Here is a 65393-nt window from a genome sequence, read left to right on the forward strand (position 1 = left end):
GAGAGGAACTGGTGATCCACGAAAGCACCATCTGATCTTGCTGAATACAGGGTTCAAAAAGGGGATTGATGGCATCAGTAAGTTGCCCATCATCATCAATCAAAAATGCAGGGGGATATTTTGACGTGCCGTCGACAAAGGGCATGAGACTTCGACTTCGAAGTAAAGGGACAAACTGGGCGCGCCACAAAAGATAATTGTGACGATCAAGTTTCAAGGGTAGGAAGGCAGAAACATTAGTGAGAGGAGTGGCAACGGAAGAGGCCATGAGGATTGAGAAGGAAAAAAAAATGTCGTGAGACAGTGGAAAGGATGATACCATATAAGTAAATGTGCTCAATGATCTGAGCATATTCCATTTGATGTTTTTATAGAGACTACAAGAAGTATTTGGATGAAGAACAAACTCTTCAAGCCAAGGATAATTCACAGATAGTACAAAAGATAAATAACCTAATTAAATTCAAAACACTTGCAACAGATAAGGTTTATCTCAGCCTTCCTTTTGACTGATTTGGTTGCGATCTTCAGTGAATGTTGTGGCAGGAACCCTTGAATTTGAACTTGGTTTATCATCACAAACCCAAATCTAAATTTCACAAACCCTAAATTAATTCCAAAATTTACCTGATTTGGGGGAGAATCGGTGCATAATGCACTGGAATCTGGATGAAGAAGTCGAGAAAGATCAGAGAGATGAGCGGTGTCGGTGGCCATGGCTTTGCCTCTATGTCGTGAATGAAGGTTCCTCCACAATGAGGGTCTGAGGGATGAGAAGTCGAGAGAGAGAGGAGGGTGGTCGAGTTGAGGAGGGTGGTGAGGTTGTTTGAGGAGAGGTCGAGTCGAGAAAGGTGGTAAGGTTGTCTGAGGTGAGGTCGAGGAGGGTGGTGAGTGAGGTTGTCTGAAAGGAGCTCGAGTCGAGAGACGGAGAGAGAGTGATTGAGTTCACTTTTACGAGGGTTTGAACTTTGATTTGTATTCAACGGTTGATTAAATCTCAACCAAATCCGACAGCTGTTACAATTCCAAATATATATTTAAAATTAATTAAAGGAGTAATTAGGTTTTCATCCTTATTTTTACTACTCTATTGATTAAAACCTTATTACTTTTCAATTTTTGATCAAGGTCCTTTGTATTAATAATATCATTAATTATTTCAATAATAAAATATTTTTTATTTCTAAATATATTTATTTAATATTAAAAATGTTACAATTAGTATATTTATATTTATGGCTAAATTTTTTATCATATATTTTTATTTTTAGTTTGTACCTATTTTTAATTTGCAACCCTTTTTTAATTTGTACCAATTTTCCTTTCAGTTTTAATTTGTACCCATATATTAATTTCTTTTTGTGCCCATATTTTTTAAAGTTTTATTTGTATTGTACCCATATTTTTTTATTTATTTGTACCCATTTTTATTTTTGCTAAATGTACCCATTTTGAAGAATGTACCCATGTTTTGATACAATAATTTTTTTGTTATTTTTTATGAATGTACCCATGTTTACACACACACACACACACACAATAGTATATTTATATTTTAATATTTTTAATCCCACAAATTATGGTTTTTTTTTTAAATCTCATTACTATAAACAACTATAAATTTTAATTTTTAATTTAAAAAATATAGTAACTTACATAGAAATAAATTATCAACTAATTTCAGGGACTTGGATCAAAAATTGAAAACCAACAAGGTTTCAGTCAAAGACTGTTTATAACTAGGGACCGCATCCAAAGTCTCCCAAAATTAAATAATATAATATTTTTTATTTCGGTTTGGGATTACCAAACAAACGAAAATGTGAGATCGATTCCCGTACAGAAAGTTCGGTATTGGGTACCAAAATTTTTGGGATTTTCGGTTTGGAATATTCAGTATTTTTTTTCCACCCCTAGTTGAAAGGTTAGTGGAATAAGAGACCTACCATTAAATTAATAAAAAATTGATGTTGTTGTCAAATTTGACTCCTTAAGAGCATCTCCAAATGAGATGTCAAAATTCTAGGTGGCATGCCACTGTGCATATTTGACATCAAAATTCTATCCAACTGAAGTGCTATTTGCTAACTAGATTTGAAGGCTTTGTGTTTTGGAGTCAAATTTGACATCAATATCAAATTTATTTTTAATTCATTTTAATGGTAGATCCCTTATTTCATTAACATTTTAACCAATAAAAAATTTATTGTAACATTTTTTAATAATTACAATCATTGAAATCTCTATTTAAAAAATAAAATAACATTTGACAATTCGGTTAGAGAAGTACAAAATATTACATAAGACTTCAGATTATCCACATCAGCCATCAATTGTAATTTGACTCTCATAATTTGACATTTTCTTTGGAGATGGTTTAACACAAAAGTTTCAAATCTAGTTAGCAAATAACACATCGATTAGAAGAATTTTTTATGTCAAATATGCTTTAACAAGGAAAAGGATCCGGCAATCGTGTCTGTTCATTGTATATCGTGCGGTCAGTTTCATTAAGTACTATTTATATTTGAATTTTAAAATTTAAAATTTAAAATGATTTCTAACTGCACGATGTACAATGAATGGACACGATTGCAGAATCCCTATAAAAAAGATCCAACGAGGATCCTTTTCCCTCTAACAATTCTATTTCTCTCTCTAATATTAAAATTAATTGTTTATTTAAAACAAAAAAAAAAAATCTCATTCAAACTTCCTTATCATATTTGGCCCTTCCAAGTTTCCAACAGATCATCATATTTCAACTTTTTCATTCCCATGACTCTTGTTTCTTTTGGTCTCTCTTTCACCATTTCACGGCACAATTCAGGATAACAGTCAAGTCAAGCATGAACTCTTGTTGAGTATCCCACACCAGCCAGAGGAAAGAAGAAAGAAGAGTTTAAATGTAATTGCTCCACTCCAACTAATATCGAGGCATTTTGTGATAAAACTCTACACCTGATAGGGGTTTGTAATTATGAATTTTTATTTATTTGCATTCTCCTTAAAAACACTGTTTACGAGGGTTTGTAGGGTTTTAGAAACTCAAATGACGATGTACTCATCGTCAAACTGTAGATGATGCAATCACGAGCGTTTGCATATTTTTTTTTAGAAAACTTCATTTTAATCCTTAAAAAAGATGAGTTTTAGATTATAACCATAAGTAAGATTAAAATCCAATTTTAGTCCCTAGCACATTTAATCATATCATTTATTAGTTGTATTTTGATGTTTTATTTTATCCTTTTATTTTTATTTTTATGTATTAATTACATTTAAATTTAATTTTTATTTCATTCATCATAATATATTTTAATGTCTACATTTAGGCAACTAATTTTTTTATAATATATATTCCGATAACAAATTTGTATGTTCTTTATTTAGGTACATTAATACATTTGAATATTTTGGTATATCCATCGGTACAAACATGTAGTTACATTGATTCAATATAATGCATTTCGGTCAATATAATGTATTTCGTTACGTACACTTTGGTACACACATTTGAGTATCGACTTTTAGGTACATTAATTCAATTATTATATTTCGGTAAATACATTTAGGTACATACATTTTGGTATTGATATTTAGGTACATACATTTTCGGTATTGACATTTAGGTACATACATTTCGGTATTGACATTTAGGCACATACATTTAGGTTCATTATAATATATTTCGGTACAATCATGTAGGTACAAATATTTCGGTACAAAAAAGTCAATTTTATATATTTTGGCACAATCATTTCTGAACACTTATGTATTTATATATTTTTGTATCACAATTTTTTTTTAATATTTTCTCATTTACATTCATTTCTAATTAAAAAAAAAAACTAAATATGTGCATATTAATAAAATAAAATTTTAATATGGAGAGATTAAATAAAAATACACATTAAATAACAAAAATTGAATGTAAATTTTGATAAAAGTACACTCAAGGGATTAAATTGAATATTTAATCTAACACCAGGTTTTTTTTAAATTTTAATCTTTTGCAAGGATTAATGTTCAAAAACCCCTTTTTTCACATATTACATTTGTAAATTAATTATTATGATTTTTTTTAATGTGATTTGGAATTTTTATGGGAGATTATATACTACTATGGCAATTGTAGTAACTAGTAATGTTTTTCTTTAGTAGTTTAAAATTATCAAATTAATTTTTTTCTTAACAGGTGACAAGATAACGATCATGTTAGTTAACGTGTTGACTCAAAACTCATTATTTTAGTGCCATTTCGGGTCCAATCATAGAGTCATGCAAAAAATTGCAAGGTATACCATAAGCCGCGTGCTACTCATATTTAAGGTCCTCTCCAACCCAAGAGTCCAGAGGGCCGAAAATAGCTCTAAAACCGTCTCCAACCGAGGGCTATGCTAGAGGGCTCGGGAATCTGGGAGGCCCCACGTAATTTCAAAGGGCCAAAGGGCTGGTTATTTTTTTTTTATAGTTTTCCTATTGTTGTCGGTTATAACCGACAGCATTAAAGAATGATTTTTTAATACTATCGGTTATAACCGACAGTAATAGGTATTCATAGGCAAATTTTTTATTTATTTACTATTAGTGTCGGTCATAACCGACACTAATAGTTTGAATTTTTTTTTAATATAACGGCTAGCTAAGTCAGCTAGCCATTGGATTTTTTTTTAATTTAAACATTTCTTTTCTTCTATAAATATGGTGAAGTTCTTTCAATTCTTCACTTCATTTGCAATATTTCCTTCTTCAATATTTTTCAATATTTCCTTCAATATATCTTCCAATATTTCCTTCATCTATAATATTTGTTTCAATTTTTCAATAATTTCCTTCAATATTTTTTCAATAATTTCCTTCAATATTTCCTTCATTTTTTTCAAAAAAAATAGCCTCATCTGCAATGAAAGATAGGGCTTGGACCCGAAAAGAAGATGAAGCTCTTTGCAAGGTTTATAGATGGGTCTCAAAAGATAGTGTGAGGGGGATTTCTCAAACAAGTGAAGGTGTTTGGACTCGTGTGTCCAAAAAATACTTAGAGTTCTACGAAGGCACCATTCCACCGAATACCCGAAACCACGAAAGTTGTTCTTCAAGATGGAAGAAACATCTTCATCCAAGTTTGAATAAATGGCATCAAGCACTATTAGCAGCCGCAAGTAGACATGAAAGCGGCGCTAATTACTATGACGAAGTTAGTGTTTTAATAGTTTATTTTAAATGTTTAATTATATTACATTTAATTTTTGTAATTATATGTCATTATATTACATTTAATTTCATGAATTAATTTCCTAAAATTTTTGTAATTATATTTTCTAGGTACGCCAAGTGGAGGAATTGTATATGGAAGGCAGCTCAAAACCATTTCAGTTTCATGGTTGTTGGGAAATTTGTAAATGGTGGGTTTTATTTAAAGATCCACCTCAACATAGAGTGGATCCTTTGGGAGCTGCATCCCCATTTGTCGATATGAATGAAGATGGATCTCCTACCATTCAACAAACAAGGGTAGAAAATCCGACTCCGTCCGAAAGTTCTTTACCTAGGGCTATGGGACGAAACAAGGCCCGAAGGTTGAGGAAAAAGGGCAAGACAAATGTTGATTACGCCGCTCAACATGAAGTGGCGGCCTCATTGCGATTATTGGCTAAGCAAAATGCTCTTGAGGCGGAAGAAAGGAAGTGTAGGCATGAAGAACGGGCCAAGCAAATACAAGAAGAGATGGATGATAAGAATATAGAAAGGAACACTTCGAATTACACTCCAATGAGTAAGGCCTATTTTGATAGGAAAAAAAAAGAAATTATGAGCCGACGGCGGTTGTTTGTGACAGACTATACTCCTACGATGGCGGATAATGAAGATAATAATGATTATGGATATTAAATTTAAGTTGTTGTAGTTTTCAAATTTAATTTGTCATTTTTAAATTTTAGTTGGAGTTTTTAAATATAAGTTGTAGTTTTTAAATTTAAGTTATTGTTGTTTTTAAATTTAAGTTGTGGTTTTTAAATTTAAATAATAAAATATGTTTAGCCATTTGGCCCTCGATTGGAGACGGTTTTTTGTGACAGGGCTAAAACGAGTCATCTAGCCCTCGGTTGGAGACGGAGACAAATATGGCCCTGTACTATTCATTAAAATATTAATACATTGGAGAATCTTGGAGGGCCAGAGGGCTAAAACGAGCCCTCTGGTCAGCCCTCGGTTGGAGATGGCCTAACCATTAAACTTGGTCTAACAATTTTCAAACTCTCTACAATCAATGGATTGCCTTGTTTGTTAGGTATTACTCTTTAACTCACTGTGTCCTGAGCTTAAACTCTCCCGGATGAGGATCCTCTTTATGGGGATCCTAGGGTTCCTCACATCCTAAAAGTTCAGTACATTGTGCGGTCAGTTTTTGTTAGGTACTATTTGTGTTTAATTTTAATTATAAAATTTCAAAATGATTTTTGACCGTATGATGTAAGATGAGCAGTTAGGATATGAGGATCCCTACAATTTGGATGAGGATGGAATCCAAATCCAACTCTCCCTACCTCCTTTGAGTACCTTTTAGTGTAGATTAGTGTAGCATGTATAGGTTTATAATCATTTTTCTTTTGTGCAAAATATCTCCAAATAAAAAATGTCATAGAAAAATGTATACCTATGAAATACCTTTTATATTTATTTATTTTTTTGAACAAACAATATTATTTATATTAAGAGGGAGGAGATAGGCTTAGCCTCATAATATGCTAGTAATAATATGATTTAAACTCATATTGGTAATAATCGAATATAAGATCTTTCATTTACAAGTGAAAAAAATACCACTAAACCACAATTGTATCTTTTATATCTATTTATTCTTGATAATCAAATATTTCTCGCTTCCATATTAAAAAAAAAAACACACACACACATGAATCTCTTAATTTGATTACAAATATCGACGGTATGTACTAGCGACGTGTGGGCATTTCTGCTGAGTTTTTTTTTTTTTTTTTTTTTTTTTTTTTTTTTGTTGTCGAAGCATTTCTGCTGAGTTGACAAAAAAGAAAAGAAAAAGAAAATACAAACGTTTGAGCTGACGGTCAAAGTGACGGAGGATTTACATTTGCAGCTATTTATTTCCCCACTTGGGAATAAATTAAGCCACAGTTAACGGTCACGGACACTTTGTTAGTTAATGATACTTCTGTTTGGTGTAGGTAGACATAGATCCTCTGGAAAGCTCCAATATCGGGGGTTGGCTCTGCTTCCTGCTTCCGCCTTCAACATTTAACAGTCCAAAATCTCTGAATCAGAATTTGTGATTCGGCCACAGATGGATGAAAACGAGGACCTGTTTTCGTCCCCGAGCTTCTCCGGTAACCCACCACCAAGTGACCTCCGCAAATTCAGCCTCCTCGACCAGACTCGCGCTGACACACTTACTCCTTCCGCTTCAAAGCTATTCCCGGACTCTTCCTCTTCCTCATCGGAAGATGAGGACAACGTCGTCTCCCTCCACTCCACCTCCAAACGCCTCGACTACATGCTCCAATTCCTTGACCGCAAGCTCTCCGTCATCAACGACGACGACTACAACAAGAACAACAACAGCAGCAGTAATTATAACAATAATAATAATAAGAACAACGCCTCCGAGGGGAACTGCTCGTCTTCGCTTCCGGAGTTCTTGGCCAGTGGGGGAGGGACTGGGATCTTCAAAGTCCCGATTCGGGCGGCTGTCCATCCGAACCGGCCGCCGAGGCTGGAAGTGAGGCCCCACCCGCTGAGGGAGACTCAGATAGGGTGCTTCTTGCGGACAATGGTGAGCACCGCGTCCCAATTGTGGGTTGGGACGGAGTGCGCCGTTAGGGTTTGGAACTTGAGCGATCTGTACTCGGCGGCAGGACAAGGCGAATCAGGGGATGAGGAGGCGGTGCCGTATAGGGAGTCGGTATGCACATCGGCTGTGATATGCTTGGTTGGGGATGAGGGGAATAAGATGGTGTGGAGCGGGCATAGGGATGGAAGGATCAGGTGTTGGAAGATGGATTCGGCTCCTACTCCGACGAATCCGTTTAAGGAGGGCTTATCTTGGCAGGCTCACAGAGGCCCCGTTCTTTCAATTGTCATCTCCTGCTATGGTAAATTTATTTGTTTGTTTATTTATTCTACTAGTGCTGCTGCTAATGCTGCTACTACTACTACTTTGATCCATCTAGGGGATCTATGGTCAGGCTCAGAGGGTGGTTCCATCAAGATATGGCCACGGGAAGCTCTTGAAAAAGCTCTCTCCCTAACAGCCGAAGAAAGGCACATGTCTTCTTTGTTGGTCGAGAGATCTTACATTGAACCTTGGACCCAAGTTGCCGTCAATGGTTTCACTAACATATTAACTTCAGATGTTCGCTACTTATTATCTGATCGTTCTGGAGCCAAGCTCTGGACTGCTGGTTATCTCTCATTCGCATTGTGGTATGTCACCACCCTCAATATTCTAATTTTTTTTAGAATAATGCCTACCATTCCTGATAAAAGTAATAAATTTGAATTGAACCATTCTTATTTTGGTTTTTCTGGTGCGAACTCATCATTTTTGTGTGTGTAAAATGTTAGGGAGTATTGTTTTGGCATATGGGTTTAAAGTTTTTTTCAGTGCCCCTTTGAATTATCTTTGCAGTATGAGATGTTTTAGAGTTATTAGTGAATGAGAACTGCAGAAACTACTAGCCTTTTGTGACTTCAGACCTCTCTATAGCAATACTCTATTGGAACAACCTTTATCTAGTCATGAAAAGTTTCAGTTCCAACTTGGGCCAGTTATAATAGGAATAAACTCCACAATTTAATTAGTTATAATTTTTCTAGGCTCTGCCTTAAGAAACTTGCTTCCACATGGTAATAATTGTCAGTAAGTCCAAAAATATGCAATTCACAAATAAAAATTTAAGATGAAATGAAATATTTTCTCTAAAGTTGTTTGAGATAATGAGTTATTCTTTAGAATTGTTGCTACGTCTTTGAGCTTCCGTGTATGCACTAACTCGTCAACATGGACATCTTGTTCTTGAAGCCAAAATGTTTCTAGCTTCTCAAGCATGTTTACAGCTTCTTGGCATGAAACTTTAGGCATTAAAGATATCACTACATACATAAATGCATTAGTTATTTTAGAGACTAGGTTTCTCTTTTTTTCCTACATCTTGGGAATTGACATGTTTCTATATCTATACAGCTTTCATTAGATAACTAAGTGAAAGAATAAGTTTTGTAAAGGCAACTCTATTAAGTAATAACCTCCCTGTAGTAATAAATTGGTTTGGTCCCAGCATTATGACTATATAGAGGTTTTACAATATGAATGATTACGTGTGTAGAGGACTTTCTTCCTCTCTTTGTTTTTTCAAATTGGCAAACGTTTCTACTGGAGAATGTTGAATTTTTTTGTTGTTGAATATTTTGCTCAAAGTTTGAAGTTTGACCCCCACCCGCCCGCCTTCCCACTTCACATTTTTATAGAGTAAGCTGTAGACACCTACAGTTGTAAGGGCAGGCAAAATAAAGTCATGTATTTAAGTTATGCTAGTAGTTTTCATATACAGGGATGCTCGTACAAGGGAGTTATTGAAGCTTTTCAGTACAGATGGTCAGATTGAGAATCGAGTGGACATTTCATCAGCACAGGACTTCTCAGCTGAACCTATTGCTGGATCAAAGAAAGACAAAATACAAAGTTCTTTTGGTTTCTTTCAGCGGTCACGTAATGCCATAATGGGAGCAGCAGATGCTGTTCGTCGAGTTGCAGTGAAGGGTGCCTTTGGAGATGATAATCGAAGAACTGAAGCACTGGTGATAGCAATGGATGGAATGATTTGGACTGGGTGTACAAATGGCCTACTTGTACAATGGGATAGAAATGGCAATCGTATACAAGAATACCACTATCATTCTTCTGCTGTCCAATGCTTTTGTACATTTGGGCTACGTATATGGGTTGGTTATGCAAGTGGTACTGTCCATGTATTGGACCTTGAGGGTAATCTGCTTGGAGGATGGGTGGCTCACAGCAGTCCTGTCATAAAAATGGCTGCAGGAGCGGGTTTTATATTTACCTTGGCTAATCAAGGTGGTATATGTGGATGGAATATCACGTCCCCTGGACCTCTTGACAATATATTGTGCTCAGAATTAGCCGGCAAAGAATTTACATATACAAGGATAGAAAATTTGAAAATATTGACCGGTACATGGAATGTTGGACAGGGAAGAGCATCTCAGGACTCACTTATATCCTGGCTGGGCTCTGTTGCTGCTACTGTTGGAATTGTTGTTGTTGGGTTGCAAGAAGTTGAAATGGGCGCTGGTTTTCTTGCCATGTCTGCAGCCAAAGAAACTGTAAGTTTTTATTTTATTTTTTATTAATGAATTTTCTTGCCTAGAGAGTTGATAAATGGCTGCTTGGTTCCTGAGGAAAAAGGTTCGATGCAAGAAATTTTGAGCCACATAGAATGCCTTAAGGTCAATCTTATCCAAAAGTATCTTTGAATGCTCATCAAAATGTTTTCCATCGAGGACAATGCTTATGCGTTCTTTTGCATATGAGCAAGTTTCAATTGATACAACCAGCCTAGACGAAGATTATTGTTATTATAATAATGATGGCGATATGCATGTGTTGAGTTTATCTTTGAAATGCTTGTCAAACTGCCTTCGATGAAGAACAATACTGATGTATGTTATTGTGTGTGATCATCAGTCATTTAGTTCGGAAGCCTAGGTCTACAATTAAGACGATGAGGATGTTAAGGTTATAGCCATTTATTAAAAATCATTTTAAATTATTAATATTGGGCTGAAACTCTAAGAATCTATTTCCATCACCCAAATGCCATGCATTGTTGAGAGCACACATACCCCTGGTGAAGTGGACCTCTGGGGCAGCATTCTGTATCTTCTATGATGCAACCAAACACAAATAGTAAATTTTTATTTTTAATAAGGCGATGCTTGAGTATATCTTTACTTAACCTGTTAATCACAAGTCTCTTTCCAATGAAAGCAATGGAATGGTGTAACTTGATATTTTCTCACATGTTAGTATTGTCACTTGTATGGTTGACTAAATCACCTCTCGTCATGACTCTCCTTCATCTGTAGGTAGGGCTTGAGGGCAGCTCTGTTGGGCAGTGGTGGCTGGATATGATCGGAAAAACATTGGATGAAGGTTTGACATTTGAGCGCGTTGGCTCCAGGCAATTGGCAGGATTGCTCATTGCTGTGTGGTGAGTATCTTTTGACGGGAAGCTCCCTAATTCGTTGATTGATTATTTCTTTATCATTAATGGTCTGTTTGGATTTAAAATTTGGATTTGAATTTGGTTTTCAAATCCTTTTATTTGAAATTTGTTTTGTTTAAATAAAAATTCTTGGCTCCGAGATTTCATCTCAAGGTGTAGAAAAATATAAAAAAATATAATCAGTTAATTAAAATGTTAAATATATAGACTGAAATTTAGTAAAAGAACAGTGATTCACAGTCTCACCAATTCAGAATTTTCCTTCATTTTCCCTCAATTTCTCAACAACCAAACACTGAAGATGGAGATTTGTGGGATTTGATTGTTGATTTCCCACAAATCAACCTACATCCCTCATATGTCTCTCCCTCTTCTTGAGGTCACTTTGTACAGAGAGATGGAGATTTGATCCATGATTCTGCATCGATTGCAAATAAAAACTGAAATCTGATCCGCAAGTGGAGAAAGGAAAGAAAGGGAGAAATACTGAGAGATGACAGAGAAGGATGAGAGAGACGGCAGCAGAGGGGAGAGAGAGATCGTGAGGAACATACCTCTAATCGAGGGTGGTGAAGGTTTAGATGGGGGCATGAGTTCTGAGACGGTTGGATTGCGATTTTGTCATCGAGGACGTTGAAGAGGTTGAGGAATTTGTCAAATGACTAGTTCTCATTAATGCAGCCCAAATGACTAGATTTGGATTTAGAGACCCAAATTCAAATCCAAGTCCAAATTCACCCTTAAATCCAAACGGGCCCTAGAATTGATTTTCTTACCATTTTATATAGATTTTACCCTTGCAAGTCTGTCATCATAACTTTTCAGTTTTTTTGTCTTTGAGGGTGAGAAACAATCTTAGGACTCATGTTGGGGATGTTGATGCTGCAGCAGTTCCATGTGGTTTTGGGCGTGCCATTGGTAACAAGGTAGGGCTACCTCTGTTATGCTGATTTGTACTGTGAAAAAAATTGTGTTTGTGTTGCGATAATTAACAAAATGATTGCCAAAGATATAAAGGGAAAACGGAAAAGGAAAGATGAAATATATTGAAGTAAGGATCAACTTTAGTGCTTTGCATGTGAGTGAATTTTAATAGCTCTGTGCTTGTCCCAGTATCTGTTTTGAGGTCAAAGTTCACAATTCCACACGCTAATAATCTTGCGGAAAAATTAGTGTTAATACTGGTTGTACATCACAAATGAGATTTGATAGTTTTCCTGCTTATCCTATGAGTTCTCCCCTGTACTAGTGATATTATTCAATTTGGTGAACTTTATTTATTAATCTACTCATAGAGGGTAGAAACATCAGTATTCTGGTTCTAATCTAAGTTTCTGCTCATAACTTGATGAATATAGATCAGGAGGTGGTCAATTAATTTCATATATTTTTTAGCAGTCATTTAGATGGTCCCAATTTCTGGATGGAGATGAAAAGAAATTTTTTTTAAGAACAAATGTGAGGAGGTGAATTTTTAGTAGGATAAATATTGTTTTGGGCATCTGTGGGATCAGGTTTTGAGTTTTTTAGAAAACCTATCTTCTTGGATTGGAAGGCTGTGGTTACTTACGAGATTGCTTTATTTTTGCCCCATATTGTGCATGTTGATTTATCTTGACTTGACCTGGACTGCTTGTTCACCTTCATTCTGCTGTATTACATTTTTACTAATACGTGTACTCTGTTTTCTATAAAAAGAATTTTTTTGGGGGGTTTCTGTCTCCCATTGTGTTTTCATAAGCATGCATATTGCATACACACTGGTACACCTGTGCTTTTGTTCATTGTACTGTTGTGTTGTCATTTTCATTTGGTTATGACCAATATTAATCGGCTAAAGGTCGTTCAAACAGGGAGCTGTTGGTTTGAGGATTAGAATATATGGCCGGGTAATGTGCTTTGTTAATTGTCACTTTGCTGCACACTTAGAAGCCGTTAATCGCCGCAATGGAGACTTTGATCATGTATATCGAACAATGACCTTCTGCCGACCTAACTTTCTCAATTGTGCAGCTGGTACAACACTTAACTTTTCTTCTATTGTTCCCTTGCCTTCTCAATATATTTATTTTGGTTTGTTTATAGATCTGGCTTGCCATTGATCCATTCTATTGCAGCTAGTGCTTCATCTGCAGTTCAAATGCTTCGTGGCACACATGTATGTGTAAAATTGGTAGAAGCACCTTCTTGGTTTTTAAGTTACTTGTTACAGGATCAATTTTCTTCCAGCCATCTTATAAACCATTGCTGGTGCCTTTTCAGGCTATTGGTAACAATTCTGCAGAAGGGATGCCTGAGTTATCTGAGGCAGACATGATCATATTTCTTGGCGATTTTAACTATCGACTTGATGGTATATCTTACGATGAAGCTAGAGATTTTGTTTCTCAAAGATGTTTTGATTGGCTTAGAGAAAGGGATCAGCTCCGAGTGGAAATGGAAGCTGGAAATGTCTTCCAAGGAATGCGTGAGGCAGATATTAAGTTTCCTCCCACGTATAAGTTTGAAAGGCATCAAGCTGGTTTAGCAGGTACAGTTTACTGTTGCACATATGATTCCTAAATTCATAGCTTTAGATGGGCACTAAAAAGCGAAAGAAAAAAAGGGATTGGTTGAAGATTCTTTACTGAGTGCTGAGTAATCTATTTAGGTCATTTAGCAGTATTTAGTTATAACTTGTGTGTTAGGTGGTCTGTCAAGACTCGGTGACAATGTTTCTGTTTTTTGAATTACTAGATCATTTCACTTTTATGTTGTATTGTGCTGTTTGGACATTTATGCTTCTGCAAGAAAAAGATAAGACATTTTCCAATGTAAGGCATTTGCCTTGCTTTTCTCCTGAACTCTAAACTCGTATTAATTGCATTCCTATAGGATATGATTCTGGTGAGAAGAAGCGTACTCCAGCTTGGTGCGATAGAATCTTGTACCGTGACAGCCGCTCAGCGTCAGTATCAGAGTGCAGCTTAGAATGCCCTGTAGTGTCTTCAATCTCACAGTAAGTTTTCCTACCATGAAGTATTTGGCCATTTCAAATTTCAAAGGAATAGGGTTAAGTAATTCCTACAGGCCTATTGTTATATGTTGTGCCTTGTGTAACTTATGGATTGGAAAGGAAAAAAAAGTTATTGAGGCCAGAGGATCTCATCTCCTATGCATTTCATGCTCACCACTTGATTTTTAGTTGTTAGAGGCAAACTTTATTGGAAATAAATTTGTTTTATGAAATATGCAAAGTTCATGAGATTGTGTGGCAGTGAAATCTTTGATGGAATAATGAACGCACGAGTAAAATGTGTTTCAAGTCTGACATCTTCTTTTATAGGTACGAGGCCTGCATGGATGTGACAGACAGTGATCACAAGCCTGTCCGTTGCATTTTTACTGTTGATATTGCTCGAGTTGATGAGTCTCTAAGGAGACAAGAGTTTGGAGAAATCCTTAAATCAAATGAGAAAATCAAATGTATTATCGAAGAACAATGCAAGATTCCAGAAACTATTGTCAGTACAAACAACATAATCCTTCAAAACCAGGACACCTCCATTTTGCGTATTACAAATAAATGTGGCGATAAAGATGCTTTTTTTGATATTATTTGCGAAGGACAGTCAATCATTAAGGAGGATGGACCCACATCAGACTATTGTTCCTTTGGCTTTCCACGATGGCTTGAGGTAACTTCCCAAGCTTTGGAACAGTACATGTGCTTTTCATTCCAATTATTGTTTTTGGCCCAATTTTCATTACAATAATTGAGTGTTTTGGTTGTGGAGGGTGTTAGTCAACTCGGTAATTTTGCAGTGAAAAGTTGTTTGTACGCATTTTTTAGCTACAATAACCCATTAGGACAAGGAATGCGTGTAGGCATTGGAGTTTCAACGATTGGAGCTGTTAGAAATGAGTTGGAAGATACTATGCAGTTTCTATCCTTGCAATATCTATATGTCAAAGTGATCTGCCGCACATTTTTGGGTTTTTTTTTTAGCCCGGGGGGGAGGAAGAAAAGAAAGTGATTTTCTACCATTAGAAAGGTGAATTAGACCACAGAAAGTGCTTATGAATTTGCCATTTTCCTTTTTCTGTAAGGAAAGTTAGGATTGTTCTATATTGAGAATTTAAGACTAAGATATGGATGTTAAAATCAGAGTTGCACCAATGTTGGAAACTTGTGCGTTGTATAGATACAGTCTAATGAGTTCCTTCTGGGCATAACCATGTTTCATTGTTATCCGCAAGTTAGGAACAAATTTTACCAAAGTTATTGTTGTTAATAAGGAAATTCTTCCGTTTTTTTTAATTTGTACACCAGACTGAACGTTCGGGATAACATGCTAATGTTGTAGCAGTAGAAGTCGTGTTATTATTGATCATTGGATTAGTCTGTTGCATAATTAAATTGTTTCCATTTGGATCAGGATGGAACGTGGTACCTTGGTCAAACCTTGTTCTCTCCAACATTTAGTTGAAAATAATTTGTTGTAATTTTTAATTTTTGGCCAAAGATAATTAGTCTTGATTCTGAACCAGGTTACTCCTTCAGCTGGCATTATCAGACCAGATCATATAGCTGAGGTGACAGTTCATCACGAGGAGCACCAAACCCTAGAAGAGTTTCTTGATGGTGTTCCACAAAATTGGTGGTGTGAAGACACCAGAGACAAGGAAGTCATATTGGTGGTTAAGGTGCGTGGCAGTTACACTACTGACACAAGACATCACCGTGTCTGTGTGCGCCAATGCTGTTCAGCCAAGACAAACCAAAATGAACCCACTGGTGACAGCACCAGACAAGCACAAGGGACGGTTCTTCGCCGGTCTGATTTTCAACACCTGAGCAGTTCCTATGATGTGGTTGATCATCTCTGGAGTTCGCGTAGTCCTTAAAGCAGCACACTAAAACTGGCTCCTTGATGGGCAGAACGAGTTTTTTTTTAATTTTTTTTATTAACCAATTCTTCAAGGATTTTGTTGTAAATAACCGAGAAACATTGTTGAATTTCTAAGGTTTTACAAAATTTGATTTGTGTCCATGGAGTTGTGTTTCAGTTCAAGCAACGAGAGTCATTGTTTTCCTGTTTAGGCCTATTGTCGGTCCAACTGATAATATATGGAATTCATTTCAATTCCGAAGTGTACAGGTATAGTGAATTCAAAGGCGTGATATAGGAGGGTCCGAATTTTCCTTTGATCCCTTTTTTAGGATGTTAATAATTGCATGCTGCTGTTGGTTGCTGTTAAATTCGTACCGTGGAAATTGCACTCACCGGCCAATCGTTGTACTTATATTGGAAAGTGATTTTCACCTCTCATTATTCCTGAGAAATGAACAGGGGTTTGTAACAAAGAGAAAAGTGGTGTATGAGATCATTTCCCATGTATATTTGATGCCTTGGCGGCCTCGACAACATGGATTCCTCGTTTTCTTTCTCAAATGGTGGATTTTAGGTTGTGCAGATGATCTCTCTTTCTATGGCATTATTGTTGGGTAGTGTTATTTACATATATTTTTACGTCTCACACGTTCTTGTTAATTTTTGTCTATTTATATTTTTCAATTCATCCGATCCAATAACTGAAAAATAAGGGAGCCGGTTTGGTCTTACCGTCTTAGGTAGGCAGGATGTGTAGATAGAAACAACGGCCCGTGCAAAAGGTATTAGACTATTAGGTGGACGGTGGTGGTAGGTAAGTGGTAACGAACACGGTGATTGGAATAATTGGTACGGGCGGACCCAGTCCCAGAGGCAGGCGAGTAGTTACTCAGAGTCCCTAATCACTCCCTCCCTCGTCACGAAAGTCAGTCAGTCAGTCACATTGTTTTGATAGGGAAGAAGCGTTGAAACCAGAGGCAGGCTGTGAGTGTCTAGTGTTATTAAACTGAATGGCTGAAAAAGTACAAGTAGTAGAGAACAAGCAAGTGATCTTCAAGGGGTTCGTTGAGGGAACTCCAAAGGAGACGGACTTGCAAGTGTTGGTCGGCGCCACGACTGAGCTCAAGCCTCCTAAAGGCTCCGGAGCTTTTCTGGTCAAGAATCTCTACCTCTCTTGCGACCCTTACATGAGAGGCCGTATGCGCGATTTTGGTGATTCCTATATTCCTCCATTCGTTCCTGGCCAGGTACCTACCTTACCTACCTAACAATTGTCATTTCATTTCACTCATTTTTTCAATCATTCTTAATTTGTGTTTTTCTTCCTTCCTCTTACACAAACACATAAATGAATTAGCCAATCGAAGGATTTGGTGTGTCCAAAGTTGTGGGTTCTGATAATCCGACTTTCAAGCCTGGCGACTTCATCTCTGGGTTCACTAGATGGGAAGAATACAGTTTGATTTCTAGAACTGAGCAGTTGAGAAAAGTTACGCCAGACGGCGACATCCCTCTATCATTCCATGTGGGTCTTCTTGGTAATGTCATTCTTCTATCTCATCCTTCGATTCATATGCCTACACTTGATCTCATCTTTCGATTCATATGGGTCTTCTTGGTAATGTCATTCTTCTATCTCATTTTTCGATTCATATGCCTACACTTGTTTGTAAATCAGCATATATGTATATCTCCGCTGGAGAAGAATAATATCATCAGAATATTAAACACTTGTAAATCATCTGAATATTGATCTAGAAACTGTTAGAGTGAATATTGACCTAGAAACTGTTGGATTTTTGGATCGTCGGGCCCGTCCCACTCTAACGACACCGATACTGTCCCCAACTTTACCACTTGCCCAATCCGTGTCCCCAACTTTACCACTTGCCCAATCCGTCAGTGTGTGAGTAGGGTAATACTATTTAAACCCCTTGGTTTCTTTTCACCCTACTGATGTGGGACTTCAACAGAAACACCATTGACGATATTGTTTAGATAACTTATAAACGTAAAGTGCTTCTTTATCTCTAAAGTGTCATTGTAAATAGTTGAAGACCTTAGTTATGGTTATGAACTTATGAAGATTGGATTGCGCATGTACTTGTCCGGTCAATCACTGATTATGTAATGCTGACTGACTAAGCAAGAGAATTTTTTTTTTAAAGTACGAACCATTCATTTTTTTTTTATTACTCTGCACTAGATAATCAAGCATTAGCATCTAACTAATGATAGTTTCTTGAAGGACTCTGAGTCATTTGATCACTTCTAACAACCAGCCGCAATTTCAGCATTCTAGTCATTCTCAGAGTCCCGCTTGTTTTCCTGGAGATTTAAGACGCTTCCATTTTTCTATTCAATGTATGCTTTAGCTTAGAGTGTTGTATAACTGTGTCCAATTGTTCCTTTCCCCCTTAGACAGGAATGAGGGAGGATGCGAGGGACTCAAATCAACCCTGCTTCTAGACTAGTGTATTACACTATTACTGTTTTTGTTACAACAACAACAACAACAAAGCCTTTTCCCACTAAGTGGGGTCGGCTATATGAATCCTAGAACGCCATTGCGCTCGGTTTTGTGTCATGTCCTCCGTTAGATCCAAGTACTCTAAGTCTTTTCTTAGAGTCTCTTCCAAAGTTGTCCTAGGTCTTCCTCTACCCCTTCGGCCCTGAACCTTTGTCCCGTAGTCACATCTTCGAACCGGAGCGTCAGTCGGCCTTCTTTGCACATGTTCAAAATCACCGGAGCCGATTTTCTCTCATATTTCCTACAATTTCGGCTACTCCTACTTTACCTCGGATATCCTCATTCCCAATCTTATCCTTTCTCGTGTGCCCACACATCCCACGAAGCATCCTCATCTCCGCTACACCCATTTTGTGTACGTGTTGATGCTTCACCACCCAACATTCTGTGCCATACAACATCGCTAGCCTTATTGCCGTCCTATAAAATTTTCCCTTGAGCTTCAGTGGCCTACGACGGTCACACAACACGCCGGATGCACTCTTTCCATCCAGCTCGTATTCTATGGTTGAGATCTCCATCTAATTCTCCGTTCTCTTGCAAGATAGATCCTAGGTAGCGAAAACGATCGCTTTTTGTGATCTTCGCTAGATTGCTCCGGTCATTAGTGTGGATAAGTATATAAATGGATAGAGATAGGAAAGCAAACACAAGATGTACGTGGTTCACCCAGATTGGCTACGTCCACGGAATAGAAGAGTTCTCATTAATTGTGAAGGGTTTACACAAGTACATAGGTTCAAGCTCTCATTTAGTGAGTACAAGTGAATGATTTAGTACAAATGACATTAGGAAATATTGTGGGAGAATGATCTCGTAATCACGAAACTTCTAAGTATCGGAGTGTGGTGTCGTCTTGACTTGCCTTATCTGTCTCATAGGTAGATGTGGCATCTTCTCTGGAAGTACTCTTCCTCCATCCAGGGGTGGTATCTTTAACTGGTGGAGATGCACAAGGTAATGTATCAATTTCACTTGAAGCTTACTTGTAGTTTCAGGCTTGGTCAAGCGCGATACAAACCATGTAGTAGGAGTCCCCCAAGTCGCCGAGCTAGGGGGTCTGCTGAAAGAGGTGACAGACAAGGTAAGCAATCAGAGCTCCGACTGATTGTTCACCTTCTCCCCATCTTGCAGCAGCATGAAGGATAAAGAGAAGAAAAATGAGAAGAGATGATATGAGATACTTTTGCTTTTGAAGAAGTAACTTTCCACAGGCTTATTCTTGAACTGAGCTGGAGGGTTTTCTGGTTTCCTCCAGAGTATAAGGCCGACTGAAGAATTTGAGGGTCAAAACAAGTCCATCAAATCTAGAGTACGTTCCACCCTGCTGATATGGGATACTTTTGCTTTTGACAGAGTAATGAATGTATCGGCACGTGTGCTGTTACGCTTGTCTCCACATGCTTCCTTGTATCCTTCGCACTTGCCCTATCTGTTCCTCAAGCAGATGCGGAATCTTCCCTGGAAACATAAGATGTTGAAGATGAGTACTCGAGAGCAATGCCAGGTAAGTAATCAGGTAAGGGGTTCCAGGCAGTCAGTTCCTGGCTGGAAGCTTGATTCCAAGTGCTGACTGATTGCTCTCTTTCTCCTTGTCTTGCAGGTAAAAACAAGGCCAAAAGAAAAGACAGGGAAAAAGCATGATATGGGATACTCTTGCTTTTAACCCTGATGATATGAGATATTCTTGCTCTAGTATAGCTTGTTTGCAGAGGTATTATCGGGGGGAAAGAAAGCTGAATATTTCGAAAGGCTTCGTTGGGAGTGCCCTCTCAGATATGATGAAGGGTTGAGCATTTTTGCAGGTCTGCCTGTCCGTTGGGGATGGAGGTCGACATATATAGGAGTCTCCCTAAGAACAAGTAGTAATGCTATTCCTTTACCCTGCTTGGTCATAGCACGGTAGTGGGAGCTGCCTGTTTCACATGTTTTAACTCTGTCAGAGCACTTTGAAAAAGTGGTCTGTGGTATCTGGCTCTCGAGATTCGGAGAACGATGCCTCTTCGATTTTTGAGAAAGCAATCATGATGGGGGTATGACTCTCGAGATTCGGAGAGCAGTGTCTCTTCGATTTTTGAGGAAGTAATCATGTTGGGAGTCTGGCTCTCGAGATTCGGAGGACGGTGCCTCTTCGATTTTGGAGCAAGCAATCTTGTTGGGAGTGTTGTCTCGAATGTGAGTAAAGGTTGGGCATGTTTGCTAGTCTACCTTGCCACGAAGCACAAAGGTTGACACACAGGGACTTTCCAATTATCCAGCAATGGTACTGTTCCTTTACCCTCTCTTCGATTTTGAGAAAGTAGTCATGTTGGGAGTCTGGCTCTCGAGATTCGGAGGACGGTGCCTCTTCGATTTTGGAGCAAGCAATCTTATTGGGAGTGTTTTCTCGAATGTGAGTAAAGGTTGGGCATGTTTGCTAGTCTACCTTGCCACGAAGCACAGAGGTTGACACACAGGGACTTTCCAATTATCCATCAGTGGTACTGTTCCTTTACAGTTGTGGGTAATAATATGGTAGCTAGACCTTCAAAATTTATGTGTCTAAACTTTTGTTAGTGCTGTTTCTTTGCTATTCTTTTACCTTTCTTGGTCAGAGCGATGTAGTGGGAGCTGCAAGCTTCACGTGCTCAACTTTGGCAGAGAACTTTGGCAAAGTTATTTGTGGTACCCATGAGCTATTGTTGCGTGTGGGAAGTGGGTGATTGAACAGTAAGATTCATGTGCTTTCTACTTCACCAGAAGTCTTCGACAGAATGCCCATAATTTCTGCAAAGCTGAGTGTGCGTGTGACAGGTGCTGACAAGGCTAGAAAAGTAGGTGCCTCTTCGATTTCTGAGATCGGCCCTCGTGGTCTCTGAGCAGCCCAGCTTTTGAGAAAGCGAGCGCCTCTTCGATTGATTCGGAGAACGAGGCCTCATCGATTTTTGAGAAAGCAATCATGCTGGGGGTCTGGCTCTCGAGATTCGGGGAGCAGTGTCTCTTCGATTTTTGAGAAAGTAATCATGTTGGGAGTCTGGCTCTCGAGATTCGGAAGGCGGTGCCTCTTCGATTTTGGAGCAAGCAATCTTGTTGGGAGTGTTTTCTCGAATGTGAGTAAAGGTTGGGCATGTTTGCTAGTCTACCTTGCCACGAAGCACAGAGGTTGACACACAGGGACTTTCCAATTATCCAGCAATGGTACTGTTCCTTTACCCTCTCTTCGATTTTTAAGAAAGTAGTCATGTTGGGAGTCTGGCTCTCGAGATTCGGAGGACGGTGCCTCTTCGATTTTGGAGCAAGCAATCTTATTGGGAGTGTTTTCTCGAATGTGAGTAAAGGTTGGGCATGTTTGCTAGTCTACCTTGCCACGAAGCACAGAGGTTGACACACAGGGACTTTCCAATTATCCAGCAGTGGTACTGTTCCTTTACCCTTGTGGGTAATAATATGGTAGCTAGACCGTCAAAATTTATGGGTCTAAACTTTGTTAGTGCTGTTTCTTTGCTATTCTTTTACCCTTCTTGGTCAGAGCGATGTAGTGGGAGCTGCAAGCTTCACGTGCTCAACTTTGGCAGAGAACTTTGGCAAAGTTATTTGTGGTACCCATGAGCTATTGTTGCGTATGGGAAGTGGGTGATTGAACAGTAAGATTCATGTGTTTTCTACTTCCCCAGAAGTCTTTGACAGAATGCCCATAATTTCCGCAAAACTGAGTGTGCGTGTGACAGGTGCTGACAAGGCTGGAAAAGGCTGGAAAAGTAGGTGCCTCTTCGATTTCTAAGATCGGCCCTCGTGGTCTCTGGGGAGCCCAGCTTTTGAGAAAGCGAGCGCCTCTTCGATTTTTGAGATCGGCCTTCGTGGTATTTGAGCAGCCCAACTTTTGAGAAAGCAAACGCCTCTTCGATTTCTGAGATCAACCCTCGTGATCTCTAAGCAGCCCAGCTTTTGAGAAAGCAAACGCCTCTTCGATTTCTGAGCAGGCGCCTCTTCGATTTCTGAAGCTTCGTCGAGTGCAGATTTTTATAGGGGCTGGCATTAAGTTCCAAAGCACACTTGAATCTCCACCAGTAGAAGCTTCATTCTTGCACTTCTAAGATCTTGATTTGTCCGACCTCTTCTCTCTTCAACACCTTTGAAAATGTCTGGCCCCTCCGACCGTCGTTTTGACTTGAACCTTGTTGAAGAGGCAGCCCCGCCTTCTCCAGACAACATATGGCGCCCATCCTTCGTCTCCCCTACTGGTCCTCTTACCGTTGGGGATTCCGTGATGAAGAATGATATGACCGCTGCGGTGGTGGCCAGGAACCTTCTCACTCCCAAAGATAACAGACTACTTTCCAAACGGTCTGATGAGTTAGCTGTTAAGGATTCGCTGGCTCTCAGTGTTCAGTGTGCAGGTTCTGTGTCTAATATGGCCCAACGCCTATTTGCTCGAACCCGCCAAGTTGAATCATTGGCGGCTGAAGTGATGAGTCTCAAACAGGAGATTAGAGGGCTCAAGCATGAGAATAAACAGTTGCACCGGCTCGCACATGACTATGCTACAAACATGAAGAGGAAGCTTGACCAGATGAAGGAAACTGATGGTCAGGTTTTACTTGATCATCAGAGATTTGTGGGTTTGTTCCAAAGGCATTTATTGCCTTCGTCTTCTGGGGCTGTACCGCGTAATGAAGCTCCAAATGATCAACCTCTGATGCCTCCTCCTTCTAGGGTTCTGTCCAGTACTGAGGCTCCAAATGATCCCCCTCCGGTGCCTTCTCTTTCTAGGGCTCTACCGACTGCTGAGACTTCTCCTAAGCAACCTTTGTGAAGGCTCCCTCTTGTGTGCTTATTTTGACTCATGTATATGTACATATTTGTAGCTTATCGGGGATATCAATAAATAAGCTTTCCTTCATTTCAACGTATTGTGTTAAATACACCAAAGCCTTCTTCGCTAAGTTCTTTGAATTTTCTTTTGTTAAAGCTTGTATGTTGAAGCTTTCTGAGTGGAGCATGTAGGTTGGGGTAGTGTTCCCTTAATTTCCCGAGTGAGGAAAACTTCTCGGTTGGAGACTTGGAAAATCCAAGTCACTGAGTGGGATCGGCTATATGAATCTTAGAACGCCATTGTGCTCGATCCTGTGTCATGTCCTTCGTTAGATCCAAGTACTCTAAGTCTTTTCTTAGAGTCTCTTCCAAAGTTTTCCTAGGTCTTCCTCTACCCCTTCGGCCCTGAACCTCTGTCCCATAGTCGCATCTTCTAATCGGAACGTCAGTAGGCCTTCTTTGCACATGTCCAAACCACCGTAACCGATTTTCTCTCATCTTTCCTTCAATTTCGGCTACTCCTACTTTACCCCGGATATCCTCATTCCTAATCTTATCCTTTCTCGTGTGCCCACACATCCAACGAAGCATCCTCATCTCCGCTACACCCATTTTGTGTACGTGTTGATGTTTCACCGCCCAACATTCTGTGCCATACAGCATCGCCGGCCTTATTGCCGTCCTATAAAATTTTCCCTTGAGCTTCAGTGGCATACGGCGGTCACACAACACGCCGGATGCACTCTTCCACTTCATCCATCCAGCTTGTATTCTATGGTTGAGATCTCCATCTAATTCTCCGTTCTTTTGCAAGATAGATCCTAGGTAACGAAAACGGTCGCTCTTTGGTATTTCTTGATCTCCGATCCTCACCCCTAACTCGTTTTGGCCTCCATTTGCACTGAACTTGCACTCCATATATTCTGTCTTTGATCGGCTTAGGCGAAGACCTTTAGATTCCAACACTTCTCTCCAAAGGTTAAGCTTTGCATTTACCCCTTCCTGAGTTTCATCTATCAACACTATATCGTCTGCGAAAAGCATACACCAAGGAATATCATCTTGAATATGTCGTGTTAACTCATCCATTACCAACGCAAAAAGGTAAGGACTTAAGGATGAGCCTTGATGTAATCCTACAGTTATGGGAAAGCTTTCGGTTTGTCCTTCATGAGTTCTTACGGCAGTCTTTGCTCCTTCATACATATCCTTTATAGCTTGGATATATGCTACTCGTACTCCTTTCTTCTCTAAAATCCTCCAAAGAATGTCTCTTGGGACCCTATCATACGCTTTTTCCAAATCTATAAAGACCATGTGTAAATCCTTTTTCCCATCTCTATATCTTTCCATCAATCTTCGTAAGAGATAGATTGCCTCCATGGTTGAGCGCCCTGGCATGAACCCGAATTGGTTGTCCGAAACCCGTGTCTCTTGCCTCAATCTATGCTCAATGACTCTCTCCCAGAGCTTCATTGTATGACTCATTAGCTTAATACCCCTATAGTTCATGCAATTTTGTACGTCGCCCTTATTCTTGTAGATAGGCACCAAAGTGCTCATTCGCCACTCATTTGGCATCTTCTTCGTTTTCAAAATCCTATTGAAAAGGTCAGTGAGCCATGTTATACCTGTCTCTCCCAAAAGTTTCCACACTTCGATTGGTATATCGTCTGGGCCTATTGCTTTTTTATGCTTCATCTTCTTCAAAGCTACAACCACTTCTTCCTTCCGGATTCGACGATAAAAAGAGTAGTTTCTACACTCTTCTGAGTTACTCAACTCCCCTAAAGAAGCACTCACTTCATGTCCTTCATTGAAAAGATTATGAAAATAACCTCTCCATCTGTCTTTAACCGCGTTCTCTGTAGCAAGAACCTTTCCATCCTCATCCTTGATGCACCTCACTTGGTTTAGGTCCCTTGTCTTCTTTTCCCTTGCTCTAGATAGTTTATAGATATCCAACTCTCCTTCTTTGGTATCTAGTCGTTTATACATATCGTCGTAAGCCGCTAACTTAGCTTCTCTGACAGCTTTCTTCGCCTCTTGCTTCGCTTTTCTATACCTTTCACCATTTTCATCAGTCCTCTCCTTGTATAAGGCTTTACAACATTCCTTCTTAGCCTTCACCTTTGTTTGTACCTCCTCATTCCACCACCAAGATTCCTTTTGGTGTGGGGCAAAGCCCTTGGACTCTCCTAATACCTCTTTTGCTACTTTTCGGATACAACTAGCCATGGAATCCCACATTTGGCTAGCTTCCCCCTCTCTATCCCACACACATTGGGTGATTACCTTCTCTTTGAAAATGGCTTGTTTTTCTTCTTTTAGATTCCACCATCTAGTCCTTGGGCACTTCCAAGTCTTGTTCTTTTGTCTTACTCTTTTGATATGTACATCCATCACCAACAAGCGATGTTGATTAGCCACGCTCTCTCCTGGTATAACTTTGCAATCCTTACAAGTTATACGATCCCCTTTCCTCATTAGAAGAAAATCTATTTGTGTTTTTGACGACCCACTCTTGTAGGTGATCACATGTTCTTCTCTCTTCTTAAAGAAGGTGTTGGCTAAGAAGAGATCATATGCCATTGCAAAATCCAAGATAGCTTCCCCATCCTCGTTTCTCTCCCCAAAACCATGGCCACCATGAAAACCTCCATAGTTGCCTGTCTCCCTGCCCACGTGTCCATTTAAATCTCCTCCTATAAATAACTTCTCCGTCTGGGCAATTCCTTGCACCAAGTCTCCAAGATCTTCCCAAAATTTCTCCTTCGAACTCGTATCCAACCCTACTTGAGGTGCGTACGCACTAATCACATTGATAAGTTCTTGTCCTATTACAATCTTGATTGCCATGATTCTATCTCCTACCCTTTTGACATCTACAACATCTTGTACCAAGGTCTTGTCCACGATGATGCCAACACCGTTTCTCGTTCTATTTGTGCCCGAATACCAAAGTTTAAACCCTGAGTTTTCTAGATCCTTTGCCTTACTACCAACCCACTTAGTTTCTTGTAGGCACATAATATTTATCCTTCTCCTCACCATAACTTCCACTACTTCCATAGATTTTCCCGTTAAGGTTCCTATATTCCACGTTCCTAAACGCATTTTGCTCTCTTGAACTCTACCCTTCTGTCCTAGCTTCTTCACCCTCCCCCGTCTAATAGGATCTATTACTGTTTTTGTTAGATTAAAAAAAAATTAGTTTAAATAAAATTCTTTTGTTTAGCTCTTAAATCAGTAACCAAACAAGAATTTCTTGTTACAGGTATGCCAGGTTTTACTGCATATGCAGGATTCTACGAGGTCTGCTCCCCTAAGAAGGGGGAATGTGTTTTAGTTTCTGCTGCTTCCGGAGCTGTTGGTCAGCTTGTTGGCCAACTTGCTAAATTGCATGGCTGTTATGTTGTTGGAAGTTGTGGCTCAAGCCAAAAAGTAAGGTCTCATTTGTGTTTCTCTGTTATTTATGCTGATAGTTTGAGATAATATATTTGAATCATATTTCATAAAATAGCGCTGACAAGAAATAGAGCTTAATTGGGACATGTTATTTGCTAGGTTGATCTTCTGAGGAATAAGCTTGGGTTTGATGAAGCTTTTAACTACAAAGAAGAGGCAGACCTGGATGCAGCTTTGAAAAGGTTAGTGATTGATTTATGTTGTATTGAGAGTATAACCCATGTTGAGAATGTAAAACCTTCCGATACAATGATACAATGATACAAGGTTTTGAGTTGGATGCTTTACTTTTAACTTGGCATAAAATAGGCAATCCACGTATGTGCCCTCGATATCACTGATCCACATTTTTGTTCAAGCCTTAGTTGCACTTGAGCTAGGGTGAGGGGGCGTGTTATGTTGAAGATGTTTACACTCGTGAACATGACGATATTTGAGACTTTAAGCCTTGCATAACGATATTTGAGACTTTGGGCCATTGTCAAATGAAGATGTTTACACTCAGTATGTTATGTTGTTACAGGTACTTTCCACAAGGCATTGACATTTACTTTGATAATGTGGGAGGGGACATGCTTGATGCAGCACTTGTGAACATGAGAATTCACGGTCGGATTGCTGTTTGTGGAATGGTGTCTGAGAAAAACCTCTCTGATCCCCGAGGGATCCGCAATGTATTCAATCTGATATCAAAGCGTATCAGGATGCAGGGATTCCTGCAAAGTGATTACATACACTTGTACCCACGCTTCTTGGAACATGTCATTAGTTACTACAAGCAAGGGAAGATTATTTACATTGAAGACATGAATGAAGGCTTGGAAAGTGCTCCATCTGCTTTTGTAGGCTTATTTGCGGGAACAAATGTTGGTAAGCAAGTTATTCGTGTAGCCCACGAATGAATGATTCGCCTCTCTCTCTGCTGCTTGCACTGTTATAAGAGAGAGAGATGGCCAAGTTGAGGCAATTTACTTACAGCCTTGAATAATTGGATAGTTATAACTAATTTGAGTTTCTGAGTATGGTTTGTAAATTTTGTGAAGTCACCTTGCTCATGCATGGCAAATTGAACTTTATGTATGACAAACTGCGGAGTTTTAATCTAATGTCCTCCTTGATTTTCGATGTGATGTAACCATAAATTGTGCTTTCACTATAACGATTTTTAAGTTGCACATTGTGGGAGAATAGAGTCCTACATGCCATATGGAGCATATGACAAAAAATAGTACAATTTATATAGGAGATATTCTGCCCTATTATCACTAAGCTATTTTGTGATAAGACTCAGGACTTAATAATATGTGGTTAAGTTGGGGGCAATATCGATAATACTGGTGGTGGACCTGTAGAGGCTTGAAAAGTTTATCATGATATCATAGCGTGTTATTATTTCGACATGTCTTGGGCTTGATTAATTGAGCAGTCTGCACTCGAATTTGCTTTCTAGACAGAATGGGCCCAAGTTATGGGCTCGAATATCCTACTGAATGACTGCACATTTGCAAAGATTGGCGTTGGCTCCAAAGAGTTGATACTAACTGATTTGACCAATTCCCGATGTAGGAATTGATTTTCCTTGTGACTCTATGTGGGTTCACTCGTGAGGAGACATGTTGGAGAATAGAGTCTCGCATTAGGCATATGACAAAGTACCACACAATTTATAAAGAGGATTTCCACCCCTAAGATCACCTAGCATTTTTGTAATAAAATTCAACATCTAATAATAGGCGATTTTTTTTTATTTTTTAAAAACATCAACTGTACGAGGAAATTTTATTGATATGAAATAAGAAATTATATCTAGTCTAGAGGAATATAAACCTTACCCCTCAAAAATTAAGAACACAAATTACAATAAAAAAGGGAGTGACATAAAACCTGACCCCTTATAAATAATAAAATACAAAAGAAGAGAGGAAACATAAGGCTAAACCCCTTAAAACTAAACCTAGAAGGTTATAACCTGCAAAACAAAGAGCCAAACTGATTGGGAAATTAAAACACACATAAAAAAGGGGAGACAAATATGTAGGCAGGAATGTAATGGAATTTTAATAAAATGTGAGGGAGATATTGAGTGAGAGAAGGTTCCAAGCGAAGCAGAGGGCTTCATCAGCAACCCCACTATGAGTATATCCCTGGACCTCTGCGTGTGCTCGTTCTGTATTATTTGCTTGAATTTGTGTTGAATTTGACTGCCATGAATATGACTCGATGTGAACGAATGAATGCTGCTGAATGCATGATTCAGTCGAATGCGAGCTTACATGATATTTAGGGGCGAAGTGCTTCCCAATGCAATCTACAAAAATCACACAATAAAAATTTAATTAGAATAAAATCCAACATAAAATACTGATTAACTAAAAATTGTTGTTTTTGTGTTTTTCAATTTTCTGATTTGTTTGTAATTGAAATAAAAGCAAGAAAATAAAATAAACGAAAATAAGAAGAAAAAAGTTAGAAAAATTGGGTTGCCTCCCAATTAGCGATTTAGTTAATGTCTATAGCTAGATAGATTCGAATGAGGTTTGTGATCACGTCACTTGTTCTCTTGGAGTCAACCACTCATTGATAGCATCATACGACAACAGTAGGTACATAATGAGTTGATGTTTTTCAGTGGTTGAATCCTTCATAATTGCCCTTCTATGTAAATGAATCTTTGTGATCAAATAGGGTCCCCTCCATCGATACTTGTGTTTCCCTTGAACTGACTTCAATCTTGTATTTAATACCCATAATTTCTATATAGGCCAAATGTCTTGACAAAGAATTGAGTAGCCATTAAGCTTTTTCTTCTTCCCGTTGTAGAATGTAGCCTGCTCGATGGACTTGCACTTAATTTCTGCAATTATGAATGGCTTTGTTGGTGCACTGTCATGTGATTTAGCAGATTCTAACTTGGTGTGAACAACCCCTTGCAACACGTCTGTTATGATGAATTACGGCAGCTTGGTTGGTTTCTTTGTAGCTTCTTGATTCGGCATTTGTGCCATATGGACTTGAGTTAAAGCAGGTTCTGGAGAAATTTCAAGATCATCAAGGGTTGTTTCCTCCCTTGGGCGTGAATAAATGGCAAATTGCTCCTCAATTTTTGCACTAATATCCTCTCAATCATCAAAGCTTTTCCCACAATTTAATACTTGAATCTGAAATACACGATTGATTATTTCTATGTACAACTCAGTTGATTCCAACAATTCAGAGAGTTTGTCCTCTACCAAAAGCTCTTGTGGCACATTAGACTGCTCAAGATGCTTTTGCAAACTTGGGGGGTAGAACTCTGAATATGGATTGTTCCAATTTCTTTTTGAGTCGTTTCTCACATTGATATGCTCTTGGACAAACTGTGGAAAATATTCCATTTTGGACACTACAAAATATCATGGGTCTTCAAATAGCAAAGTGCACAAATTATGGGTTTAAATCCATAAAACCCCCATTTTACATATTTGACCCATAAAGACGGTCCTTCTAATTGTATATTGAATCCAGGAAGAGGAACAAATTCCATCATTGCACAAATTATAACTTAAAAAATAAAAATAAATAAAAAAAGTTATGTGCAAAAATAATTTACTAAGAAAATGATAAACGCAAATTATTTAAAACAATTCCCGGCAACGACGCCAATTTATTGATAGGATTTTTACCACCTACAAAAGTAGGGATAAAAACACTTAAATACTTGCAAGAGTACAAAGTAATTGTAGTATAGTCGGCTCTTGCAAGATCGTTCTCCACAAGGATTGAATGAATAATTTATGTTAACCATATCTTAATTAATTATTTGAAAACAAAGTTTGAAAAATGGTGATTTTATGACCTAAAACATTAAAAACGAATTTAATTAAAACAGTTAAATAAATTGGGAAAGTAAAGAAAACAAAAGAAAATAGTTTTGAAAATATATTTAAGCACTAGGGTTCCGCCGTCACCCTAACAATTCTACGTAGTTCTTCCAATTACTTATAACTTACACATGCATATTTGAAGGTTAGGTTTTCCTAAAGTATATCCTACTTGGAACTTCCAACATAGAACGTATATCTAACATGCAACATGTCCATGGTGTCTAGATCAAATGTGAAGATGCAGGACTCATTAAGTTATGTGAAAACATTTTGAAAGACCATATAACACTTATGACGTGTCGTCCATTCTAAGAAGTTACACATATTAACCACAAGAAGCTTTAGTAAATTCCAAGGACAACCCTTTGCGAAAATTGCATCAAATAGCTTTTCTAAATATCCTAATGGTGGCCAATCAGTTTCAAACACGGTGATTAATAATTCAAAACCTGCATGCATAATATCATAAGCAAATTGAAAAGAAACTAAATATTCTTGTTAAGGCTCATGGCCTAACCCTAACAAAAGAAAATTAGTTACGAACAATCATAAAACAAAATATTATTGAAAATAGAAAAATGATAGAAAACATCTTGAAAGAAAAACACAAATTGTCAAAACCTAGCACAATATTGATGCGTTCTTCCCCCTCTCCTCTAACCCTAATGGCTAAAAAGCCTTATTTATACTACTACAAAATAAAACCCTACCTAGAAAGGGTCTTACAATAAAACAAGGAAACATAATAAAATAATAAAACAACAAATAAAAGGTTTCTACTTTGCACTGAAATTCAGATTTATCAGAAAATTAGACTTTTGACCAACCAAATCAACTTCGATTTGGTCCCAAAATATCTCTTTTAAAAGCTTAAGTAGTTCCCAACAAATCCTCAGAATGAATCTTCCTCAAAATATGCCATTTTGACCTCCAAAATACCTAAAACGTCCAAAAACGTCAATCTGGGAAAGTTGCGCGCTGGGTCTTTATTTCATTGCCGCAGTCAAACGACTTAGTAGAAAAATTTGAAACTTTGGTACAATCATCTTGAAAGATTCACGGACATCCTCCAATTGGAATCAGTCCAAAATTCATCTGTATGATAACTTTTTGATCAATAGGATGTCAAATATCCTGTATTGAAAATATAATTCAAAGTATAAAAATTCTCACAAAATAACCAATAAATTAATACTAAGATTAGGGTAAAATATATAATATATTATCAACTCATCTTGAGCTCAGATCTCTGAGCTAGGATTTCAAAGAGATAAGTCCAAAGAGAGGTGAGAAGAGTAAGATGGATTTTGGGTTGACCTCACATCTCTGATTTTGAATACAAGGATGTTGAGAGAGGTGAGAAGAGTGAGGTCGAGGGGGTTTAGATTAGATCTATGAGTTATGTGTGTTATTCTTCCATAACCAAACACAATAATTTGTTCCATCCTTAAAGATAGAACGTTTATACCATATTTTATGTTTTGGCTGGTAAATTCCATTTTTTTTTTTGGGCAACTGAAGCTTCGGCAGACATAGTAAGGTAGGATGTTTAGTTCCAAGTTCCTTCACCAATGATTTATGGAATAAATGGGTTGTTGGTAAGATGAATTAATAATTAGAAGTTAAATTAGGGTTTGTGTTCCATGTTGGGGCTTATGGGTTGTGCAATAATTTTTAAGTTTTGACGTGCTTCAAAACGGGTTGGAAAAATTTCTGGTTCAAGTGTCTAATTGCAGAAATTTGTGAAAATTTTCCCGTAATGTGCATGTTGTGTGCATATGGTGTTCATGGCTACATCTTAATATGAGAAGTGAGAATGTTCATTAGTTATGATGCACGTATGTCGTGCCTTGAAATTTAGCGAGTATAACCACAACGTAGCTGGCCTCGGCAAAAAACAAAATTAAGAAAAATCTTAAAGGACGTTAAGGGTCATACGTGTCCATGAAATAACGATAACGAGTATCATGTTTTCCACGTGCACGGTTAAGCGGTGGTTGATATACGTAACAAGGCTTTTCAAACTGCCACTTTGACCTTATATACGTAACAATTATGTTTTTGTATCTACTATACCAGTAGGTTGAGTTTCTTATTAATGCAAAAAGAAGCTCGTTGCTCGATTTCCAATTTTGTGCATATCATGTGCATGTGGTGTGCATATAGTGTATATGGTGGTGAAGCCATATGTGATGACATCATTTTTTTTTTATTTCGAAGAGAGACCTATGAGCTATGGGTTTTTAGGTTGGCTCAGATCTGTGAGTATATCATGTGCATGTCCTATGCATGTCGTGTGCATGTCACTGTAAAGAGTGGATTTTTAATGCGATGTCCAGAATCTAGGTTCAGGTCTGTTGATGCACAAAATCAGCGAAGACTTTGGTACAACAGAAAGTGTCAGGTTTTGTGACCTTCGCTTGGTTGCTTCGGTCACTAGTGAGGATAAGTACGTAAATGAATAGAGACAGAGAAGCAAACACAGGATGTACGTGGTTCACCCAGATTGGCTACGTCCACGGAGTAGAGGAGTTCTTATTAGTAGTGAAGGGCTTACACAAGTACAAAGGATCAAGCTCTCAATTTAGTGAGTTCTTGTGAATGATTTAACACAAAATGGCATTAGGCAATATTGTGGGGGAATGACCCCTATTTATAGAAAAACTTGTAGCTTTGTCACATTGACATGTGTCATGTTGTGATTGGTTCTTGATGTCGACACGTGCTGCGCTCTGATTGGCTTCTAATCTTGACACGTGTCGAGTAGTGATTGGCCTCCTGGTCGGAGGGGAACTCTTCTGGGTCCTTGACAGTATAGCGTTGGCCGATGCTCGGTAGTTTCGGGATTGGTCAAGTATGGTACAAACAGTGCTCCCCTAAGTTCCCGAGTGAGGGAAACTCCTCGGTTGGGGACTTGCAAGATCCAATCCCTTGAGTAATCACGAAACTTCTAAGTACCGAAGTGTGGTCTGATCTTCATCTGCCCTTCTCTGGAAGTACCTTTCCTCCATCCGGGAATGGTGTACTTAGCTGATGTTGACGCACAAGGTAATGTATCAATTTCACTTGAAGCTTAGTTGTAGTTTCGGGCTTAGTCAAGTGTGATACAAACCCTATAGTAGGAGTCCCCCAAGTCGCCGAGCTAGGAGATCTGCCGAAAGAGGTGACAGACAAGGTAAGCAGTCAAACTTCCAAGTAAGCAACCCAGGATCAGAGGTTTGACTTCGACTTCCGGTTGATTGTTCTCCTTCTCCTTGTCTCATTCAACTGCCAGGATAAGGAGAAGCAAATGGATAAGAGATGATATGAGATACTTTTGCTTTTGAAGAAGTAACTTTCCACAGGCTTATTCTTGAACTGTGTTGGAGGGGTTTCTGGTGCCCTTCAGAGTATAAGGCCGACTCAAAAATTTGAGGGTCAAAACAAGTCCATCAAATCTAGAGTACGTTCGACCTTGATGATATGGGATACTTTTGCTGTTGACGGAATAATGAATGTGGTATGGAAAGGTGTCGTGCTGTAGTGATCTGTTTCAGCTCACCGTTGAACCTTCTGCTTCAATCTTTTGCATGGCAGAAGTGGTGTGCAACCTTTGCATTTAAATGGTCCTTCAGAACATTCCTTCATAGTGACTCATCCACGCTTGGCAGCTTCAGTGTAAAGAGCCAATATCTGATCAACTGTCATGAGGTATTTGCTGGTGGAATTCGTGACCTTGACAGCAGTTGAGGATGAGTACTCGAGAGCAATGCTAAGTAAGCAACCAGGCAAAGGCTCCAGGCAGTCAGTTCCAAATTGGAGGTTTGATTTCAGGTTCCGACTGACTGCTCTCTTTCTCCTTGTCCTGCAGGTGTGGACAAGGACAAAGACAAAGACAGGGAGAAAGCATGATATGGGATACTCTTGCTTTCGACCCTGATGATATGAGATACTCTTGTTCTTGGTGTGGCTTATTTGCTGAGGTATTATCGGGGGGAAATAAAGCTGAGTATTTCGAGAGATTATGTTGAGGGTGCCTTTTCGAATGCGAGAAAGGGTTGAGCATTTTTGCAGGTTTGCCTGTCCGTTGAGGAGGGAGGTCAATGTATATAGGGATTTCCCAATAACAAGTAGTAATGCTATTCCTTTACCCTTCTTGGTCACAGCAATGTAGTGGGAGCTGCCAGCTTCACGTGTTTTAATTTTGTCAGAGCACTTTGAAAAAGTGGTATGTGGTATCTGGAAAGCTGATATTACGTGTGGAGATTACAGACAAGCTTTATCTAAGGAAATCTGGCTCTCGAAGTTTTGAGAGTTGTGCCTCTTCGGTTTTCGAACAAGCAATCCCGTCGAAGATCTGACTCTCGAGATTCGGAAAGCGGTGCTACTCCGGTTTTTGAGAAAGTAATTATGTTGGGAGTCTTTTCTCGAATGTGAATAAAGGTTGGTCGTTCTTGCCAACCTGTCTTGCCACAAAACACGGAGGTCGACACACATAGGGACTTTCCAGTTGTCAAGCAGTGGTGCTGTTCCTTTACCCTTATGGGTAATAGTAGGGTAGCTGGCACTTCGAAATTCTCGTGCCTAAACTTTGTCAGAGATCTTTGACAAAGTTATATGTGGTACCCGAGGAGTTGATGGTGCATATGGAGAGCGGTGATTGATCAGTAAGATTCACGTGCTTTCTACTTCACCAGAAATCTTCGACAGATTGCCCGTAATTTCCGCAAAGCTGATTGTGCATGTGACAGGTGCTGACGAGGCTGCAAAAGCAGGTGCTTCTTCGATTTCTGAGATCGGCCCTCGTGGTCTCTGAGCAGCCCAGCTTTTGAGAAAGCATTCGCCTCTTCGATTTCTGAGATCGGCCCTCGTGGTCTCTGAGCAGCCCAGCTTTTGAGAAAGCAAACGCCTCTTCGATTTCTGAAGCTCCGTCGAGTGCAGATTTTTATAGAGGCTGGCATTAAGTTCCACAGCACACTTGAATCTCTACCAGTAGAAGCTCATTTCTTGCACTTCTAAGATCTTGATTTGTCTGACCTCTTCCTTCTTCAACACATTTGAAAATGTCTGGACCCTCCGACCGTCGTTTTGACTTGAACCTTGGAGAAGAGACAGCCACGCCTTCTCCAGACAACATATGGCGCCCATCCTTCATATCCCCTACTGGTCCTCTTACCGTTGGGGATTCTGTGATGAAGAATGATATGACCGCTGCAGTGGTGGCCAGGAACCTTCTCACTCCCAAAGATAACAGACTACTTTCCAAACGGTCTGATGAGTTGGCTGTTAAGGACTCTCTGGCTCTTAGTGTTCAGTGTGCAGGTTCTGTGTCTAATATGGCCCAACGCCTATTTGCTAGAACCCGCCAAGTTGAATCATTGGCTGCTGAAGTGATGAGTCTCAAACAGGAGATTAGAGGGCTCAAGCATGAGAATAAGCAGTTGCACCGGCTCGCCCATGACTATGCTACAAACATGAAGAGGAAGCTTGACCAGATGAAGGAATCTGATGGTAAGGTTTTACTTGATCATCAGCGGTTTGTGGGTTTGTTCCAAAGGCATTTATTGCCTTCGTCCTCTGGGGCTGTACCTGGTAATGAAGCTTCAAATGATGAACCTCCAATGCCTCCTCCTTCTGGGGTTTTGTCAAGTACTGAGGCTCCGGATAACCACCCTCCGGTGCTTTCTCTTTCTGGGGCTCTACCGACTGCTGAGACTTCCCCTAAGCAACCTTTGTGAAGGCTCCCTTTTGTTTGTTTATTTTGACTCATGTATATGTACATATTTGTGGCTTATCGAAAATATTAATAAATAAGCTTTGCTTCATTTCAACATATTGTGTTAAATACACCAAAGCCTTCTTCATAAAGTTCTTTGAATTTTTGCTTTTGTTGAAACCTGTATTGTTGAAGCTTTGTGAGTGAAGCATGTAGTTTGAGGTAGTGTTCCCTTAATTTCCCGAGTGAGGAAAACTTCTCGGTTGGAGACTTGAAAAATCCAAGTCACTGAGTAGTCACGAACTTTTGAGTACCAAGGCGTAGTAGCATATGGTGGGAGTCCCCCAAGTCTCTAGTCGAGGGAGTTGACGAATGAGGTGTCTTGCTAATAGTCCATGTCGTAAGTACCAAAACTTCATTCTTTTGTTTTCTAAGTGGTAGCCCCGGACTTTTTCTTCATAGATTTTGTTGATGAAGGTTGCTAGGCCCGAATAAGTGGAATTGCAGAAGGTGTAACCGTTGGTGCATTAACATCATAATGGAAGCATCACAATGATGGAAGCATCACAATGATGAAAGCATCATAATGATGAAAACACCATAATGATGAAACATCATAATGATGTTTCTTTGGTGGAATTGTTTTTCATTTCCCCTAACAACCGGAATTGTTTTTCAACATAACACCATCATCTGTAGGTCGAATCACAAAGTTGTCTTCATGAAAGTTGTTCGTTAATTCCTTAACTACAACATATCCAAATTGGAGAGCCATCGGAGCAGTACAACTCCAGAAATCCAGGTATGATGAGTGACTGGTTATTATTTGTCTGTCAACCCGTCAGATTTGTTGTGAGCTTCGAAACTCCATTTTCTCTTGTTCAGATCGGTATGCTTTCTTCATTGAAGTTGTTCCTCATCGACTCTTTCATAACATATCAAAAATTCAGGATGAACTAACGGTTAAATATTTCCAGATCTTCGAAACATCACAACAGCTTCGAAATCTGCAAGAAGCCGACTATCATGTTTGGAGCTTCAACACTTTAATTTCCGTCGCTCAAACAGAAATGGTTCCTTCTTGAAAGTTGTTCATATGCTCAAGAACTATAGGGTGTCCAAAATTCAGCTCCATTGGAGAAGAGCAGAGGTTGCAGAAATTTGATAGATGAAAGGAGGCGGAAGAGGGAGAGAGAGAAAAAGTCTCTTGGGTTGGATTTCTATTTTGGAGCAGATTCCAATTTTTGTAGCACCTTCATTATTGATGAATTGCTTGTACTTTTGTCCATTATGAAATTTGGGACTTTGGCTTGTTGTTGGATCTATTATAATATGTTTGGGAACATATATAAGTGAATAAATAAGAAGGAAAATTTTGGGCCCTTGTGGGTGTAAAACAAAAAATGTTTATGTTTACCCAAGTGTTTTTGTACAAGTTCAAGGGCATCTTGGGTTTTGTGAACAAAATTTGTTTATTTGGAGCAAGGTTTTGTGTTGAAGCTTTGGTGTTGAAGCTTTGTGGGTGAAGCTTTGGAGGTGAAGCTTTTCGGGTGAAGCTTGTTGGGTGAAGCTTTTTAGGTGAAGCTTTGTGGGTGAAGCTTTTTAGGTGAAGCTTTTCGGGTGAAGCTTTTTGGGTGAAGCTTTTTAGGTGAAGCTTTTCGGGTGAAGCTGTGGAGGTGAAGCTTTTCGGGTGAAGCTTGTTGGGTGAAGCTTTTTAGGTGAAGCTTTGTGGGTGAAGCTTTTTAGGTGAAGCTTTTCGGGTGAAGCTTTTTGGGTGAAGCTTTTTAGGTGAAGCTTTTCGGGTGAAACTGTTTGGGTGAAGCTTTTTTAGGTGAAGCTTTGATGGTGAAGCTTTTTGGGTGAAGCTTTTTAGGTGAAGCTTTTTGGGTGAAGCTTTTTAGGTGAAGCTTTGATGGTGAAGCTTTTTGGGTGAAGCTTTTTAGGTGAAGCTTTGTGGGTGAAGCTTTGGAGGTGAAGCTTTTCGGGTGAAGCTTTTTGGATGAAGTTGTTTTTTTTTTTTTTTTTTTTTTTTTTTGGCGCTTGACACGGTCTTCATTTGCTTGTTTTGTAGTGACTCTTTATTGAATTCATTGCCAAATGGCCTTCATTACATAGGATGCCGAACGGCTATAGCTCAACACTTGTACATCGTGAGTCTATTTGTAGTAGTACTTCAAGTGATCAGCGTTCCATGGATGGCCAAGGGTTTTGCCATCGGAGCTTCTAAGTGTGTAAGAGCCAGGGCGACTGATGCCAATGACTTCATACGGTCCATCCCAGTTTGGACTAAGTGTGCCTTCACTCGGGACTCTGTCGCAGAGTAATCTTTTCTTTAAGACCCAGTCTCCTATTTTGAAAGAACGAAGCTTGACCCTAGAGTCATAATAGTTGGAGATGCGCTGCTTGTAGGCGACATTCCTCAAGTGAGCTTGGTTTCTGTGTTCCTCGACTAAATCCAAGTTGAGGGTGAGTTGTTTGTCATTTTCACTTTGAATGTAGTTCTGGACTCGGAATGTTGCTTGCTCGAGCTCAACAGGGACAACCGCCTCTGTGCCAAAGGCAAGTGAGAATGGAGTTTCTCCTGTTGAAGTCCGATATGAAGTGCGATATGACCAAAGAACTTGGGGTACAAATTCTGGCCAACAGCCTTTAGCTTTGTCCAAGCTGGTTTTCAAAGTGCGCTTGATTATTTTGTTGATGGCCTCAACTTGTCCATTAGACTGGGGATGAGCTGGAGAGGCAAAGCATAAGTTGATGTTGAACTTAGAGCAGAACAACCTGAACTTCTTGTTGTCAAACTGTCGCCCATTGTCAGTGACTATCGCATTGGGAATGCCGAATCTACAAAGGATGTTCTTCCACACGAAGTCTTCTATCTTTGCCTCAGTAATGGTTGCCAAGGGTTCTACTTCGGCCCACTTTGTGAAGTAGTCCACTGCAACGACTGCGTAACAGACTTTGCCCTTCCCTGCCGGCATTGGGCCGATCAAATCAAGTCCCCACTGGGCGAAGGGCCAAGGGCTGATCATAGGAGTAAGAGGCTCTGGAGGGGAATGAGGAATAGTTGCATATCGTTGACATTTGTCACATGAGCGGGATACTTTGATGGCATCCTGGTGGAGTGTTGGCCAGTAATATCCTTGGCGAAAAGTCTTGTGTGCTAGGGACCGAGATCCAGCATGATCTCCACAGACTCCCTCATGTATTTCCCGAAGGACGATTTCCGCCTCGGCAGGCGTAAGACACCTTAAGTATGGCAGGCTAAAACCTCGCTTATAGAGTTGATCATTGATGATCAGGTAGCGGGTAGACTTGTATCGAATTTGCTTAGCCTGGACTTTATCATTTGGGAGGGTGCCATGAGCAAGGAAATTATAGATCGGGGTGATCCAACTATCCCCCTGTTGTAAGTTGCATACTTCTGCGGCCATGGTGCTTGGTGTTGCCAACAGTTCGACATGAATTTTTCTTCCAATCTTGTCTTCCACAGCTGAGGCGAGGCGAGCCAGGGCGTCTGCATGACTGTTTGCCGCTCGAGGAACTTGGGTGATCTGGTAGTGGAAGTGCTTGAGCAAAAGTTGTGTTTGCGCAAGATATGCTGCCATGGAGCTGTCCTTAGCATCAAAGTTGTTGGTAACCTGGTTGACCACTAATTGGGAGTCACTGAAAATATCAATTTGTTTAACCCCGAGGTGTTTGGCCAAACGTAATCCTGCTAGAAGGGCTTCATACTCGGCCTCATTGTTTGATGCCTTGAATTTGAAACGAAGAGCATACTCCATTGCTACTTTGTCGGGCGTAGTCAAGACTAGTCCCGCTCCACAGCCCTGTTGGTTGGATGAGCCATCAACATACAGACTCCATGCTGGGGTTGTTGGTTCTATCTTCTGAGCTTCCGGGGGTAATGAAGCCACTGCTTCAGGTGTAGAAGCAATGTCAACCGGATATGTGAAGTCGGCAATGAAGTCTGCCACTGCTTGGCCCTTCTCAGCTGGCTTTGGTTGGTAGGAGATGTCAAACTCACCCAACGCTATTGCCCATTTGATCATTCGCCCTGAAGTGTCAGGACTTTGGAGTATCTGTCGAAGAGGATAATTGGTAAGCACGATGATGGAGTGCGCTTGGAAGTAAGGGCGGAGTTTTCGAGCAGACATGACCAATGCCAGAGCCAATTTCTCAATGTTAGAGTACCGTGTCTCCGCATCTTGTAAGGCTTTGCTAGCGTAGTAGACAGGTCGCTCAATATTCCCATCCTTTCGAATGAGAACGGAACTTACGGCTGAAGCTGATACCGATAGGTAGATAATGAGAATGTCTCCTACCTCGGGCTTGGAGAGTAGAGGGGCTTTACTCATGTACTCCTTGAGGTTTTTGAATGCCTCGGCACATTCATCAGTCCATGTAATGTACTTCCTACTTCCCTTAAGTGCTTTAAAAAAGGGAGCACATTTGTCTGTGGCCTTAGAAATGAACCTGGTTAAGGCTGCCACCTTGCCAGTAAGGCTCTGGATGTCCTTTGAAGTTACCGGTTCCTTCATGTCGAGGATTGCTTTGATCTTCTCGGGATTAGCTTCAATGCCTCGTTGGCTAATCATGAAACCTAAGAATTTGCCAGAGCCTACGCCGAAGGCACATTTGTTGGGGTTTAACCTCATTCGATACCTCTTCAAAATAGTGAAAGTTTCATATAGGTTGGTGATGTGTTGGTCAGCATGTTTGCTCTTGACTAACATATCATCAACGTAAACTTCCATGCTCTTCCCAATCTGCTCGGCGAACATTGAGTTGACTAGTCTCTGATAAGTCGCTCCTGCATTCTTTAGGCCGAAAGGCATGACTTTGTAGCAGTATAGTCCTCTGTCGGTAGTGAAGGCTGTGTGTTCTTGATCCGAAGGGTTCATGAGGATTTGGTTGTATCCTGAGTAAGCATCCATGAAGCTCAGGAGTTCACATCCGGCCGTAGAGTCTATAAGTCTGTCAATAAGAGGAAGAGGGAAGCTATCTTTCGGACACCCTTTGTTTAGGTCGGTGTAGTCAACACACATTCTCCACAAGACCTTTTGAAGCAAAGGACTTTCTTTGGTCGGATTTTTCTTAACAAGGACCACATTTGCTACCCATGTCGGGTAATTGACTTCGCGGACAAAGCCTATGCCTTTGAGTTTTTCAACTTCTGCTTTCATTGCCTCGTATCGTTCAGCGTCATAAGATCTTCGCTTCTGTCTCACCGGCTTGATCTTGGGGTCAATACTCAAACGATGACAGATGACATCGGGAGAGATGCCTGGCATGTCCTCGTATGACCAGGCGAAGACTTCAGTGTTCTCTTTCAAAAAAGATATCAATGCTAACCGAAGGGGTGGTGACAATGTGGTGCCAATCTTCACCATGCGATCTGGATAATCTCTTGAGATAGGTACCTTCTCCAACTCTTCAGCAGGTTGGGCTTGCTGGGTGAAAGAGTCATCTCGAGGATCATCGGGTTGATTGTTGCTATCAGGAATATCCAAGTTCGCTTCATCTAAGCTGGTCTTTGTGACTTGGTCATGTACAGACAGGGTTTCCTTGGGTCCGGGCAAGTGTTGTTGCTTAACTGAAGTGTTGTAACATGATCGTGCACTAAGCTGATCTCCTCTGATGTAGCCGTTGCCATGGGGGGTTGGAAATTTCATCAACAGCATATGCGTGGATACCATAGCCTTGAGATCATTGATGCCTGTGCGCCCAAAGATGACATTGTATGCCGTTGGGCAGTCAACCACTAGGAAGTTAGTGGTAATGGTAGCCGTGTAAGGGCCTGTACCAATAGTAAAGGGTAAATGTATGCTCCCTAAGGGTTGCACGATATCACCGGAGAAGCTTATCAGAGGAGAAATCGAGCGATCGAGCAAGTGTTCAGCTACACTGAGTGCCCTGAAAGCTTCGGCAAACATGATATTGACCGAAGCCCCTGTGTCTACGAGGATTCGTCGAACATCAAAGTTGGCTATGTGAGCCTCCACGATCAATGGGTCGTTATGAGGGTAGATGATGCCTCTTTCTTCCTCAGGGTAGAAACATATCGGATCCCAGTTAGGCTTTTGATACTTCCCTCCCCTGATGTCTTCCACGTGAAACACTTGGTGACCAGGCCTCAGAATTCGTTCACTGTTTTTCATGGCCCTATTGGAAGATTCAGATATGGGTGTGCCGCCGCTTATGGAATATATGACATTCACCTGGCGTTGGTTACGGTTATCCCTTTGAGGGTGAAGGAGGAATTGATCAATTTTTCCTTCTCGTGCCAAAGCTTCAATACGATCACGGAGGATGATACATTTCTCGCTATCATGGCCGTTATGCTCATGGTAGCAACAAAACATGCCCGCGTTATTCGGGGGCGTGTAATCTGGGTGCCTCGGCTTTGGCTTTGGTATCAGGTGAGCTATGCTGGGGTAAATGGCCGCGCATGTGGCATTCAAGGGCGTGTATGTCTCATACCTTGGGGTAGGGGGTATCTTGACGCGGGTTTGACCCACTGCATTGACTGCCTGGGGGCGAGCGTTATTGTGGCGATACCCTTGGTTATCGGGATAGTGTCCCTTACTCTTTTTACTGAAATGAGAGTGGTGAGGATGGAAATCCTTCCTCTTGCCTTGAAATTGATATGTCTGTTGATTCGGCGAAGCATTATGCAAGGCATGGGGAGGTGCCACTGCTGTTTGGAAAGTCGAGGTCTTCTCATTTAGGTGAGTCTGGCTTCCACCTCCCACTTGTTGATAAAGGATGGTTGTAGGGGGTTTCTCCTGATATGTCTTTGCCTCGGCGGAGGCATGGTTATAAGCCTGCGCCATCACCTCAGAGTAAGTCTTCCAAGTATTGGCATTGATCATGTATTTAAAGAAACAATCACGTAGGCCTGCCGTGAAGGCTTTGAGGGCAGTCTTGTCGTCTGCCTCGGCACACCGGGAGTATTCATGGCTGAAGCGGCCAGCATACATACGTAATGACTCGTCTGGCTTCTGGCGGATAGTGTACAGGTCATCTGCAGAGTGCAAGCGATCGGTTTGGAAAATGTGTTGGGAAACAAATAGTTTCCTCAATTCCTCAAATGAGTCTACCGTCTCAGGTGTAAGACGACAATACCAATTTAGAGCTCCGCCAGAGAGGGTGGAGGGGAAGAGAAGACATCGCTCTTCGTCGGTGTGCATCCGGTATGCCATGGTGGACTCAAAGAGGTTAAGGTGCTCAATCGGGTCCTCTTTTCCAGTATAAAGTTGCAAGCCAAGCTTTTGCTTTGTCTTTGCTTGAAGGGGGGTGTTGAGGATCCTCCTTGTAAGAGGGCCAGGCCTGGGTTGGTTCCAGTCAGGTATTTCAGCCTGACGTTCAGCCTTCAACTTGTTTACTTCCTCAATAAGTTGTAGGACAAGGGGGTCCTGAGCGGAGTTATGTGCCACTGGAGCTTTCTTTCGTAAATCTCCATCTCCTCTTGGAATTAGGAAGGTTTGATCAAGGGCATGTGATTTTTCCCTGGACTCGTTGTACTGGCTTCCAGGGTATGTCTGTCGGAACACCTCTGAGTCCCCTGTACCCTCATGTCTCTCTAGGACTTGTTGCCCCTTCCCCAAATTGGTGGCCGGCTCGGGCCGTGGCAGGGGACCGAGTCTCTCAGAAATCCTTGGGTCATTGATCTTTGAGCTTATATGGATGGAATTCTCTCGACGTTGCTTCAGGAAATCCCGACAATCGCAAAAGACGGCTTTCGATCCTTCTGCCCCTTCAGCAAAGAGGTGTCTCCCTCCACTTCTCATGGTTCGGGTCGAAGCAACTGGGTTAAGAGAAGCCTCATGTTGATTATCAAGTCGAGGGGTAATCTGTTCCCTATCAGGGATATCTATGTCGAATGCATGTGACCCTCCATGTTGGAGGGCACCCAGTTGATGGTTGACTTCCACGGGGGCAACAAGCTCGCGTGTCTGAGCTTGCCTAGCTTCGTGGAGTGTCTCGAAGAGCTTCTCATATTGCTCCTGGAGGACCTCATTCTTCATTGCTATCTTGTTGTTCTGAGCTTCCAACTCATCGACTTTAGCTTGAAGAAGAACTCGTTTTCCTTCCTTCTTTCGTTGTTTCGCACTATGTGCAAGGGGGGTGTCATTCTGTGTGCTGTGGCTTCCTTCGCTTCCCATGTTGGAGAGGGATGCCTGGTCAAAAGAAAGTGTACGAATGATAGAAACCAGCTTGACACAGCTGAAGAGAGTAGGAATAAGTGTCGTTTCCCACAGACGGCGCCAAATGTTGATGCACAAAATCAGCGAAGACTTTGGTACAACAGAAAGTGTCAGGTTTTGTGACCTTCGCTTGGTTGCTTCGGTCACTAGTGAGGATAAGTACGTAAATGAATAGAGACAGATAAGCAAACACAGGATGTACGTGGTTCACCCAGATTGGCTACGTCCACGGAGTAGAGGAGTTCTTATTAGTAGTGAAGGGCTTACACAAGTACAAAGGATCAAGCTCTCAATTTAGTGAGTTCTTGTGAATGATTTAACACAAAATGGCATTAGGCAATATTGTGGGGGAATGACCCCTATTTATAGAAAAACTTGTAGCTTTGTCACATTGACATGTGTCATGTTGTGATTGGTTCTTGATGTCGACACGTGCTGCGCTCTGATTGGCTTCTAATCTTGACACGTGTCGAGTAGTGATTGGCCTCCTGGTCGGAGGGGAACTCTTCTGGGTCCTTGACAGTATAGCGTTGGCCGATGCTCGGTAGTTTCGGGATTGGTCAAGTATGGTACAAACAAGGTCAAAGATTTGTAACCTACAGATTTTTAAGGGATTTCCAGAATCTAGGCCCCCACATATCCCTCAACACCGTTAATTGCACAATGCACGTCACAACAAAACCGATGTCGCTGCACGTATTGATAATATAACAAATTTAGGATTTTCTTTGAACTTAAAGGGATAAGGCGTTCATCAGCAGAGGAGAGAGAGAGATTGCAACATAAAAAATGGTGTCTTTACTTTTTCATAATGAATTTTCTTCGATATTTGAAATTTTTTTTTACCGTAGATTGGTTTTGACCCAAATGAGTTTTGAATGGGATTTTGAATTTGAAGAGAAGATGATTTGAAAACGAAATTCCCAATCTGTAATCTGCAACTACAAGCACATAAATGTGTTCATTTTCCAAAAGGACTAATCAGCAAACACAAAGAATCTCTAAATAAATCATTAACCAGACTTATTTATTTATTTTCCATTCTTACAAGTTTCAACAAATTTCTACTACAAAATTATCATTTCCAACCAAAGCATATATAATTAAGGGGTGTGCTATCCACACACCCCATTTTACTTCTCACACACCCCTTGATAATTTCTGTCCGTTGATCTTCTTTAATTCATCCGATCCGAAGGTCGAAAATTAAAAAGATGTGTGAGAAGTAAAATGGGGTATGTGGATATCACACCCATATGATCAAATATTCCAACTGGGGTTTTCATTATCTTTCATTAATCCAAGAACAACCAATGAATATCAATTTTAGAGAGAGTAGAGATAGAGAAATTAGAAAATGGGAGGAAATAACCTATTTATATATGAGGGCAATTAAGTCATTTTAAGGTGTAAAAAAATTCTACTTCTGTCATGTTGTTGTGCATGTTCTGTGCATATTCGAAAAATCTTATTTCTGTCACAAGATTAAAAGAATGGGTCATTTTTATCGATTGACCTAAAATTTTCTAACCTAGAGCATGAGCAAACTCCACAACAAAAACATTTGATTAAATTTACCGCGCCTCCCTTTACCTCTACTCACTTGCACCAACTACCGCTTCCACCCCATTATTGGCTTGATGAGCAAACTCCACACCAAAAACATTTGATTGAGGGTGTATTCAATTGAGATTTTGAGAGATTTTAATTATTTTAATAAATTTAGGGGTATTCAATTAGGATTCTTTGAAATTCGACTTGTATTCAATTAGGATTTTAAGGTAGTTTATTAAAATCCTTAGAAATTGGGTGTATTCAATTAAATTTTAAAGAAGTTTATAACATTTTAGGTGTATTCAGTTAGAAATTGATTTTAAAGAATTTGAAAAAATTGAGGAATTAGAGGGAAATTAGAGAGATTTCTTAGTGTATTTTATATTAACAAATCTCACATCTCCTATGATATTTTGAGAGAATTGAATCATAATTTTTATATAAATATATACAAAGCAATTAAACTCTATAAAAATTTATAAATCCATTAAAATTTCTCAAATTTCTAATTGAATATGCCCCTAAGCACTATGTTTGGAGGAATTTTAAAATGACAGAAATTGAAATGACGAGATTTTATTTTATAGAATTTGTGAAATATCTTGTTTTCTAAAAGAACAGTGGAATTAAATACAAATTTGTTATTTTTAAACTTTAAATAATAGAAATTAGGAAATGACATCTAATTTATATAGAATTTAAACTTGAGAATTGAAGGTCTCAAATTTCTATTTTTTTTTCCATACGGAAAATGTTTATGAATCCAAATAAGAGAATGATGTGTATTCAATTGGGATTTTGAGGTATTTTAATTCTTTTATTGAATCTAGTGATATTCAATCTGAATTTTAAGTGATTCCCCTAAATTCAACTTGCATTCAATCAGGATTTTAAGATAGTTTATTAAAATCTTTAGTAATCTGGGTGTATTCAATTAAAATTTTAAAAAAGTTTATAATATTCTAGGTGTATTCAATTAAAATTTAAATTTAAAGAATTTGGAAAAGTTGAGGAATCTGAGAGAATTGAAGAGATTTTGTAATGTATTTTAAACATATACAAATCTTACATCTTCCCATAAAATTTCGAGGGAATTGAATCAAAATTTTATATGGAATCTCTACAAATAAGTTAAACTCCTTAAAAATCCATGAATTTATAAATCTATTAAAATCTCTCAAATTCCCAATTGAATAAACCCGTTAATGTATGTCAATTTTATAAGTTTTGGCATTTACTTAAATTCTAAGTGTATTTTCATGGACAAACATGGTGTAAATTTAAGACGGTAAAGTCATTTCGAACGAGAGAAAATACTGTTCCACGTACTTTCGTTTTTGGTGCTCCGCTCTATTTGATCCCTAAAATCCAAAATCCAAAATCCAAAATCCATCACCAAAGGTGTACCAACCCACACCATGACATAACCAAGTTCGAAAATCCAGAGGCGCTACCTCTCTTCTGTTCCACACAGTCTCTCTCCATAAACGCTTCGACTCGGTCCGATCTCTGACTCACTGGGTCAAACTCATTCCTTGGCACCTTTGCAAATCCAACTTCAAGCTGTATAATTTTGTCTATGTATCTACACAGCGTCGTTTTACGACGCCTAGGTTTCAAAGTTCCAACTCCAATTTAGCTACGCTTCGTCAACTCCAACTACTTTAAGTTCCTGTATCTCTTTCTCCCAAAGCTCCAAATTCTTGGCCAAATAGTCGCGGATGATAAGTGTTGGGCTTTCTGAAAGGGTAGAATAGCGCTATGGCTTGTTAGGGTTTTCTTGTTTGTTAATTTGGGATTTTCCTAAATCCTCACTGTTAGGTTGAGGAGACGATTGAAGTTTTTAGGTTTTGGAGGTTAAGTCTTGTCATGTAAATTTAGTATTTTTCCTTTTGATGTTCTTAACTCTGGGTTGGCTGGCGTAAAAATTGGGGGTTTGCTTCGCCTGTACCTGTATAGAAAGATTGTTGTATGTAATCTGGTGAGAAGTAAAAAAAAAACAGAGAGAAATGTTTTATTCTCAGTTTATATTGGCCAAGAAAGGTCCTCTTGGAACGATATGGATAGCGGCACATTTGGAGCGCAAGCTTCGCAAGAATCAGGTCGCCGACACCGATATTGGCGTCTCCGTAGGTCAGTTCTCATTTTTTTTACCTTGTGTGCTCCATGTTTTTATGATTTCTTCTTTCGAGAAAATATGGGAAAATGATAGCAGCAATTTTTCAGCTTGAATTATGAATTGGTTGAATTTTGTAAACGCTGGAAAAATTTTCCTTTAAAAGAAACAGAAATAATACAACTACAACAGTGGAAACCAAATGTACAGATAGCAATACAATGATTACAGAACAGCTAACCTGGAGAAAATAGAATCTGCATGAATAAAGAAAATTTTGTTTGTCCCTAGATTTAGAGATAATAAAGCCTACAAGAATGCTCCAAATGTGTTTATCCGCTAGGAACTACACATCCTCCCACACTTTTTATTTTTGATAAATCATTGTTTTCTTTCAAATTTTAATCCAAACCACCAAACAATAGCCACAAAACTGTATTCCACGAACTGCCATAATTGAGAAAGAGACGAAGTTTAATTTACACAAGTGGTTGTCCACAACAAAAAACAGAATGCAAAATCGAGACAACAAATAAAGTCCCTCTGAATTTGAAACAGTTACGAAAACTCTATAAGGCTAACTATTGCACCTTTCTGAGACAACAAATAAAGTCCCTCTGAATTTGAAACAGTTACGAAAACTCTATAAGGCTAACTATTGCACCATTCTGATCAAGCCAAATAACTCAGAAGGATAAATCTTTATATTTTGTAGAAACCTAATCCCATAGCGAAAACCTTAAGCGAACTTCATCCCATAACTTCTCTCCTCTACTGCCTGCAAAATCCTCATATATTATCCTATTTCTTTCCATCCATATTACCTAGAACATAACCAAACCTCTGCAGGTAAATTTTGCTTCACTGACATAAAAGAAGAACAACCTCTGGATACAACCCAATTAATCGCGAACTCCCTAAACAAATGCAGCCATAGATTAAAAGCCTCTGGACTGCGTAAAAAGATGCAATCAGCAGATTATAGACAATTCTTGCAAAGGATACACCACTAAGAGCATATGTAAAGAATTGGGTCCTCTTTTTTGAAGCATGTCGCAAGTGTTAACCTTCCCACGAGCCCCTATCTAAGTAAAGACTTTCACTTTACGGGGCTCTTTAGATTTTCCAAATCAAACCATAAGGCTGAAAAGCCATATCTGCATTCATTTTTAGCAAAAAGCAGCAATAAAATTTCATGGAAAAGCTACCCAATGAATCAAGACACCATTTCCCATGGAGGGGGGATATAATACAAAATTAGGCATTGTTTTTGCATGGTATCACAATATGCCTGCCCATTTCGGAACTCTTACTCTTTCTGGATTTCGATCTAGTAGAGGATGACCACTAGGATTGATACTCAGAAGAAGAAAAACTAGCAGAAACCCCTTGATAACATAGGGCATTTTGGGATGCAACAGCTTTTCAGTACGAAAAGGACCATGTTTAGCTACTTTAACCTTTCAAATCACGGGAGGATGATTAACCATTGGAAGATGGCTCATCACTTAACTTGCTGAAATAAGACTTGCACAAGACCAAGTGTCTCACCTCTAAGTTTCCAAGACCTTCTGTTCGATCTAGCAGATTGTAAGGATATATTTTTCTGTCAAAGGGACCCTACGAAACTTATGATTTCAACCCATGGAAAAGAAAACCAACCTACACTGCCATGGATACATTACGAGAGTACCATACTCTATATTTATCTATAAAGATGAGGAAATGATTTGCACAACCCAATATTAGGAAATATGAACTCATGCGGTCTGAAATGACTTTCCAAGGACAACGATGGGAGTGATGTAGAGCGAGTAACCAGAAATTAGGGTTTGGAGCTAGATGACAGAAAAGGGATAGGCCGAAGAGAATTTAGAAGAATCAGACAGAGGATTAGAATAGACTCTGGAGAAGAAGATCAAGATAGAATAAAGATTTAGAGGAAAGAAGATAAACAGGGAGAAAATCCTTTTAATCAATCATTCAAGTCTACCAATATTGAATTACAAAGCAGCTATTTATAATAACCTAATCATACAACAAACAGGAAAGAATTGTAAATCTACAAGAAGTAGAACAAAGCACCTATTTATAATAACCTAATCATACAACAAACAGGAAAGATTGTAAATCTACAAGTAGGAAAATAATCTTAATTCCATAATAAATAGGAATATAGATGATATAGGAAACTAAATAATAATATCCTTGATATTATTCTGCAGGGAGCCATTAACCATAATGTTATTATCCCATGGTATTGACATATAATCCATATTTGCGTGTAATCACATCATACCTAAAAGAGTTAAATTTGAAAGGGAATCTCCACAAACATTTCCAAGAAGAGCTGCGTTTTCTTCTTCTTTTCTGAATTTCCTTCCCCAGTTATTTTTATTATTAATTCACTAGAAAACAGATCTTCTTTAAAAGAACAGGTGGTGGACAGTGCAGTGGATAAGATTTCCACTGGGCTAAGAAACCTAAAAACTGAATTCACTCACCGAATGCATCAACAGATGTGGCAAAGCTACTTATGAGTTCTAAAGAAACTGAAGGCCGTAATGATGCCCAGAAGTGTACCTGATGCAGAATAGACCAGGATTATTTTAATTTAGGGTTTTCTAGTTCTCAAATATTTTTACTGATGCGTTAACTTTGCTTATGCTCGTGGTATAATTATCTCTAGGGTTTTCAAAGCTAGATGTCTTAGTAATTTAGTTACACAGGGCTTCTTATTTGGTTTTTGTTCTATAAATTAAGGCTTTGTAATTCATCAGACAGACTTGACTTATGGTGCATCATGCATGTCATAATGTATGGTTATGGTGTAATTGTATCAGTAGTTATTGCTTTCAATCTTTTACTGTTTCTAATTAAATGTTTCATTCTTCTCGGCCAAAAGAAAAATTCAAGAAAAAGAAAATTTCTTTAAGTGCAGAGCACTTTTAGTTAATTCATGCATTTAAATTCTTTTAGATCTTATTCTTGCATTAAATTTCATGGGGCATGTAGTTGCACTCAGTAATCTCAGTTGTTTTTCAATTTGTAGTCTCTCTCTCTCTCTCTCTCTCTCTCTCTCTCTCTCTCTCTTAATGTCCAATTCATCTATCCACTCATGTAACTCTGATGATCAATCTTTGGTTACAGATTCTATTCTTTTTCCTGAAGTTCCGATTGCTCTCCGGTTGTCCAGCCATCTTCTGCTTGGTGTGGTGAGGATATATTCTAGAAAGGTGAATTACCTGTTTGATGATTGTAGCGAGGCTTTGCTTAAGATAAAGCAAGCTTTTCGCTCCACTGCAGTCGATTTACCTCCAGAAGAATCTACTGCTCCGTATCATTCCATAACCTTGCCTGAGACGTTTGATCTTGATGATTTTGAGCTACCAGATAATGAAAATTTTCAGGGGTTAGTATGTTCAATTATGTTTAGGACTAAAGCGTTCACTGTAGAGATGCTGGATATGAAGATTTGTATTTGTGTTGGTTTTAACATTTAGTTGTTTTGCAGTAACTATGTTGACCATCATGTCAGTACAAGGGAGCAAATAACTCTCCAAGATACAATGGAGGGTGTGGTTTACTCAACATCTCAATTTGGATTGGATGGTTAGTACTCATCAATTCACTGTCATGAGTGATATGATTGTACATTGAATTAAATTTTATGGTTAGGATAAAACTTAATGATGTTTATGTACGTTAAATGTCCAATATTTCCTGGTTTATTTTCAGAGCGGTTTGGTGATGGCGATACTTCTCAAATTGGTCTGGAATTTGATGAGGTAATATTTTGTTCCTGCTTTGTAGTATTAACTTTTAAGTGGAAGAATTTGGTAATGGACTGGATAGTTGAATAGTATGGAATTACAAGACTTCCTTTCCTTTGCTTACATGGAAAATTTGTCTTTTTTTCCTCTTTATGCATGGTTTACTTAAAATTTGTGTTGTTGCAGTGAAATTATGGCCTGCCACTGTTTTTATTGATTTGTTACTACGGTTTCACTAATTGATTGTTATAGGGTTTGGCATTACCTGTGTCACTCACCGACTAAAACGAAAGCCTTCTTAGAATGCTTCAAGTTGGTTGGAGTGGCTAAAGTTCACATGTGCAAGCTCTCATATTCTCATATGGGCTTGGACAAAGTAAAAAGCGGGCTAGTGGGTTTTTACTGACTGTTGTATATAATTTATAACCACTTCAAGAAGCCATACGTGCCCGTCTCTCTAATGTCTTTGTTTAAATCTCTTATATAATCACAAAGCCAGCTTGGGCTGATTTTCAATTGTAGGGTTTCACCAATTTTTAATGTCTTCAAATCCTTTGGGCTATGTGTAGCTTTCATTGTTTTTTTGGGTGCTCTTTGGTGTTATGTGTTGCTTGTGCAAGAATATAGAGGCTTAACTGTGATATATTTGTCATTTACCTTGTTTATGGCGGCTTGTTTTCCGTGGGCTGTGGTCCACTTTGATTTTACTTCCTTTGTAGACCTCACTAATATAATCTTTAAGTTTCCTACAATACAAAACTATTATATCACGTATGTATATATGTCACTTATAGATGCTATTGTTTTTTGAATGATGGAAAACAGGACCTGTTTATGTTTCCTACAATACAAAACTATTATATCACGTATGTATATATGTCACTTATAGATGCTATTGTTTTTTGAATGATGGAAAACAGGACCTGTTTTTTGGCAAGGTTTCAGCTCAAGGGAATGATGGAATTTCAGAGTAAACTCTATATCTCAAAAGTGTCAAGCATGGGTTACAATTTTAATTCTTTCACACATTGTTTGATTGCACGAAGAGGATTCTATAAGTTAGAATTAAAGCATCTCAACTTCTTTGCTGGAATCTGAAAAAAAAAAAAAAACTTCTTTGGTGGATTGTTTAGACCTATGTTTCTACCTCTTTTCAAGTAAACAAAGCCTCTGCTTTCACCCATCTTCTTTTTGACCACCATATCCTTAAGATTAATTATATATGGAAAAAATAATAATCGTGGGTTTGGATAAGGTAAACTTGGAAGTATCCAATAAATTTTAAATCACAGGATTTGAGACTACAAATTTGAAGTGTTAGGATTTGTAGATTCTCATGTTTTAGCTCCAATTTTCATGGTAAAGTTGAACGCTGAAATTTGTAATTTATCCATCGGGAATTCAATAATCTGTCAGTATGAATGGTGGTGGTGATTTATTATTTTAATTTTTAAGCAAAGTATATTTTTTTCCCCGTCATTAAGCTGCAGAAGAAAACTGTGAGTGGTATGCTGTTATCTACTTAATAATAAAGTTGGGTTTTTTTGCCCTCAATGCATTTATTTGTTTCTTTGGAATTTTTTTCATGTTGATGAGGTTGGTCCCTGTTGGGCGGTGTTGTGTATGGTTGTGTGGTTTCTTTATTTCCTTGATCCATGGAATCACTTAGGACACTACAACTTTTCTGATGACCCTATTCATTCTCTACTATTTCAGTGGTGATCCTCAGACATTGGGCCAATCAGTAACACGTTTGGAAAAGCATGATATGTATGAGGGGATACCTGGAACTTCAGAAACCATGCAAATGAATGGGATTGAAAGCCAGGTCTATTAATACCACCTATTTTCTTCTGTTTTAAGTCTTGTCCTAATTATTCGTTATTTGCGATGTGTAAGCAAGGTTCTATTCTGTTTCTTTTTTCGTTGTTGTTGAGGGGTGGACGGAGGTGCGATTCATGTAATATTATGTATAATACAATTCTTGCCTCAGTGATGAATATTTTTTTTTATCCCTTTTGAACAGAATGAAGTCCTGGCTGCAAATACTGATTTTGTCACATATGCTCAGGCTCCATCAACTCCTGGACTATTTGAAGAGCCAAACCTGTTTGCTGTTCAGGAACCTATGGCCTGCAATGATCAGTTGGATTTTGAAGACCATAATTTATCAAACTTAGCATCCGTGGGCAGCTCAGAAAATGCTGGTAGTATGTCAGGTCCGCGTTGTGGGGATGATAGTACCAAGGTGAATGGCTATCATTTGGGCGATATAGACATCAAACAAGCAAAACCACAGGAGCATGACCAAATTAAACCCCTTTCTCCAGTATTGGAATGTTCAAAGGGGACAGTTGGTGCATTGGATGGCCGAAACAGGGTGGAAGATATACATAATGGTATTGTGATAAACAATGAACCACTTATGCCCTGCCTAGATCAAAAGGATGACCAACATGTAGAACCTGCTGGAGTTAGGTTGGATGAAACTGATGCATCTCCTAGCTGCTCCCAGGTCACATCTGAGTTGGACGACCCTTCTCGTAAGATCTGTGCAAGTAGTAACTTTCCGAGAGTATCAGAGGATTATTTGGAGTATCAACAGACATATTTAAAGCCTGAAATACAGAATGATGTTGAAATTGCTAATAATATGGGAGAATCATGCACACCTATCATTACAGATCCTTTGAAGCCTGTTATGTATGAAGACACAGCAGCTGCTGAAGTGCCTGTGCTCCGGGCATGCAGCTCCCTCCCAAGTCATCATGATATGCTATCTCCTACCGATAAAATTTCGGAAGTCCCTTGCAACTTACCATCTGAGGTTGTAGTGCCAAGTTCATTGGACAATGCAACATCTTTGGAGACTCAATTGGAGAACTTGGATAGATCTGCCGCTTCTAACTTGCCTGCACCTGAAAAGTTGCTCTCTGTACCAGAGGGGTTCACTTCTAAACCAAGTGATTTTATAGTGGAAACTACGCCTGAAAAAGAAGTCATAGTTGGGGATGCTGGTGATGGTGATGGGATTAAATTCATATCAGGGAAAAAACGTAGTTCCACAGAAAGTACAATGACAGTGCAGAGTTTAAATTCAGTTGAATCACTTGGGGTGGCCCGAGAAGAGAGAACCGCAGAATCTATCCCTGATGATGATGATTTATTGTCTTCTATTTTAGGTATCAAATGGGTTCTTTCTTCATGCCATCAGAAATTTCTACATGTCATTTGTGTTGATAGATCATTCTGGCATTTATCTTTTTTTTTCCCTGAATCTTTGTTTGATAGAGTTATAAGGCTATATGATGAAGACTGAACTAAATTTTTTTTGTTGCTTCAGTTGGAAGAAGGTCTTCAGTTCTAAAAATGAAACCCACTCCGCCTGCACTTCAAATAATGTGCACAAAACGCTCAAGAACTGCTGTCCGCGGTACCTCTTCAAAGAGGAAAGTGCTAATGGATGATACAATGGTTTTGCATGGCGAGTATGTGATAACGGACACCAACTAATTTTGATCAAGCATAAGAAAAGTGCTTCCTTTTGAAAATAAAGTTTTCTTGTTTTAAGACTATAAAAAGCCTATACTACTAAATTTGTATAATTGAGATTATAGCTGCATATAGAAACTAATTTGTTTTTTTGGTTTTTTTTGGGGGGGGGGGGCTGTTTTTCCATGAGAATTTGGCATTTTGTTCCTTAAAAGTATATATTATTTGGTAGTTGTAGCAGAGTGGGACCTGACTGACTAGTAATTTACTTTAGATACTCTGTAAATTTTTGAGATGAAAATAAACATACTAAGCATGCTAGGCCTATCTGATTGTATAAGTTGTTGCATACTACATTATTCTCTCTCTCTCTCTCTCTCTCTCTCTCTCTCTCTCTCTCTCTCTCTCTCTCTCTCTCTCTCTCAATGCTAACTACTTGCCTGCTGGTTTTCTGAAGTCAAATACGCCAGCAGTTGACAAATACTGAAGACATACGTCGTGTGCGAAAAAAGGCTCCTTGTACTCGCCCAGAAATTTCAATTATTCAGCGACAATTTTTGGAAGATGCAATTTTCACTGAACCCATATTTACTGGTAAGTTAAATATAATTAGATGTGCGTGTATACAATTACTGCCTATCATTTATTGGTTTATTTAGGAATACTGGTAGCCATGTGAATGATTGATATACTTCACAAAATCTTTACAAGCCACCTGAATTCGTTTGATGTTTGTCAGGCATGTCGGCGGAACTGATATATCTGCACACTGAAGCATTTGATCCGAGTACAACCCGGGTTTCTGAAAATGATCAAAACAATGCCTCTATGGAGCCATTGAAGGATGTAGCATCCTCTCTGGAGCCAAATGCTACTAAAGAAATTGAACCCCTTCGAAGCACTGAACCTTTAATAGCGAGAGATGACACAGCAGCACAGCCTGCTGACATTGAGGATGAAAACCAGAAGGAAGATCATAACCTAAGGTCTCACCATATTGATGCTGAAGAACAAAGGATCAGTGACTTGGAAGAACTTAATACTTCCAAACATGAACCCTTGGGAGATATAGCTGAAATGGAAATTGACAAAGAAAATTTTGAAGTTGCTGATCCTGTTTTAGAAGATATTTACAAGGTGTCAGCTGAAGTTAACGTCCAGTCAAGGCTTACGGATAAAACTGAGGAAAATGCGTCACTGCAGATCGATGCATTATTCGGGTCACTGGACAATAAGTTGGACGCCGAACCCATGGGGGTGGACGCATTGATAGTGGAGTCAAGTATCCAGAAAGAAGTTGATGCCATTGAAGTTGTTGACCGCAGTGTCGAAATCAGAGCAGATGTTCAGATAGGTGCATCTGAACTTACCGACAGTGTAAATGTTACGCTTGCAACTGGGGAATGCAAAAACCTTCGTTTTTCAACTGATCAATCTGTGGGAGAAATTGAAAACAGCAAGCAACATACTGTGAATGAAACTGAGGTCCTGGAGGAAAACTTGCATTGTGATGACAACCCAAACTCTTATTGTATTCACGGTGAAGACAACGAGAATGCTTCCTGGAATGGTAAGGAAAATCTAGGTTGCCGGGAGGTTGGTCCACATAGTGGTATTGATGCAGAAGTCACTGCAGACCCCCTTCCAGAAGATCGTGGTGTAAGTTGTTAACATTCTTTCTTGTTGGTTCTGAAAATAATTTGGAACATCTCTTATATAAAAAAAAAGAGTTATTTGAATGTAAGCCTTTAAAAAGGACAAAGGAAACCCAATGCATGTGTTCTTTTTTTTTTTCTTGGGGACAAACATTTTGTGCACATGTACGTATATATTTGGCCTTGTTTAATTGTTACAATGGTACACCCTCATGCCGGTGATGCCCTATTTCCGTTAGAACTAAATAAACCTTTATTCTTCAAACAAGTATTTGCTCCATTCCCTTGCCTGTCAAAACTACTTTCCCAGCCTTCCTTTTCATTTTATGATTGCCATATTTTACCCTGGATTCATTGAGAATTGTTTGATTTAAGTTCCCTAATAATGACTAGAAAAAGATGAAGTGACATTGTAATGCTGTTCCTAAACTATATATGTTTTTGCCTTGTGGATAGGCATTGTCTTCTGGAAACAGGGCTCTTTTCTGCATCATGTCATTTTGTTTTATAGGCATTGTCTCTCTGTAAAGTTCAATATGTGTTTTTAACTTCACATTTTGGCTATATTGTGCAGGATTATGAAGATGTAGCTTTTGGAGATGATACAGGTTGACCTTTTCTTCTTCCTGCCTTCTTGACTTCTTATTTATATCTCTTGGCCTGTCTTTTTTCTTATGTATCCTGCTTAGAACCTATTAGTATGAAGATTTGGTGTACACGGACTATCCACATTACACAGAACTATTTATGCATTTATGAATGCACTCTTTGTACGTTTTTGGCCCTTCCAAACTCCTTTCTCAACTTTGTTGGACTTTAGCTACAACTAAATGCTGTGAAACACCTAAAGGATAAATGAAGATTTGTCTGTGCATGCATAATTGATGACTATGTGTGTTCTTGTACTAGTGTCTACACATATATTTAAAGTAAAATACTCTTTTGCCCCTGCACTTATGTGCTGGAGTTCCTTTGAATAACATATTTTATTGTTGAGTTCCTTTGAATAACATATTTTATTGTTGTTCTCAGAATTTTTGAATGTAGATGATGATGAAATAGCTGAAGATGTCGATGACATGCCATGCGCTGGAGATACTCGTCTTCTTGAGAATAGTGGATGGTCTTCCCGCACCAGGTATGTGTACTTAATATGGTCAGTTCTATGTTTAATGCATGCTGCTAATTTCATTTTATTGTAAGTCAGTGGAATTGCTTTTTCTGGTTTGCATGACCTCGTTGAAGGTGATACTGACAAGTTTATGTTTTGAAGCCTTACAATATGAAATAATTTGCTATATTTTGATTTAAGAATTTTTAAATGGAAAAACCGTAAACCCTCTCTCTCTCCACTTCGAGAAAATGGTTGTGCACTTGTAAATAGGTGTTTTTCATAATTCCTATGCTATACAATTCCTTTAGTCACAGTTCCTAAGTTAAAATTGCTGATTGTTCTTTTGTGATGATGATTTTCAATTATTTGTTATCATTCTACTATCAGTTTTCTATTATTATTAAGACCCAACTCTTGATTTTCTTATAGGGCTGTTGCTAAGTATCTCCAGACTTTACTTTATAAGGAACCTGTGCATGGGAAAAAGTTTCTTGGCATGGACAGTTTATTAAATGGTAAAACTCGAAAGGAAGCATCAAGGATGTTTTTTGAAACATTGGTAAGTGTTATAATTGAATGCTATGCTGTGGTTTTCTTATATCTGGGTGATCTGCTAAATTAGTCAGAAGACTTCATTAATGAGGATGTAGCGTGTTCTCTCTCTCTCTCTCTCTCTCTCTCTCTCTCTCTCTCTATATATATATATATATATATATACACACACACACACATGCATATATAGAATGTAGTACAATGTTGGGAACTCCAAAAGCATGTCCTGAAAGAGCTAAAGCAAAAACTTTAAAGATAGGTTAGAGCAGCAGCAATCCATGAGGCAGCCTTTTATGTAACATCATTAATTTTACAAGAGAAGGAAGATACTAACTACCAATGGAAGGCTTTAAGCTTTTAATTTTTATCTTTTATCATATGTATTCTGGAAAAGTATTTGGGAAATAATTTCCTGTCTAACTAGTTTAGGCCCATTTGATAAAACTTTGTTTTTAGTTTATTTTTGTGCTAGAGATAGAGAGAGAGATGGGGGAAAAGAGGGACAAAGGGTGATAGGTGGGAGGAGGGTGAAATGAAGGATCAGGTATGAAACAAAAACTTGAAAGGGAAAACAACTTAGAACTGTGTTCAGTTTATAGGTTTTTAGGGAAAACGACTTAGAACTGTGTACCATACCCTATGCATTTGTTCCACAACCCTCTCACCATTCTTCCTCGGCGCCCTCATCATCTCTCATTTATCCCATGTAAATACTACTAAAATAGGGTTTGAGTAGCCATTAAGTTTAATACTCTGTTTTGCTATACTTTAGCCTACTTGTCCAAATTGTGGGTGTGTAGTTTGAAATGCTTAATAATCTTTCACTTGTGGTTCTACTCACTCTTTTGCAGGTGCTTAAGACAAGGGATTATATCCATGTGGAACAGGCAAAGCCTTTTGACAACGTCTACATAGGACCTCGAGTAAAACTCATGAAATCAGAGTTCTAATATCTTACATAGGAAAGGCAGATATTGTTGAAAAGGCTTTACAGTTTAGTTTGTCTGATGCTCGATTGAAAATTGGGAATATTCTTTTCCTTCAGTAGGTATTTTCTCAAAAGAATCTTTTTTGTTCTTAAAATATTGGTTCCTTAGGCTAGGATTTAAGCTCGCGTTAGGTTGTGCAGTTGGTAGTTTATCGTCGCCGGGGGGGGTGGGGTGTGATTGAGGAGGGACACATCTTGTTTATTGTAGCGACAAAGTTGTAATGTGGATCATATCAGTATGATGTATATATATCTGTAGTCTAGTATCATTTGTAATCGAAGATGATAGTATTTCCTCCTTTGTTAGGGCCCAAAAATTTCATGCAAGGTCCAAGAGGACGAAGGCCTAAACGTCCTATACAGCCATACAATTTTATGTTATTTTCATTTATTTTAGAAAACTTTAACGAAAAGTTTCTGGTATTGTTCATTTTAACGAAAAACCACATTTTTACACTAAAAAGTCAATCATGATACTATTCACTTTATCATTTATTTTGTTTTTATCGTTAAAACTCAAAGTTTTCAAGTTTTTTTCATTAGTTTTCTTTTTATTTTATACGTATTTATCTAAACAATTAGTAGTTGTTGGAGCAGATTTTGACCCGCCGTGGAGTGAAACCTGCATAGGCCAAAGACTAAGAAACACTGAGTCCAAGCGCTCCCCCCACCGGGGGGGGGGGGGGTGGTGGTTCTCGTGGAGGCCTTGATGCCTAAGTCTGGGGTGTTCTGGGCTTAACTATGGTGAAGGCCATGAGGTATATTTATAGGCACTCTACAGAGTCAGTTTGCGTCACCCGACATTCTCTTTCGTGGTCAGGAATAAAGGGTCCGACGAGGAGATCGTTTTGACATATAGATTGTTGGGTTTTTGGCTCAAAATTAGGATGATGTAATAAATTAGGGTTGTGTTACCTATTTGGGTTTGGATTTGACTTCTTAGTTAGTCTTCTTGGTGGAGATACTTTGTTAATTACTATTTGATTAGGATTTGGATTTATTTCCTATTAGGATTCTTTTTGTAATCTAAGTCCTATGCACTATAAATAGGACCTTAGGGTTAGTGTATTTAGTGTGGCTCATTCGTGTGGCAATTTGGTGAGAGTTAATTTGTGAGTTTGTGAGTTAGAGAGCAATTTGGGAGAATCTTCTTCGTTAGCTTTGGATTCTCTACTTGTTTGGTTTAGGGTTTGTAGTTTGGTTTAGGGTTTGTAATTGTGGGATTTGGGTTGTGAGAGTTTAAACACTCTTTTGTAATCTTCATTTGTTTAGTGAAATTCCTCGCCGTGCTTCGCTCGTGGACGTAGGCTTTATGTCGAAACACGTAAATCTCTTGTGTTAGTTTGAGATTGTTTGTTTTAGCTTTCGCCTACGACATTGCTATTTGGTACTTTGTTATAATTCACTTCCGTTTGCGCATAAAAGTACAACAAGTGGTATCAGAGCCAGGTTTCAACTTGGCCTTTGCTTGGCAGTCACTATGAAGCCTTCTGTGTCATCGGTGAAGTGAAAGTTGATATTGAAAAGTTTGACAACAATGACTTTGGTATTTGGCAATTGAAGATGCGTGCTTTGTTAGTTCAACAAGGGCTTTTGAAAACGCTAAAGGGTGTGAAGGCTTTGCCGAATTCGTGGGCTGATGAACAAAAAGAAGTCGTTTGATAAGTCTTTTGCTAGTGTTGATGCAAACATTGCAGAATATCGTTGTTCTGAACTCCTCTAAAGTTTACGTGAAAAGGTGGAGCTTGGTACTTAAGCTCTTTGGGTGGAGTGCAATTCACACTTTTTGTTCGTATGTTCAAGCTTTTGCTTGGATTTTGTTTTGTATTTGTTAGTTTCCATAATGGAATTTGTTGGAGAAGGCGTTGGAGGAAATTTCAAGTTTGAAGACTTTCAGATAATTTTTTGTTATTCTAGGTAGAGATCGTTTGTGTTTGTATTTTGGTATCCCAAATTTGAAGTTTGTATTTGATTTGAAAGTTTGCTAATTTCTCGCCGAGGTGGAGATTGTTGGGTTTTTGGCTCAAAATTAGGATGATGCAATAAATTAGGTTTGTGTTACCTATTTGGTTTTGATGTCCTATTTAGGTTTGGATTTGACTTCTTAGTTAGTCTCCTTGGTGGAGAGATTTTGTTAATTACCTATTTGATTAGGATTTAGATTTATTTCCTATTAGGATTCTTATTGTAACCTAAGTCCTATACACTATAAATAGAACCTTAAGGTTAGTGTATTTAGTGTGGCTCATTCGTGTGGCAATTTGGTGAGAGTCAATTTGTGAGTTTGTGAGCAATTTGGGAGAATCTTCTCCGTTAGTTTTGGATTCTCTACTTGTTTGGTTTAGGGTTTGTAATTTGTGGGATTTGGGTTGTGAGAGTTTAAACACTCTTTTGTAATCTCCATTTGTTTAGTGAAATTCCTCGCCGTGCTTCGCTCGTGGACGTAGGCTTTACGCCGAACCATGTAAATCTCTTGTGTTAGTTTGAGATTGTTTGTTTTAGCTGTCGCCTACGACGTTGTTATTTGGTACCTTGTTATAATTCGCTTCCATTTGGGCATAAAAGTACAACATATACACCGCGTCGGAGGGCACTTTGTTTCTTCTCCATCGTGGGCGGGAGGAATGGTTGCACCAGACTGTGCCGCCTGACACATCACGTGGTCCAGAAGGTATTGTACAAGCTAGCCTCCTAAACCTAGTAGTTGGACAGCTGGTGGAGGCTTTACTCTAGATTGGCTTAGCTCACTTCAAAGGTAAGTCGGTTGCATTCAGTCATACCTGGAACCACCTGGTTAGATCGGTTGTCACATCCTGGCTTGGGGCGGATCACTTCCCGGACCCATTCCACCACCATAGCACGATATTGTCCTCTTTGGGCTTACCATTCTCTCACGGTTTTATTTTTGAGAACTCACGAGCAACTTCCCAATGGGTCACCCATCCTAGGAGTGCTTTGGCCTCCTTCTTGCTTAACTTCGGAGTTCCTATGAAACCCGAAGCCAATGAGCTCCCAAAAGGCCTTGTGCTAGGTAGGGATAGGAATATACATTTAAAGATCACTCCCTTGAGCAATGTGGGATGTTACAATCCACCCCCCTTAGGGGCCCGACGTCCTCGTTGGCACACTTCCGGCCAGGGATTGGCTCTGATACCATGTTGACATCCCGGCTCGGGGTGGATCACTTCCCGGACCCGTTCCACCACCGTAGCACGATATTGTCCGCTTTGGGCTTACCATTCCCTCACGATTTTATTTTTGAGAACTCACGAGCAACTTCCCAATGGGTCACCCATCATGGGAGTGCTTTGGCCTTCTTCTCACTTAACTTCGGAGTTCCTACGAAACCCGAAGCCAATGAGTTCCCAAAAGGCCTCGTGCTAGGTAGGGATGAGAATATACATTTAAGGATCACTCCCCTGGGCGATGTGGGATGTTACATCGGTCCCCTCTAGGGGTAGGCTTAGCCTTTTATTTATTCCAGGTCGCACCCAACGGTGAGAGCTTATGTTATGTCCACTCTGGAAAGGTGATAATTTAGGGTCTTACAATTGCCTTTAACTATCCTTCCCAAGTCCCTTGGAGGGATAATTACATCCATTTGAGGTAATTTTTTCTGGAGTAATATTTGATATTCAAACCTTGTTGTTGTCGAGCTCTCCGTCAAGGTGTTGCCTCGAGCGAAGGTTGTGTGCTTGCTTATTTTTGGAGTGGTGCGAACGGCGTTTGGACGTTTTCTCGGAGTAGGTTCTTCACCTTACCCATGGCCTTTTGTTGTTTCTATTGTCGTTCTAAGCGAGTAACTGGCGAAGTGACCATTGAAGAGAGATGAAAAGGCATGATCTCAACAATTAATGCAAAGTGTCGTGCCTGTTTATGCACGACGCTCAAGGTTCGCTTTTTGGTAGTTTTGGCGTGTGAAAGATGTTAAGCGACACCTCATTCCATGATGGCCATCATTGATATGTCATCATATGTGGATGGCGAGGTGTGAAGATCGCATGGGTTCCCAGCAATTGTCGATTGCCTTTTCGAACTGCCACGTGTTGAGATCAATGTCTCAAATGCCGATAATATCGATGATATTTTATAGATATTATCGGTTTTTCACGTTACCGAAATTTTAATAGGTATCCAACGGGTTTTCATCAAAATATCACGATATTATCGATAATATCGCGATATTTCTGAAACAATCGTGATATTTTGGAACTATGCTAATCGAAGAAGAATGCCGGAGCTTCTACAGCTCTGACCGACTGTAAAAGAGCACCTTAGACTCCGATCTAGGTATCAAAATGAAAGAAGACGAGATGAATGTTTTTATAAATTTCGTTTGCCGTGAAACGGTCGGAGGTGTTCGGAAAGTTCGTCGACACCTACGGCCTCGCCGGAGATGGGTGTGCCTATTCCCGAGCCGATTTCATCCCAAAAACCTTGCAAAAACACGATTTTGAACTTAAATTTCACATATAAGCTTCAATCTAGAACAGAAAGAGGCAAACCCGAAGCTTACCTAACCGGAGAAATTCAAGAAACTCGTCGGAGTTCCTGCGTTCGCCGAGTTGCAGAGACGAGAATGAGAGGGAGAAAGACGAGGTTGCTGATGATGATGGGTGTCTTTCTGAAACAGGTGTGATGGTGTGCGTGTGTGTATGTGGGTCTCGGACCCTCGGTGCAGAGAGAAAGGAAAGAGACGGCGTCGACGAGGGAGGAGCATAAGATGATGTTGGAGAAGGATCGAGAGACCTTGGGTCTCTGTGCGTGTGTGTGTGAGAAGGATCGAGAGACCTTGGGTCTCTGTGCGTGTGTGTGGGAGATCTGTGTGTGTGTGTGGGAGAATGGAGAAGGGGGAGAAGGGAGCTCAGAGAAAAGAGAAGGATCGAGAGAGAGAGATTGTCTGCGTGTGATGTCTGTGTGCGTGTGTGGTGGCGTGTCTGTGTGTGTGTGTGGTTGGGTCATCTGACTCACCTGACAACTTTTACAATCACTTTTTACAATTTCAGACCATGTAAAATATTGTACTAATTCATTATATATAAATGATTATGATGTGTTTAAACTTCTTTCATTAATTACTACATATTTTCTACACTCACAATGTTTGCTAGCTTGCTATATAATCAACTTGATAATGTTAAATCCACCATGCAATGCATTTCCTTCCAATTTTTTGTGATAAACTAATAGATAATTGACTAAATAAATATCCTGCAAAGTTTCAATAAAAATTTCCAAGTTTTTCTTACAATTTTTGTGGTTTCCATATTATTTTTATCGATATCGATAATATCCCAATATTTCCATCGATATTTCCGTGTTTTCGGACTACCGATATTTCAATATCATCGATATTTAATACCTTGGTTGAGATACGACTCTTCACCCGATGCTGTATGTCTTTTTGAATGGCTACGTCACAGGGCATTTATACCCTTT

The 65393-nt window shown here is 39.2% G+C and overlaps 3 protein-coding genes and 1 long non-coding RNA gene across 5 annotated transcripts in view; 3 read left to right on the forward strand and 1 right to left on the reverse strand.

The window, feature by feature from the left end:
* The window catches only part of LOC139190185 (uncharacterized), a 1582-nt gene extending 1244 nt beyond the window's left edge, over window positions 1-338 (reverse strand). The window contains exon 1 of the long non-coding RNA XR_011574242.1: window positions 1-338. This exon is cut by the window's left edge and continues 69 nt beyond it. This is a non-coding gene — a long non-coding RNA (uncharacterized lncRNA).
* A 6813-nt stretch (window positions 339-7151) lies between these two features.
* LOC103430517 (type II inositol polyphosphate 5-phosphatase 15) lies at window positions 7152-16411 on the forward strand. Its single transcript, XM_008368664.4, has 11 exons — window positions 7152-8129; window positions 8208-8460; window positions 9588-10380; window positions 11143-11267; window positions 12124-12208; window positions 13136-13298; window positions 13400-13440; window positions 13545-13812; window positions 14157-14280; window positions 14608-14959; window positions 15813-16411. Exons 1-11 carry the CDS (start codon window positions 7322-7324, stop codon window positions 16167-16169), a joined length of 3369 nt encoding a protein of 1122 aa, XP_008366886.2. The 5' UTR covers window positions 7152-7321; the 3' UTR covers window positions 16170-16411.
* A 139-nt stretch (window positions 16412-16550) lies between these two features.
* On the forward strand, window positions 16551-28068 carry LOC103414167 (2-alkenal reductase (NADP(+)-dependent)). Its single transcript, XM_029090223.2, has 5 exons — window positions 16551-17403; window positions 17514-17694; window positions 26755-26921; window positions 27045-27127; window positions 27469-28068. Exons 1-5 carry the CDS (start codon window positions 17167-17169, stop codon window positions 27845-27847), a joined length of 1047 nt encoding a protein of 348 aa, XP_028946056.1. The 5' UTR covers window positions 16551-17166; the 3' UTR covers window positions 27848-28068.
* A 19465-nt stretch (window positions 28069-47533) lies between these two features.
* On the forward strand, window positions 47534-60367 carry LOC139189964 (sister chromatid cohesion 1 protein 4-like). Of its 2 annotated transcripts, none has more exons than XM_070809347.1 (14): window positions 47534-48397; window positions 51531-51792; window positions 51895-51992; window positions 52119-52168; window positions 53074-53123; window positions 53870-53981; window positions 54180-55335; window positions 55497-55641; window positions 56103-56239; window positions 56385-57304; window positions 57875-57908; window positions 58333-58438; window positions 58844-58973; window positions 59818-60367. In XM_070809347.1, the coding sequence occupies exons 1-14, from the start codon at window positions 48274-48276 to the stop codon at window positions 59914-59916; spliced, it is 3423 nt and encodes a 1140-aa protein (XP_070665448.1). In that variant the 5' UTR covers window positions 47534-48273; the 3' UTR covers window positions 59917-60367. The 2 variants fall into 2 exon arrangements, with proteins under 2 accessions (XP_070665448.1, XP_070665449.1); XM_070809348.1 differs by having other exon boundaries at window positions 47634-48397; window positions 54225-55335.
* Window positions 60368-65393: the final 5026 nt, after the last annotated feature.

Source organism: Malus domestica, chromosome 12 (genome assembly GCF_042453785.1).
Source record: "Malus domestica chromosome 12, GDT2T_hap1".
In the NCBI taxonomy this organism is placed as follows: domain Eukaryota; kingdom Viridiplantae; phylum Streptophyta; class Magnoliopsida; order Rosales; family Rosaceae; genus Malus; species Malus domestica.

What these genes read in the sequence shown, in the direction of transcription:
- LOC103430517 (XM_008368664.4), top strand. Translation starts at nt 7,322, where the DNA reads ATGGATGAAAACGAGGACCTGTTTTCGTCCCCGAGCTTCTCCGGTAAC. An exon ending in TGTCTGCAGCCAAAGAAACT is followed by an intron (nt 10,381 to 11,142) that starts GTAAGTTTTTAT and finishes CTTCATCTGTAG; the next exon opens with GTAGGGCTTGAGGGCAGCTC. An exon ending in GGCGTGCCATTGGTAACAAG is followed by an intron (nt 12,209 to 13,135) that starts GTAGGGCTACCT and finishes TCGTTCAAACAG; the next exon opens with GGAGCTGTTGGTTTGAGGAT.
- LOC139189964 (XM_070809347.1), top strand. Translation starts at nt 48,274, where the DNA reads ATGTTTTATTCTCAGTTTATATTGGCCAAGAAAGGTCCTCTTGGAACG. An exon ending in TGAATGGGATTGAAAGCCAG is followed by an intron (nt 53,982 to 54,179) that starts GTCTATTAATAC and finishes CCTTTTGAACAG; the next exon opens with AATGAAGTCCTGGCTGCAAA. An exon ending in AGCTTTTGGAGATGATACAG is followed by an intron (nt 57,909 to 58,332) that starts GTTGACCTTTTC and finishes TGTTGTTCTCAG; the next exon opens with AATTTTTGAATGTAGATGAT.
- LOC103414167 (XM_029090223.2), top strand. Translation starts at nt 17,167, where the DNA reads ATGGCTGAAAAAGTACAAGTAGTAGAGAACAAGCAAGTGATCTTCAAG. An exon ending in ATTCCATGTGGGTCTTCTTG is followed by an intron (nt 17,695 to 26,754) that starts GTAATGTCATTC and finishes TTCTTGTTACAG; the next exon opens with GTATGCCAGGTTTTACTGCA. An exon ending in CTGGATGCAGCTTTGAAAAG is followed by an intron (nt 27,128 to 27,468) that starts GTTAGTGATTGA and finishes ATGTTGTTACAG; the next exon opens with GTACTTTCCACAAGGCATTG.